The 72,089-nt window shown below is 36.1% G+C and overlaps 7 protein-coding genes and 1 long non-coding RNA gene across 14 annotated transcripts in view; 7 read left to right on the top strand and 1 right to left on the bottom strand.

The window, feature by feature from the left end:
• LOC125579956 overlaps nucleotides 1–10,024 on the top strand; it is an 11,328-nt gene extending 1,304 nt beyond the window's left edge. Inside the window, exons 1-5 of the mRNA XM_048743876.1 lie at nucleotides 1–4,164; nucleotides 4,244–4,790; nucleotides 4,981–9,154; nucleotides 9,512–9,847; nucleotides 9,932–10,024. The exon at nucleotides 1–4,164 is cut by the window's left edge and continues 1,304 nt beyond it. Of these exons, the coding sequence (XP_048599833.1) occupies nucleotides 6,743–9,154; nucleotides 9,512–9,847; nucleotides 9,932–10,024 (2,841 nt within the window). The 5' untranslated portion in view covers nucleotides 1–4,164; nucleotides 4,244–4,790; nucleotides 4,981–6,742. The remainder of the gene's footprint in view (nucleotides 4,165–4,243; nucleotides 4,791–4,980; nucleotides 9,155–9,511; nucleotides 9,848–9,931) is intronic.
• Nucleotides 2,406–3,506, top strand: LOC106373734. The gene is made up of 2 exons (XM_013813867.2): nucleotides 2,406–2,787; nucleotides 2,995–3,506. Exons 1-2 carry the CDS (start codon nucleotides 2,406–2,408, stop codon nucleotides 3,504–3,506), a joined length of 894 nt encoding a protein of 297 aa, XP_013669321.1.
• On the top strand, nucleotides 3,510–4,347 carry LOC111212461. Its single transcript, XM_022714011.2, has 2 exons — nucleotides 3,510–4,164; nucleotides 4,244–4,347. Exons 1-2 carry the CDS (start codon nucleotides 3,510–3,512, stop codon nucleotides 4,345–4,347), a joined length of 759 nt encoding a protein of 252 aa, XP_022569732.2.
• A 7,976-nt stretch (nucleotides 10,025–18,000) lies between the features above and the next one.
• LOC111212465 lies at nucleotides 18,001–19,365 on the top strand. Its single transcript, XM_022714017.2, has 2 exons — nucleotides 18,001–18,419; nucleotides 18,485–19,365. The coding sequence occupies exons 1-2, from the start codon at nucleotides 18,237–18,239 to the stop codon at nucleotides 18,701–18,703; spliced, it is 402 nt and encodes a 133-aa protein (XP_022569738.2). The 5' UTR covers nucleotides 18,001–18,236; the 3' UTR covers nucleotides 18,704–19,365.
• Nucleotides 19,366–20,155: 790 nt separating this feature from the next.
• On the bottom strand, nucleotides 20,156–22,957 carry LOC111212466. Its single transcript, XM_022714018.2, has 4 exons — nucleotides 22,061–22,957; nucleotides 21,366–21,977; nucleotides 21,009–21,113; nucleotides 20,156–20,599 (listed from the first exon to the last, which is right to left on the bottom strand). The coding sequence occupies exons 1-4, from the start codon at nucleotides 22,955–22,957 to the stop codon at nucleotides 20,156–20,158; spliced, it is 2,058 nt and encodes a 685-aa protein (XP_022569739.2).
• A 5,537-nt stretch (nucleotides 22,958–28,494) lies between these two features.
• LOC106374799 lies at nucleotides 28,495–35,525 on the top strand. The gene is made up of 2 exons (XR_001275092.3): nucleotides 28,495–29,074; nucleotides 29,143–35,525. It is a non-coding gene; the product is annotated as an uncharacterized LOC106374799 (long non-coding RNA).
• Nucleotides 35,526–41,164: 5,639 nt separating this feature from the next.
• Nucleotides 41,165–43,660, top strand: LOC106376785 (transcription factor bHLH112-like). 7 transcript variants are annotated; one of them, XM_013816901.3, is made up of 8 exons: nucleotides 41,167–41,625; nucleotides 41,746–42,130; nucleotides 42,226–42,324; nucleotides 42,411–42,476; nucleotides 42,597–42,662; nucleotides 42,764–42,817; nucleotides 42,954–43,081; nucleotides 43,165–43,660. In XM_013816901.3, the coding sequence occupies exons 1-8, from the start codon at nucleotides 41,306–41,308 to the stop codon at nucleotides 43,220–43,222; spliced, it is 1,176 nt and encodes a 391-aa protein (XP_013672355.2). In that variant the 5' UTR covers nucleotides 41,167–41,305; the 3' UTR covers nucleotides 43,223–43,660. The 7 variants fall into 7 exon arrangements, with proteins under 7 accessions (XP_048601801.1, XP_013672355.2, XP_048601802.1 ...); XM_048745846.1 differs by having other exon boundaries at nucleotides 41,171–41,625; nucleotides 43,421–43,660; XM_013816900.3 differs by having other exon boundaries at nucleotides 41,174–41,625; nucleotides 42,223–42,324.
• Nucleotides 43,661–44,144: 484 nt separating this feature from the next.
• Nucleotides 44,145–45,221, top strand: LOC106373730. Its single transcript, XM_013813863.2, has one exon. The coding sequence runs from the start codon at nucleotides 44,145–44,147 to the stop codon at nucleotides 45,219–45,221; it is 1,077 nt and encodes a 358-aa protein (XP_013669317.2).
• Nucleotides 45,222–72,089: the final 26,868 nt, after the last annotated feature.

The raw sequence follows: 72,089 nt of genomic DNA, 5'->3' as shown, positions 1-72,089 counted from the left end.
GATCTTTACAATTAGTAGAATTCACATTCCCCATATTTAGAATTTTAATAATTTTAAGATTGTTTCTTCTAAAAAAAGTAGATAGACTTGTTTATTCTGGAATTCGTTTTCTACTAACTCATTTTCGTAGAAGACGAATTCCACTTTTAGTGGAACGTAATTTTAAAATTTTATTTATCAAGTTTTTTAACCAAAACAAAATATGTGTTTGTGTATATAGGTGTTTTATTAATTGTTTATATTTTTAATATTTTTTTGGATTCATAAAACTATTTATTTTATTAAATTCAGAAATGGAAAGGATAAAAGGGAGAATAAATGGACAAATGTGGTTTTATACCATAGGGACAACTGTGTTGTTTTTATGTTCTGTTTTGGCAATTTTCCATATTTTAAATTGGTTATCTTTTTAAATATTTTTATATAGTGTTGTTACTCTTATTTCTGTTGGGTATTCACACAACTAAAAGAAGTAAATACATTCGAGATTTCATAAGAATTGGCTCAACTTTTATTTTATTGTTTTCGGAACACAATTATCTAATTATTATGGATGAATCTGTATTGATGTTTTATTGCATTGTTTTTCTTACAGTGACCTCGTAGATTTTCCAAATTGAAATCATATATTATTGATATTTTATGTAACTCATCCGTTACTTAATAATATTTTTGTCTGTCTTGCCGAACATTTATTCTAATTCTTATATGTGTTTACCTTTGATTTTCTAATATATTTTTAAATAAGATTTTACCCTCATATAGTGTATTGTTCATATGTTTTGATCAATATTGTTAATATAAATTGGTTTATGTTCTTATATGTAACTTACTGGTGTTATCGGTTGTTAATACATACCAATATATTCTAACAACATTTTGATACACTAATTAATTCATTATTTGAAATAATAAAATACAAAACACCCTCGACACATAAAAAGAAACATTCTTAATTCTATAGTTTGCGTACAATATATAATAATTTTTTTAATTAAATTCTAAATTGAGAAAGACATGCATTTTTTCTTTTATTAAAATTCAATAACAAGTATAAATTATAATTATATTAGCATTAAAATTTAAAGATATTGCGTGATTGGTTTATTATACATATGATGCTTATTTTTTCATATTTTAAAAACATGGCGTGATTTTGTTATATACATAGTGTTATATAGTGTGTAAAATATATACATAGTGTTATATAGTGTGGTCATGTAAAATATAGTGCAATTTAGTAATTTGTTACTGATTTATAATATAAAAAATTACAAAAAGTTCTTATATTTTCTATATACAAAGAATATAACATTTATTAATCACGATTCTTATGAAAATATTGATTTGAATATATTCTTTTTGTATTTGTCAAACCGATTTAAATGCTAATTAAAAACAGAATTTCAATTGAATATTTGGTTCAGTTTGTTATTAATATGTTTGTTTTGGTTCAATATTTGGATTTTGACAATAAGGATTCTATTTGGTAGGTGTAGCAGATGACAAATGATCAATTTGGTACAGAAAAGAAGGAAACATTATGTTTATGTTAGCATTACATGTCTTCTTACCTTGATAACCAAACGGTCAACCCCTGTTCGAAAACGCGGCTGCCTAGCCGCGTAATCGCTAAACGTAGGTTCATCGTGGCGAGTTGAACAAATATAGTTGCATTCTACGTTTGACTGACTTATGCATGCCTAGTCCGTATTTTAACATTATGCGGACGTAGAATAGGTAATACGTTTTGGGCTAAAAAAATTACCATATTATTTTTGTACACAATTTGGCCCACTAAAAAACTCATTAGTAATAAAAAAAGAAGTTAAAAGTTAAAACCATTATCTATCTTTCGCGACAGTAGAATTGGGGATTTCTATTAACCCTAGTATCAATTTGCTCTTCCTCAATCTAGTGAATCCAAAGCAGTTCACCGTGAATCAAGATCATCCACCTTGCAAATTCTTCTTGTACTGGATTCAGAGTAATAAACTCTAAACCATTCACTTCTTTAGTTATTGAAGTTTTTTTCGAACTGTTGACTTTCAGATTTTATAGTTCAGTACAAATGATTTTTTAAATGTTAATGGAGCTTGACTTTGCCGAGAGTTGAGTTAATAATTTGTACGGTTTACTTGAATGGAAGTGGTCAAGTACTGATTTTTCTATTTTATTTGTTTGCTTGACTCTGGAAGTTTTAAAAAAATTTGTGTGAAGCCATCTTTTGTCGTGTTAAGTTGACAAAAAAAAGAATTGTCGTGTAAAGCCATGTTAAAGAAATGGTGTTCTCTTTATATATTTTGTGTCATAGTGATATTTTTATTTTAGTAACCACAATGACCAAAGTATAATGATTTTGTTTTATTGTAAAATTGTTTATTGATGTTTCAGCTTAAGAAAGAATGAACAATCCATCAACAGATACACCTCCACCTCCACCTCTGAAACGAAACTCAAATGATGTAGGTTGGGAGTATGGTCTGCTATGTGATCCACGAGTTCCAGAAAAAGTGAGATGTAGATTATGTGGCAAAGAGTTTTCTGGTGGCGTCTACGGAATGAAAGAGCACATTGGTCACTTGAATGGTAATGTCTCAGCATGTCCCATGTCATCAAAGGAAGATCAAGAGAAATGTAAGAATTCAATAATGGAAGCAAAGGAGAAGAAAAATAAGAAGAGGAAGCATGAGGAAGCTATAAGGGCAGAGGTTAACATAAACAAGAATAGCAATGTTGAGGAACTAGAAAAAGAGCTTGGACCTCTTAAAGCTCCTCACTTCCAAGGTCCTCTTGATCAAGTTTGCAACTGTCATCAACCCTGAAGCTTCTTTGGCTTCTCAGACACGTCAACAGAACATCCATGATGCTATATCAAAAGAAAAGACACATGTTGTACATCAATATTGTGCTCGATGGATTTATCAGTCAAATATTCCATTCAATGCGATTGACAATGAGTCTTTTAGGCTGTTATGTGAAGCTTTAGGACAGTTTGGGCCAGGGTGGATACCTCCTACTCAGTATCAGTTAAAGAACCATTGCTGAATGAAGAGAAACAGAGAACAAAAGAGAAGTTGAAGGCATTAGAAGAAGAATGGGACAGAGAAGGTTGCTCGGTGATGACAAATTCATGGACTGATATGAAGAGAAGAAGCATCATGAATTTGTGTGTTAACTCAAGAGGAGGGACTTGTTTTCTGTCGTCAAAGGATGCTTCCAAAGATTCTCACACGGGCGAGTATATCTTCAACTACATTGACAAGTGTATAGAAGATTTAGAGGCTGAGAAGGTTGTGCAAGTGGTCACGGATAATGCAACCAACAAAGTAGCTGCTGCAAATTTGCTTAAAGAGAAGAGGCCAAGAGTCTTTTGGACTGGATGTGCTGCTCACACTATGGATTTGATGCTTGAAGGGATTTCTAAGTTGCACGGGTTTGCTAAAGTGATTGAACAAGCAAAGGCTGTCACCATATTTGTTTATGCTCATCATACAACATTGTGAATGATGAGAACATATACAAAGAGGGATATTGTGAGGCCAGGAGCAACAAGGTTTGCAACATTTTTCCTCACGCTACAAAGTCTTTATGAGAAGAAGGGGCAACTGAAGAGCATGTTTAACAGTGATCAGTGGCATGATTGTAAGCATTCCAAGTCTGTAAAGGGTAAGACTGCATCTGATACTGTGATGAGTTATGCATTTTGGAGTAGTTTCATGGTTATTTTGAAAGTATTCACCCCTATGGTGAAGGTTCTTCGGTTGGCTGATGGAGAGAAGATACCATCTTCTGGGTTTGTTTATGGTGAGCTTTTGGAAACTAAGAAGTCTATTAAAGAAGCTACTGACCATTTGGAGAAGAACTATCAACCTATATTCAGGATCATTGATGAAAAAATGAAAGGAAGGCTGAATTCTCCTTTGCATATGACTGCTTACTTCCTCAACCCTTATTATTTCTACAAAGACCCCACTATCCAGTATGACATAGAAGTTTCAGAAGGATTCATCAAGTGTGTGGAAACTTTCTATCATGGAGAATTTGAGAAACAAGACTTGGTTGTTAATCATGAGATTCGTCTTTACAAGAATAAAAGTGGTCCTTTTGGTAGAATGTTAGCACTAAAAGGATGTGAAAAGAAGGATGAAAAGTTTGATCCGGGTATGTTTTGGCTTAAAATGTTTTTTACTTGATTAATTGTCCATTTCATAGTTTAACTTATTTAATTTTTTTATGACAGGGAATTGGTGGGCAACATACGGATGTGATGTGCCAACCTTGCAGAAACTGCCTACTAGAATCCTTGCCTTGACCTCTAGTTCTTCTGGCTGTGAAAGAAATTAGAGCAGTTTCGAAGGGGTTGGTCTACTGCTTATTTGATTTTTGTTTCATGTGTCTAGTAGTGTGTACAATAAATGGCTCAACTCATGTTGCAGATCCACACTAAGAAGAGAAACATATTAGATGTAAACCGCCTCAACAGTCTAGTATATGTCCAGTTTAATGCATGGCTTTTTGATAAGCAGAAAAAGATTAGAGAAAGCAATGTTGATGTGATCCTAGATGATAGTAATGAAGATACTATCGGAGATTGGCTTATGGGCCGTGTTGAAGAGTTGGATAATGATGTCAGTTTTGTGCTTACTACCCAAGCTCCAAGGATAAGAGAACTCTATGATGATGACTTTGAATCTGAAGAAGAAGACATGATGGACATGGAGTTCGAATCGGATGTATACCAAGAGGATCCGGTCTTTCGTGACTTACAAATAGCTTAGTAAACTAAGGTACCAAAAAAATCATATCTCTTCTCTCTGTTTATCTTATGACTTGCAATTGTTTTTTTTTAATTAGTTTTGGTGGGTTCGTGAAGTTAGAGTTACCTTGTCTTGAACTTGCTGCTTTTAACTAGTGAATTAAGTTGTATTGAACTTGCTGTTTGCATGATTTAACTTGTCTTTGTCTCTTTCATTTCAGGTTTCCAAATACCAAATTCTAACTTTTTGCACATCTGCAAGACCACTACAAGAGCAAGATTATATATTTTGCTGATCTTTCAAGAAGAAAAGGATTAGAAGATACAATACTTAATATTTTTTGTTTCTTTTCATGATAAAAACTATATTTTTTGGTGATTCTTGTGAGTGGGTTATTTTTTTTTTGTATTAGATGTGTGCTTTAAGAAACAACAATAATGATATATAATCTAACTTGGTTTTTAATGTTTCTTTTGTATACTTCAAATTAAAAACTTACTAAAAATTACTCTCCGCATATAGTCCGAGCTTATCCCGATTTTTTAACAATTCGCTAGGTCCGGGGTCGCCGCACGGATAGTTCCGAACAGGGAGTCCAACATACATATTAGAATAAAGAAGGGGTAAATCAAAAATATGTTTATAATACAGAAAAAATTAAGAAAGTAACCAGATAATAAATATGATTCTTGATGTGACAATTTGGGGGTCCATTATATACGAGCGTCGCATATTGTTTTTAATTATGAGAATGGGTCGGCCCAAGTTTTTATTGGGCATTTGCTTACCTATAGGAGAGATAAATAATTTATGACCTTTTTAGCCTTTCGACCCAATAACTTATACTTTGCAACCCATATAACTTAACCCACACCGACATCTCCACGCGACCCAAAGACTTTCCCGCACGTGCGAAACTCGGCGGTCCGACTCGGTGGTTTAATTTTTTTTTTCATCCCGTCGGCGAAGGTGAAATGCTTTTTTACCTAGGTAAATCCGGGTATTTTTACCGCTATTTTTTCGCGCCATTTAACTAGCCGTACAATCTTTGGTGATAAAATTAATAAAATAATTAGTGGATAAGGTTAATTGATAATAGTGAGACATAATATGGTCTGGTGGATAATACAAAGAAACCCTAGTAGAAGAGCTGAGATGTATTCTATCTGAGTTCTGTTCGGAGAAATGCATCCACCAGATCTGAAAATGTTGGAAACTAATAGCGGTGTGCGTGGCTCCGGTGAAAGTTTTCGTGGTAAATCTCAGGCGAGCAGTAGCAACACCACCGAAGGTACACTATCTCCCTTCGACATTGCCGAATCTTTGCGTTTTTGTTCCTATAATTTTATTTGTAATTGTTCGTTGGGGTGTAGGAAACTCACGGTCACACGTTGTTGTTATGGCTGGTCGGTGGATAATGTATGATAATGGTGGTTGGGATTTCAAGATATATAATGAGAGAATGGGTAGAGCAGTCGACTTCTCGCAAAGCAAGGGCGTTAACGGTTTGAAAGATAGTATTCTTGCTTCTTATGGTTTGTTGGGAAGAGACCTAGAGGTCGAAATGTGTTATTGGCTAATTGATGGAGAGAGTGAAATGGTTGGTAAAGGGGCCGCACCAGTGGAGATAGCAACCGACACTGATTATAAAATATTCAAGGCTCTTCATAGGACAGACAAGTCTTGTAATGTTTTCGTGACATTTAGAGAGATTGTTGGGGAAAAATTGATATTTTTAAGGTCCGAACGAGATATCTTGTCGCAAATGGATGCATCACTCGGAATGGATGATGATGAGTTTTTAATTAGGCAAGTAGAAGCAGTTGAAGCATCTTTTGGATTGAACTCACAGACGGCTGAAGGGGTGCAAGGTTCGAAGGATAAAGATAGTGGAGCGGCTGTAGATGGGGTTAATCCGGCTTCGGGTAATATGCTACAACAAGAGAAGCAAAAGAGCTGTGCACTAGGAAAAGTAGTGGAGAATGGAAGTAAAAAGCGGGCTCATGTTAAAGCAGCTGAAGATGCCATTTGTGGGGTTAATCTGGATAATATGCATCAACAAAATTGTACGCTACAAGAGAATGAAAAGAGTTGTGGAGAAGGAACAGTTGTGGAGAATGGAAGTAAAAAAGCGGGCTAACGTTGAAGCAGTGTCGGAAGAAAACAAAAGAGATCACCTTGCAAAAGAAGATGAAGATGAAGATGAAGATGAAGATGACGAGGACTATGATGATAATGAAGATGAATATGAAGATGAAGATGATGATGATGCTGAAGATGAAGATGAAGATGAAAGTGACGGTGGAAATGAAGATAAAGATGACGTTGGAAATGAAGATGAAGATGAAGATGACGAGGACTATGATTATAATGGCTGGCATGAGTTTGTTGGAAATGATTGTGAGAGAGACGAAGATGATGATTTTGATGGATGTCCACCAAAAGGAGGTCGTGGTGGACGGTCTGGTCGTAACGGTTATGAGCAGTCTGTGGTCACCAAAGTTAGAGGTCAAGGGTCTGGAAGAGGCCAAGAGTCAAGGGCTACAGGTGGATCTTCGTCAGGCAAACAGTGTTGCAATATGAAACATTACGAAGACAACACAAACAACCTAAGGGATTTCGTATGTACCTCACGAATCGTTGACTTTTCGTACACCAAAGATTCTGATATCTGCGGAAGCGTCGATGTTGTTAATGTAACTCCACCAAAAGATAGAAACCAACAAAACCACGACGATGATTCTGTTGATCGTCGTTTCACCAAATCGTCCTCTGAAACTGTAAGGTGTGCACTGACCTTTGCAACCGGGAACACTGATGTTGGCAATGTTGTTTTGGTTACAACACCACAACGAAATGAAAAACGCAGCCACGTGATCGAAGATGATGATGAGTATTTTGATCCTACTCTTACCGACGCTACACAAGTTCATGGTGGAGGAGTAACGAAGACAGGAACCCTTTCATGTCCTCACAATGATGAAACACCTTCCGGCGAAAGTGATCATATTGTTCTTGTTACACCACAAAAACAATACAACAAACACAACCTAGTAATCGAAGCTGATGATGAGTTTGTTAGTCCTCCTTTCACCCAAACTACAGAATTTGAGGGTGGCGAAGCATGCATCCCAAGAAAACATTTTTCCTCCACCTCTGTAACTGTTAGTTGTACACAGGCGGATGAAACAGATACAGGTGCAAGTGTTGATCTTGGTCAGGCTAATCCACCAGAAAAGCACAACACACACAGTCGTGTGATCGAAGATGAGGACCTGTTTGTGGATCCTCCTGTAAGAATAAGTTCACAAGTTCAGGGTGGAGAGGCTTTCATGAAAGGGATACAAGTTTCGGAAATGTATGGATATAATGATGTAGTTCATGTGTTTAATGATATGGAAGGAAATGGGTTCCAGCCGCAGGAAATTGACTTCAGCAAGGAGGACTCGGATATATTTGTTGGAAGGCAGTTTAAGGACAAAGCGCAGTTTAAGTTGACGATGTTGATCTATGCACTCGCGGAGGTGTGCAGGTTCAAGTTTAGGCATTGCAAACGCTACGTCATGGCTAAATGCGTTGATAAACAGTGTACTTGGAGGGTATGTGCTAAGCAAGTGGGTGATTCTCCTACGTATTTTGTAAAGAAGGCAAGTTTGGGACATCAATGCACATCTGATGTGCGAGGGCAGTACAAAAAACATGGAACATCTAGAGTTCTTGCTGCTCTTCTGCGCTCGAAATACGAAAGACATCACTGTGGACCTCGTGCTATGGAACTGCCGGAAGTATTGAGAACGAAATTCAACTATATATGCACGTACTGGAAAGCTTGGAAAGCTAAGGAACTAGCAATTGCGTCTGCCCAAGGAACAGAGGAAATGTCTTACAAGATGTTACCACAGTACTTGCACGTACTGAAATTAGCAAATCCTGGAATAATCACAGATATTAAAACCGAACTTGATAAAGAAGGAAAATCGAGGTTCCTGTATGCATTCATGTCACTGAACCCTTGTATCGATGGGTGGCAGCATTTGCGTAAGGTCCTTGTGGTGGACGGCACCCACATGTTTGGGAAATACAAAGGGGTATTGCTTAGTGCTAGCGGGCAAGACGCAGACTGCCGCGTATTCCCTATTGCTTTCACAGTAAGGGATAGCGAGAACTTAGATTCTTGGAAGTGGTTCTTCGAAAGGTTGTCAACAATTGTAGAAGATAGTTGTGAATTAACAATAATTTCCGACAGATGCGGCGCTATATTTGCAGCTAAAGATAAATGGTATCCATCTGCACACCATGGTATATGTCTTGAACACCTTAAGCGTAACGTGGGCGATAAGTACAAAGGACTGGATCAGAAGCATATGGTGGCCAGGGCAGCAGAAGCTTTCAAAGTTTCTGAATTTTAAAAGATCTATGACCTTATAAAGCTCACGGATTGGAGATGTTGGGATTACTTGGAGAAAATCGACAAAAATTTATGGACACGTTCACATTTCGAAGGAACTAGGTTTAACTTGATGACTTCAAATATAGCTGAATCGTTGAATAAGGCGCTGCTGCCAGCGCGTGATAGCCCTATAATGCCACTGCTGGAGTTTATAAGACGGATGTTGACTAGATGGTTCGAGTGCAGGCGCTACGATATTAGTAAAATGCAGGGAAATATTTCAAATATAATTGATGAAATAGTGGTCGAACAGTTAGTGTTGTCAACTGGCCTTCTTGTTTTGCCCTGTTCTACTTGGCAGGTTGAAGTTACACACAAGCCAACCAAATACGGCTTTGTTGTTGATTTAGAGAAACGAACTTGCTCCTGCCTTGAATTCCAGATGCTTGGGTTGCCATGCCGACACGCTATTGCCACTGCTTCTTTTCGGAACATCGAGTACGCCTTGTTTGTTTCACAATACCATGTCAAAGATACTTGGTCTGAAACAGTCAAGGGTATCATACTACCGGTTCCAAATCCAGAGGATATCAATATTCCCGCAGATATACTTAAGGTCAACCTTTATCCACCAAAGACGAAAAGAACTAAGGGAAGGCCAGGCATTAAAAGAAAACTTGGAGCCTCCGATTATGCAGTAAAACCTTTGTTTATACCTTGCCTTAATACTTATTGAAATCCATTGAACGCTTTCATTTCTAACTACTTTTTTCGTTTATAGGAAGGCCCGAGGAAAAAGAAGAAGCCGAACAAGTGTTCCAGGTGTTTTAAGGAAGATCACAAGAAGACTACATGCAAGGAACCGGTGCCTTGATCAATCTAACGAGGAACACGATTCCATGGAACTCGGAGGAACCCTTTTTTGAAATTATGATATGATTGTGTTTTGGGAATTGGTCGAACCCATTGTTTTGGATATCATCGTATTTTGGGTATGTGGTTTGTGGTTTCAATGAGGTTTATATAGTTCTATATCCCTAATTACCAAATTTTTACAGATCAAATGACTTGAATGGGGTTTACAACCAAAGGTGTATTAATCAAACTTCCATGTTTCTTTTACTTTTGAATAAATTAATCAAACTTTTTGGTTGCCTTCTTGGGAAACTAAATCTCTTCAAGTGTACTGTTGGTTTAGTGGTTATGTCATGCCTATAGGATGCCATTAACTTTCAAGTATAATTGTACACTATATTAGATATTAAGTTCAAACAGTTATAATTCTCTGATTACTGATTCTTGCAGGTCAACCGACAAGATACGGTAGAGGTGTACGACCATAAACGGTGTACACCTTATACTTGTACATATATAATCAAGACGATAAAATTGTAGCTTAAATAATATTAAACAACAGTTCAAGAAAACACAGATGCATATAATTACCAGTAAATTAAAAATGATCAGTTATTGCCGAGGTAGTACTTCAAACATAATAATCAAGATTTTGTGATAAACATGTTTCATGTAAACTACCTGTCCTACTCCGTCCGCCATACTATGTTGTGAGGCAGGAGTAAATGTGCTTGCCAGTGAGGTTGATAATTGAAACCATGCATGTGATTTTAATTATGAAGTAAATGTTCCACCAATAGTTTTAACCTAACAACCTTGTACAGATATTTTAAATCTCGCGCTGTGAAAAAGGTTTCAAAGGTTGGTGGAACATTAACTTTAACATTTAACTCATTGCCTTCTTAGTGGAATTCTTCTATTTAATAGTATCAGTCTTATATCAACTTAATACACCAAAAAAACCTTCTCATTCTCTATAATAGTATGGCAGGTGAATTACTCCCAAATCTTCACTACGAAATTATCATCAAAATCCTACAGTTGATTGGAGAGCAATCATTTTACTACCTGGGTGATTTCTTGCGGGCTGGGAAACGGGGTTACGCACTTGTTCATGAACCTTCCGTCCTAAAGATTTGCGATGTTACAGAAATGGTCAGCTTTTGTAGCAGTCAAATCAGCAATCGTGGTAGGTTTCGAGTGTTCTTCCGCAAGTCCCTCAATGCGGGCAACACAAGGGCTATTTGCTATGATGGTCTACAAGCAGCAACAATATTGGGACTTGAGGAGAGTATTAAAATTTTGGAACCAAATGTGCCTAACCATCCATTATCTACCTTCGCTCAAGCCATTTTCAAAGTATGTCTTGGCAGAGACAAGGAAGCCAGCCAAGTGTTTCAGTTGTTCGCAGCCCATCACGTTGACCTTCGGTCGGAAGAGGTTTTAGATTTGGGACGCTCGATGCAGTACCTAGTGCCCCACTTCTATGCGACGTGGCTTAACTCATACGGTGAAACTTTCTTATTTCCGGATGATGATGTAATCATGAAAACAGAATGCCTTGATGGCGACAACTGCAGGATCTATTATGTCGGGTTGGAACGTTGCTGCCAAAACTGCAAGCTGTATTGGATTTGTTTAACCGTTTGTAGTATGCTGTAATAGATGCCTATGTTGTTCATTTACCCTGTAATGGTGAACGTTTAAGTTAATTGGGTACTATCCTTAAATTAACTTTCATTTGTTTTCTAAAAGCTGAATACCTCATATTGCTTTGTTTTAAAACCCTCAAGAACAAAGATATGAGTGGGTGTATAACCGAGAGATCATCACCCTCCGGAGTATAAATTGTGCACTATATCTTAAAGTAAGTGCAACAAGTTTTTTATTCCATAATAATAATTAGTAGAAGGCAAACGATACGATTTAAAAGCGGTGTACGATCTTATACTGTGTACACCGTACAATTGTACACTTTATCTTAAATTAAGTTCAACCAATTTTCTATCTCGTATTACTAATTCGTATAGTGAACATGACCAGATATAAAACGGTGTTCGACGGTATACGGTGTACACCGTATATTCCGGAGTACAACTGTACACTTTATCTTAAATTAAGTTCAACCAGTTTTCTATCCCGTATTACTAATTTTTATAGTTAACATGACAAGATATAAAAGGGTGTACGACGGTATACGGTGTACATCGTATATTCTGGAGTATAACTGTACACTATATCATAAATTATGTTCATCCAGTTCTATTTCTCATGCTATTAATTGATAGAGGGTAAACGATAAGATATAGGAGTGGTGTACGATCTTGTAATGTGTACACCTTATATTCCTGGATATAGCTGTACACTCCGCCTTAAACTTAGTTCATTCAGTTCTATATCACTTTTTATTAATTAAAAGAGTGAAAATGACAAGATATGAGTGGGTGTATGACCGAGAGATCATCAACAAGTTTTTTATTCCATAATAATAATTAGTAGAAGGCAAACGATACGATTTAAAAGTGGTGTACGATCTTATACCGTGTACACCGTATATTCCTGGATATAGTTGTACACTCTCTCTTAAACTTAGTTCATTTAGTTGTATATCCCATTTTACTAATTCGGAGAGTGAAAATGACAACATATCAATGGGTGTATGACCGAGAGATCATCACCCTCCGGAGTATAAGCGTACACTATATCTTAAATTAAGTTCAACCAGTTCTATATCCCATATGAATAATTAGTAGAGGGCACGCGATAAGATACAAAAGCGGTGTACAATCTTAGTTGGAAAACGATAACAATCCCCTTACAGCAAATAAGATTCCCAAAAACCTACATTCACATCATACTTGCAAATGACTTAAACTGAAGCAAACATATTAAAACTAGAGATTGGAGACGACTGAGGTTGCTGAGCATTTACCGGCGCCAGAGAATGCGACGGAGTTTGAGATGCGGCTGGATCCAGCAGCGGAGGGGCTCGAGTCAGCGACGTTGCCAGAGACGGAGCCCACTCCGGTTAAATTGGAGCCAGAAATGAAACCTAATCCGGCCGCACTGTTGTCCGCGACGCTGTCAGCGACGGAGACGCTAGAGTCAGCGACGGAGTCACCATCGGCAGTGCTGTTCGTGGCTGTTAAAGATTCCGATTCGTCGGTTACGGTACCTGAGACGGCGGAGACAGAACCTGGTGTGGAAAAACCCATGTCATCGTACTCAACTTCCACCCTCGTATCTCCTTCATACGACCAGTCATCGTCAGACTCTTCGTCTTCACTCTCTTCCTCCTCTTCAGGTTGCGGTTTGTCCCAGGGGAGTTCATCTTCCGGGTCCAATAAGCTGTTCTTCCTCTTCTTACGTCTGCGAGGTTTTTCTTCTGGAGAATTTTCCATCTCCAGTTTCCTTTCCACTGCGGCTGCTTCTAGAAAGAGTGCTTGAAGAGTTGCAAACTCTTCAGATTCCAAACCCTCACAGATATCTTTCTTCAATCCTTCATGAGCGATTTTAATCAAATCCTGCTCGTTTTTTTTTATTCATGATCTCAAGACCGAGGAAGAAATCCTCGTATTCATCAACGGTCATCGATCCTTGTTTGATTTCAAAAACCATTTTGAGTTAAGGAATTTTTTGCGGTGATGAAATGGTTTGAGGGTCAGATCCGTTTTAACACAATAAAACGAAGTAAGTAATATGAAATTAGCATTAATATCCCCTACACAGTAGATAATGCCGAGGCGACTTTTCCACTTCTCGATTCAAGGTAACCTAAACGATTAAGCAAAATGATTGTTTTAGTAGAACTTTTTCTCGGGGATGTCAGAATTAATACAAAATCTCCTTCAATTGAAAATAAAGTATTAATCAGCCCCGTCAATGTCAGAACGAGTTTGAATTTTGTACAATGTCACCGAAACAAATTTGCATTTGTTTGAATATATCATTGCATTTGAAAATATATGCTGTACACCACATTGAATTTCAAAAATAATATATTTATTCCTAGAGTGATAAGGGCAATACACAATATTAAATATCATAAAAGATTATATTTATTGATATAGTGTTTAGGTAACATGCCTCGATTCAAAGTAACCTAAACGATTAAGCAAAATGATTGTTTAGTAGAACTTTTTCTCGGGGATGTCAGAATTAATACAAATTCTCTTTTAATTGAAAATAAAGTATTAATCAGTCCCGTCAATGTCAGAACGAATTTTAATTTTGTACAATGTCACCGATATGAATTTGAATTTGTTTGAATACATCATTTCTTTAAAAAATATATACTGTACACCACATTCAGTTTCAAAAATAGTATATTTATTGATAGAGTGATAAGGGTAAGACACCATATTAAATATCATAAAAGATTATATTTATTGATATAGTGTTTAGGTAATACAACCATGCACTATTACTGCCATGTGTCGAAATCTGGAAAACCAGTGCAACACCGAAAATCCCGTAGAAACAGAACAACCTCTTTAATCCAAAAGAAGCGATTACACATGTCTCCAGCCTTGCCGCACTCAATGTACCAGAGTACCCAATCCTGGTCCAAGCATGGTGAACACGGGCAACTATAAAACAAGGGGACGACTGTTGACATAAACAAATTCCTCTTTGCTATGAACCGCTCGTTATCATTGTTCAACCAAACCAAATCTTCATCTCTAACCACCATTCCTATTCTACCAACGGATTTTCTTGTGAAGCGAGAAAAGTACTCTTCATCCTCCCAGAATATTTTACGAGTCATTGCATAGGTATACAACGCACGCTCGTATCCTGCATCCGCTGCTCTCTTTAACAATCCAAGTCCTTCTTTTTCACGGTCTAACCCGTAGATGTACTCCACACCCTTAATATAAATACAACTTGGGTTTCCCTCCGTGTAGCATCTTCTTAACAACAAATTGCGCCTGCCAACATGCCAAGGGTACTTAAATAAATCAAAGGAACCATACACCCCACGCTGGTCTGCCAAAGCAAGCATTGACTTGCAAGTAGATTGGAGTCTATAGAGATCTGCGAAGGAGTTATTTGCAACGCGTTGAACCACTAATGGTTGGACCTCTGAAGGGAGAGCGAGAATCGGAAATTGGGACATTATAGTAAGAGAATGATTTTTCGTCTGCTATGAATTGTGCTCACAATTTCCTTATTTATAAGGAGTGTAATTATAAGCAACCGACACAAACCAAGAGATGTCGATTTCCCATTGGTCTCGTATCGGCAGTAACCGCCACTAACCGGTTTTCTTCTTTACAAACGGTTTCTTTGACGGTTGTTTGACAAAACCAGTGCAACACCAAAAATCCCGTAGAAACAGAGCAACCTCTTTAATCCAAAAGCATCGATTACACATGTCTGCTGCCTTGATGTGCTCAATGTACCAAAGAGCCCAATCCTGGTCCAAGAATGGTGAACACTTGCAACTATAAAACAAGGGGACGACTGTTGACATGAACAAATGCCTCTTTACTATGAACCGCTCGTTATCATTGTTCAAGCATCGATTACACATGTCTTCTAGCATTTTCTTCATCTCATCGATTACACAAGTTTAACCAGTTTTCTATCCCGTATTACTAATTTGTATAGTTAATATGACAAGATATAAAAGGGTGTACGATGGTATACGGTGTACATTGTATATTCCGTAGTACAACTGTACACTTTATCTTAAATTAAGTTTAACCAGTTTTCTATCCCGTATTACTAATTTGTATAGTTAACATGACAAGATATAAAAGGGTGTACGACGGTATACGGTGTACATCGTATATTCCGGAGTATAACTGTACACTATATCATAAATTATGTTCATCCAGTTCTATTTCCCATGCTATTAATTGATAGAGGGAAAACGATAAGATATAGGAGTGGTGTACGATCTTGTACTGTGTACACCTTATATTCCTGGATATAGTTGTACACTCCGCCTTAAACTTAGTTCATTCAGTTCTATATCACATTTTATTAATTAAAAGAGTGAAAACTTAGTTCATTCAGTTCTATATCACATTTTATTAATTAAAAGAGTGAAAACTTAGTTCATTCAGTTCTATATCTTAAAGTAAGTGCAACAAGTTTTTTATTCCATAATAATAATTAGTAGAAGGCAAACGATACGATTTAAAAGCGGTGTACGATCTTATACTGTGTACACCGTATATTCCTAGGAAAACGATGTATTGGTGTGCAAACATAGCGTTTACAAAAATTAACTTAAAGAAATTTGGTTTATCGAGCATAAACATCATTTGGAATCTTTACTTGACTCAGAATCGGGCTTGTGGTGTTCCTCTATATATTCCTGATAGTCTTCAAGATCAACCTTACTGTCGGACTCGTCATCACTCCCTTCTACCGGATTTGGAGGAGACCACTCACTTTCGTACTCAGCATCAGTCTCTGTTTCTTGTTCACCATCATGGTCTTAGTCGTCTATGTCGTCGTTACGATCCTTTTCCGTTCTAGCCTTCTTCTTGGGGCATTTTCCCGAATCATCAGATACGGAGTCATCTGAAACCGAGTCGTCTGATTCTGTGGAAGAGCAATTTGTGTCAGATGGCGTATCACTTTCATCAATTTCCAAAGCTGCATGCATGATTTCTTCTAGTGTCGAGAAGACTGTTGTTCCAATCTCCGACCGTATGTTTTCTCGTAAGCCTTCTCGATACATCTTTACCAATGTAGGTTCGTCGTGTTTGTCTACCAGACCTCCTGCTAGAAACATTATATTGTATTCTCTCTCACAGAAGATTCTCCTTGCTTCATTTCGCCTACGGCAGGACAGAATTTTATAAATAGATGAGGATGTTGCATTCCCCGACGGTGTATTTAAACGAGCCGGTTGATAGGATAAGCAACCATTGGGAACACTAAAGGGGTAATTCGGAGGCGTTTCGTGAAAGTGTACAAGAGTGAGAGCCAACGAAATGCGACCATTTAATAGAACATTATAAAATACAACGTTAATAATTAAAAAGAACAACATTAATTGAAAACAACAACATTAATAATCATTTAGATGCATTTAGAGTTATTTAATTAAACAATACTAGTTAGAGTTATTTAAGTAATTCAACATCCACACAATTCCTTAAGCAGTTTAATATCTTCTAGCATTTTCTTCAACTCATATTCCATCTTCTTTCGGATCCTGGCCTCTTTAGAAACTTCTTCCTTTACCTCCTGCAGTCTCTCTTTTATAGCATCAAAACAGCGATGCCGATTGTGAAACCCATCATTCTGAAGGATATAAGATAGTGAACTTTATATATAAACTGAAAATTTTGAATTTATATACGATTATAAACATCATTTCTCACCTCATCCCCCTCCATACATAATTCCTTAAGCAGTTTGATATCTTCACGCATTTTCTTCATCTCATCAACCATCTTCTTTCGGCTCTTGGCCTCCTCAGCAACTTTCTCGTTTAACTCTTCCAACTCTTCTTCGAAGGCATTAAAACAGCCATGACGAATGTGGAACCCATCATCCTGAAAGATATAAGAGAATAAACTTCATATCTAAACTCAAAATATTTAATTCATATATACAATTTATTTACTCACCTCAAACTCTGTGCATTCGAAGTAGCTCTTTCCTTTCTCGTCGGTGGACAATCTTATAGGAGCACCACACGCACAGATTTTGGGTATGCAATGGTGAGCATAGAGAACCAACTCACGCCTATCGGAATCCCTTTTCCACTGCTTGATATCTGCATAGTAAGGATCCGTCATCATAAAATCCGCCTCAAAATATAGTATCAATGTAATTTGAAGAAAGAAGAGCTCTCTTTGGAGATAATACTAAACATCTCAGTTCAATCTTCTTATATAGGGAAATTTTCCCTATAACGGCTCTTTTTTACCCTTAACGGCTATTTTTTTCCAAGAAACTACATTTATTTTGAATTAAAGTTCAAAATATGTTTCTCTCCAAACGGCTATATTTTCTTTGAATCAAAACAAACGGCCCAACTTTAGTTTAAGATCTGTAAGGACACAAAATATTTAAATAATATTTTCGCAACAGACTCTAAGATTTAAAGAGGTTTGGTGGTGAAATAAATGAAGGTTGTTTGGTTGGTGACGAATCAATGTTTGTGGGTTGGAATGTCATATTGAACATTAAAACTTACATCCACACTACTTTCCTATTTAAAACCGCTCCTCCATTGTAAATCTTCATCACAAATTTTTACAATGACAGATCCCAGCTACGAAGACGATAAAAAACATAAGAGGTATAATGACATGCTGTTCTTCGTTGCCGACTCTGACAATGGAATTCCGCTACGTTGTCCATGCGGTGGCCAGATTGTCATACATGTCTGTAAGGCAGGAACAGACATTGGAAAGAAGTACTTCGTTTGCAAACACTTTGAGGTAACAAACTTATAACATATTCCTTTTCATTCTTTGAATTTTTAATATCAACATGTGGTTTCCAGAATGATGGCTTGCACAGAAAGAAAGAATGGGATGAGGCTATTGAAGAGGAAACGAAAAACCTAACGCGGAAGGTTGATGACCACGAACTCAAAATTCGAAGCTTATATTCCATTGAAGATCGTCTTAGTCGTTTAGAAGAAGACGAGAAGAAAAACGCTGAAGAGATCGAAGACCTGAAGTACTTTCTTAAGAACCGTTACTCCAACGAGTTCTACTAGCTTTTAAAGCATGGTGTACGGTTTAATTGTTTAAGTGTACGGTGTTAAGGATTTTCTTGTTTAACTGTATGCTTATCTATTAAATAAACATTTGAACCGATATAACGCTGTATATTTAGCACTGAAAATGTTCCGTTTTGGTTGCGAGTAAAAGGTTCAAATAATTTATATGGTATGCAGGATATTTATTTAAGTGTACGCATAATGGTATGCAGTATATTAATTTCAATTTGGATAAATACGAGATAGTTAATATTTTTTTGTGTTCGAATAAGTAAAATAGATTCACAATGATAAAATCTTGCACACTTTTAACAAAAACGCAGATAGGAAGTTCATACAAATATATAGAAAGACAAGTTTCATTGAAAACGGATAGTTAAGATAAAGTGGATGCTACTTCATTCCTGCCTCATTCGCAACCTGAAAAACGCCAACAAATTCCTCGTAGCAATCCATTGCATACTGCTCACGAAATTTATCCACAACTTTGTCAGTTATTCTACTCATCTCTTCCTTCCCATCACCATTAGAATGCATCTCCATGAACTTGGCAGCGCACGGCCCACAGTCCCCACCCCTATTGTTGTGATAGATGCATGGAAACCGATTCCACGCGTAAGTTCGCTCTCCTTCTTTGATTAGATAGTCTGTGAACCCGACATACTGTTCAAGTATATATGGTAAGGACTTCAGAATAGGAGTCATGTGTGCGTCGACATGTGTTTCAGTCGGATTCGCAGTGATGAAAGAATCAAAGATGGTGACGTTAGAAGTCTGCAAGTTAATAGAAAGACCAACCCAATGCTTATCCTGCCAGAACATTGGAGCGTACACCACGTCGATATCGCGACCAAGTTGCAACTTAAGGTTTTTGTCCCTACACATTCATATGACATAAGATGCTATGTTTGTGCCCCAATCAAAATGTAACTTATCCTTGGCTTCACTGAAAGCAGACCACTTTGAGGTAATGATCTTTGTAAAGTACGGATCACACATTACCCTCCGGTCTTTCTGCAGAACACTTCCACGACGCCTCCACAACATTTGCATTATGACATGCATGTGATGTTTTAAGATTTTACAAAAATAAATTAAAGTTGACAATTTTTTAATTGTGGGAGGTGAAAAAAGATATAGTCCATCGTCAGACAACTAGTTCCCGGGTGTAGCTATGTCAAGGAAGAAAGAACTCGTGACAATGTGATTGGTTTTGATTGCGAACTGCCTGCAAATTTAAACAAGGAGAACGACATTTTCAATCAGCGGAAACAAGATGTCTATATGTATATTACAGTAAATGATATCCCACACTTACTGCTCGACGTTTTCACTGAGAATATCGCTGAATTTCTTAAAAATAGCACGGTTTGTCTTCGGTAGGGGCCTATACTCAGCTTTCTTCTCGCTCATGAACAACCCTTTCAGCCTTGTATCTGGGGTGTATACTCAGCGAATCTTCTGGGATTTTTTGGGCACACGTTTACCACCACTCTCCACATAATTGTCGTCATCATCCGTCTCAGAACCAGGCATATCTTCTACAGCTCGAGGGTGTTTTCCTTGCAACTGGGAATCAAATGAGATGTTTTCTTTGCAGCTTTCATAATTCTCGTCCTCCTCAATCGGGGATGTCGGATTTTGAACGGCCATCGAATCAGGTACACCGCCCTCTATAACGGGTGCTTGCGTTTTTTGACCACTCAGGTTTGTGGAAACAGGTCCAACATTATCTTCACTTCTGGTGGATGCAAAATCTGGGGCAGATTCCGGATTCGGATCTGATGATGGACGCTCACCCGCATGTACTTCTTTCACTGCGCTGTATGCATGAGGATTTGCTTCATCCCACTTGACATCCACAGCTTTTTCACCAATGTAGGTGTCATCTTTCTGCAAGCAGTGTGAACAACCCAATATAAAAATCGAGAAATTTCTACGCTGCTATGTTACCAAAGAAAAGACTAATTCACAGCAGGTTGACTCACCTTGGCTGGTGACACATAGGACTGTGGCCGAGCAAAAAAAAGACCCCTATAAATAGTCAGCGTTGTGAGGGGGTTTGGAGTCTGCGATTCATCTGGCACAGCATTTGGTGTACGTGGCTCATGTATGAAAACCGTACACCTTCTTTAAAAATGGTACACTAAGTTTAAAACAAGGTTCTGAAAAATAAATTATAAATCACTTAACTTGATAGGTTGCGTTCTGATCGAATTGTCCTTGTTGAAAACGTACACATCCATTAACATTGATACAATAAATTTAAAACCACGTTGTCACAAACAGAAACCTATAAAACCTGATCGGTTGCGTTCTGATCGAATTGTGGAGTAAGAAGAGTTGAATTCTCGTTGTTCTCGCGAGTCTCCCTGCTGAAGCCAGGTTGCGTGTTTCCTATGGTTCCCTGAATTTTGGGTAACACACAAATGTTGATATTTCCTAGTTGAGATACAAATAATATAATCTAGCCTAATGTCAAATTGTCAATGCGACATGAAGGTATATAATGTATAAACACAAAGTCTTAAAATTCATGTTATTATAACTCAAGATAAGAAAAAAATAACTAACTTACAAAACTGGCTTCTAAATTACATATACATTATCTGAAAACATCAGAATATGTTAAATTTCAAACTTGTTTAATTGGGTGTACCTCTAAGCCGTCTGCAGAGCGAAGTGGATACGAATGCATTTCCTGTCCAGGCTTAGGAACCGTTGAATTTATTTTTCTTGACTTCCGATTTGGCCGCTGCTTTTTATACTGGTTCTCGACACTTTTCGGAGAACCGGAGTATCCATGATCATCTTCTCCCACCTTCCTCTTGCCTTTGTTGTGGATGTTAGGTAGGGGAACACCGAAGTGATCACATAATGTTTTCTCAAACTGGTCTAAGCGCTCGTATTTCCCATTCTTAAAGTTTTGAAACTGCTCTAGAATCCACGATTTCAAATCTTCGTTTGGAGACCTTCCTGATTCAGGCGGAACGTCGGGTTCATTGTGTTCGGGTGTCGTTAGGTCTTCAATAACAACAGCAGCACGTTTACGTGGTCGTAGAGTACGCTGTATAAGGGGTACACCTTGAGGTTTGCCTTCCGGAATTGCATTGTCTTTACCAAATGACCTGTCTCCACCTTCGAAATCTTCAGTTCTAAATGTATGGCCAGAACAGATGTGGTCGACTAAACGAGTTACTTTCGGGTCCTCAACCTCATCCAACCAGAAATGTCGCTCAGCTTCGGGGACGAGGCTGAAATCTACAATAACCTACAAAGGCAGATAACAGGGGTCAATTAAAGAATGTTACAAAAATAAGCTCTTGTAAATAATATAGAAGAGAAGGAACTTACATCTGGCTCTCCTTCGACAGCGACAATGTCGTTTGTGTTGAGGATAACCACGGTGTTTCCACAACACGAAGGGTTATCCAAAAAATCGTATGTGTTATCCGCATCGGGAATTCTGGCCAACAGCTGAGGAACCGCTTCAAAAGCGAGCAACTGGAGAGCTAGTGGAAAGCCATAGCATGCGGTTTTCTTTTCAGATAACCGGATCCGTAGTGCGTGCAGCGGGTCAGGGGTTTCGACACTAACCGGGGGAGGCAAAAAACGAGATATGGTGTGTAAAAACGAGGTCCTCCCCCATGGATAATTCATGAAAGACTCCAGGTTGCTGAGCATTTCGACATACTTAGGGGTGAGCTTGAGTGTTTTATTAGTACAACACAAAACCCCGTCCACCAACGCTATCAGAGCCAAAGGAACTCGTTTCCAATCCGCAAGATATGGGTTCTCTAGCATCTTAAGCACCTGAACCACAGTTATTTCACCTACCGTTGTATCAAAGAGTTGCTTCCACATACTACCTGGTTCATTAACCTCAGTTTCTGAGTCTTCAACATCGAATACGCCGTAGTTCAAGCCAGATATTTCCTTAAATTTATCTACGGAGAAACGAAGAGGATGATTACCGAAAGTGAACCAAAGTTCATATTTTCGAATCGTAATAAGCTGCCGGCAGAGAAGGCTGCCAATGAGCTTGGTTGAGTTCGGGCATCGAGCAACAGGTAGCCGAAAGAGTTTGCTAAACTGAGAGCAGAGTAATCGGTCCATGGCCGAAGAACCTTTTAGAGCAGACGCTACAGAGGCAATGACATTGGCTTTGGAGTACATGTTCAGCCGCAATTGCGTGGGGGAAAAATCCCGGAGCAAACAGCCTTCTAGGGAATTTTGTGGATGAGCCGACATCAACGGCATCCACCGGTGGAGATGTCGGTGCCGTGGAATCCATGGAGGAGGGCGTTGTATCGTCGTCGGAGTCGGAAACTACAAAACGAGATGATTGCGTATTTAGTAAAACGGAGTCGCAAACTAATGTTTAGAAAAAGCAACTGCATTCCGGTGATGACATGCAAAATTTAAGGCGAGGACAGAGTGAGTCGCAAACTAATGTCTGAATAGCATTTTAAAAGTAAACTGTAAAGTAAGAACATCAAAACGAACCTGGGTACCGCTTCGTCTTCTTAGATCGGGAGACGGGTTTTGCTTTCGGTGTGTTTGGTCGACGGAGACGACCGGAAGATCCTGCGGCGTTCGATTGTGATACCATCGGAGCTGAAAGCTGCTCTCACTCGTCACTAGAGCTAAGAACAGGGCCTGCTACACACAAATCGGACCTGAAAGCTGTTCTCACTCGTCACGAGAGCTAAGAACAAAAAAAACTTTTCTTTTCTACTTTTAGGTCAAACGAATAATTTGATGGAGAGAGAAAGAGTGAGAGGAGAAGAAAGCTGTTTAATGACCGTGGTGGTTTGCGGATGAGAATTAACTGGCGAGTCTGTCTTGGGGTTCGCGCTGGTCTTTCTCACGTGTAAAGAAGAGAGTGGCAATGTCGTTATTTATCAGCTAGAGGAGGGGTTGAGAAGTCTTTGTAGCATAACTCCTATAGGGTAGCAAAGTGTCGCGACCCAAATGCCCAATAAAAACTATCACGGACCCAAAGCCCAAATTAATAACTTTTCTGCGACCCACTTTTCTAATAACCCCGACAATTTGGTATCAAAACTGACGACTTTCGTCCTGAGTGCGCGTGACATTTTATCAGCTGTGAGGATATAATGTTGTTATATTATGCTGCATTATTTATTTGACATAGAATACAACAATCGCCTAACATCAACAACACAGCACGGAGGGAGTAAAAGTATCTCTATTCTATGTTTATCAAGGGTCTGACTAGTTCAAACGCAGCGGCTGCGGTTGCGGTTGCGGTTGCGGTTGCGGTTGCGGTTGCGAGAGTTTGCGGATGCGGGTGGTTGTGGTTTCTAGAGGTTTTAAGAGATTTGTACGACTCGTTCTGCGGTTAGAAATTTGTGCGTTTGCGGGATACTTATGACTGGTTAACTACCAAACGCACCAGCGGTTAAATAATATATTAACAATATTTACATTGTATATAATTATAAAAATATCAAAAATCATAATATTATAATAAATATAAAAATATATTTAGACAGTTATAGTTTTAAATTTTTAAAAATTATAGAAAATATTTTTATTATAAAATTTTATAATATTAATTTTATAATAGATATATTTTACTATTTTTATAATTTCAATTTAAAATTTATATTGAATATTTTATTTTTGTATTTGTATTGTTTTAAAAAAATGTATCCTCCTACAACCGTCCGCAAACGCTAACTGGAACCACCTTTTGAATTTATGAGGTTTAAAGCAATTTGAATCGGTTTAGAACTGTATGAGTGATTGTTGCAAAATGCCAACAATCGGTACCAAACGCAAAAGTTGCGTTTGCAGGTGGTAGCGAGGAAACCAGTCATATCCTAAATAGAATAAAACAAAACAAGATAATGTCCCATTTAAATTTTGAACTTGAACTAAACTATATAAATTTGTCATATAGTATAGATTTAAAACCTAATTTATAGAATATAATATATAATTTAAAAATATATATGTTTATTTAAAAAAATTCAAAACATATTACGTTTAGAAAAAAATCTATGTTTTTATTATGTGAAGACATTAAGCTTTTAAGAAGAAGCTTTCTCAACTCGGAAATCATTCATGTATCCAGGACGGCGAACCTAAAGGCGGATAGCTTAGCACGCGGTGCCCGTCAACAATCGTCTTTCGTTGTACACATGGATGCAGAGTTACCAATTTGGTTTACAGAGTCTACATGAGTCTGTGATTGTTTGCTGTCAAAAAAAAAATATATATATTATGTGAAACTTAAAACTGAATAATTTTTTTACCAAAAACTAAAAGCAATTAAAATTATAAGGGGTAACATATGTATAATTTACAAATGAACAAAATTTAGCACAACACACACGCATACATAGGGGTGAAAATGTGATTAATACATACTATAGGGTGTATCTTAACACCTACGTTGTTATGTACATTTGATGAATTATTATTTTTTGTGTCATTAGATCAAATTTCCCAGTAAATAATGAAGATCGAAGACGTGCAAAATAATTTGCAAAGTTTGGTTTCTTTGTATTTTGATAGCTAGGTTTGGTTCAATAATTTGTTATTTACATTATGGCTACAATTAAACCTCGTGTATATATATTTGAAATATATGGAATTTTATAATTTTTAGGAATAAATAAGTATTAGATTAATGTTAAATAATGATTTATTTTAAAATGTTTGAGAAAAAGCATATATTTTATAAATTTTCTAAAAACGGTCTAAATAAAAAAAATGGATGAAAGAAATCATAACTTTTTTTATTTTTAATAGTTAAAGTCGAAGAATGACGATAAAAAAAAAAGTTAAAGTCGAAGAAAATGAGATATTAATCTGTTATTATATTTTAATCATATATAAAATAATTTGGGGCTTTTTGACAGCAAAAGAGTTTGGGGCATACGAATTGCCTTTCTTAGGATTTTACTTACACATGCGCAGATTTGGTTAAAATGTATAAACGCGATTTACGATCTAGTTTAGTTTTTTTTTGGTGAGATCAGTTCATCAAATCCATCAAAATCATAAACGAAGTAAATCATTTTGATCTTTCAAGTATTTCTTGTAAACTTTGACAAAAGTAAGATTTTTTTTTGCCTATAGTTCTTTTTCAAGTCAAGAATCAACCATGATAATACTTCATTTAAATTATAAATCACTTTTATTAAATAAAGTCGAACTATTTAGAGACTTCAAAATACCATCCACTTGATAACTTTTGTTTCTCTATTATATTTCAAAATGCTATTGCCTTTTATTTCATATCTATTAACGATGATTTTCATAATACAAACGAAAACGGACAAAACTGGAGAGTAGAAGCGTGGGGCGGCTCGTCGTGTTCGTGTCACGATATTTGAAGAGTTGTATTGATCTTGAGTTCTGCGTTGACCCTTTATGTAGAAAATTAAAATACAAAAGATATAAACTTAGTCAACGTCAACTTTACCTAAAAGTGAAACTTATAAGAATGCATTGGTCAACCACGGATCGATAGCCACATAACCAAATACATATATGTTTTGATTGTGCTTATGTGCATTTAGCGTGTCAAATGAAATATTTGGAGTTTATTACTATTTACTTTTTTCTTAATTTAAAGATAATTACAAATTTGTAAATCTTTTCTCAGCAAACAATCAAAAGTTCACTTTGTATGTTCTGTTAAAAAACAAAAAATTGATACAAATTTTAATATTTACACTAAAAAAAGTTTAAGGACCAAAAGATATTACAGTAAATTTTTTTATAAATTAATAACTTTTACAGAAATTAGTCCACTATAAAATAAAATATAATATAATAAAATAATAAGATAACAATTTTTATTTTTATGTAATTATATGGTCACAATATAAACATAATTTAATATTCAATATATGTATTTATATAAATATTTTATTGTTTATTATTTCTTTACAGTGATTATATTTTTAACTTTTTAAATTCTTTAGAATATTTTGATGTTATTTTTTCCTTACATACGAAAAAATGCTACATTTAAGACACCAAATAATCGAATAAAATAACCATTATCTATATAATTCATTCTCTGTATATATTCTAAAAATCAATTTTGTTCTTATATTTACATAACAACATATTTCAAAATATATAAGCTTGAAAATAATATATAAATTAATAAATATTATAATCTTAACATTCTTAATTTGTAGAATTTTTTTATTGTATTCAATGTTTATTTTATATAATTTGCAATGTATCTACAAATAAAATGTTGTGGGTTTACTCTGACATTATTACAATCCCAAATAAATTCGGGTTTTCAAAATAAATATAAGATGTAGTGTACAACTGTACACGCATTAGAGATTATAATTGTCATACTTAGGACTTAACACTAAATAAATGAACTTTTTTATATGCTCTATCGGTTGATCCGGTCGGTCCCGACAAGAACACATTTATTACTATAAAGTGGACTGGTCTGAAAGTGTACTACACTGCCTTATCTGAATTTGGAATACCATGTGATTAATGCCAGAAAGTGAACCTATCATTTATTACGGTACACTATGTAAACTATTTGGGCCAAAACTCAAATCCAGACAGGTAAACTAGTGATAATTTAGTTTACGAGAAGTACATGAATCTTTGATGATCTGTTCGGAGATTGCCTTGGGTTCTTGGTGTATTGATATGAAACTAAATTTTCTATTAAAAAAATACTGCACACATGCGACATCCATCATAAAATTGGAATGGCAAAAGAAAACGGGAACTAGTAAAAATCTCCTATATATTATTTGTGAAACATTACAACTTTTTTTTGTAGCCACATGTCATCACTAGAATGATTCTTAGAATTATTAGAGAAATAGGTTGGTCCATCTCATTATATAATAAGTTTTTTTATTAAACTAACCATAAATTAATTATTAATATCATTTATTATTTCATTAAATAAAGATTACGGAATTGTCTAATGTGGGTAGAATATATATGACAATTAATGATTTTGAATAATAAAAATTTGATAAAAAAATGTATCTTCTATCAAATTTGTTTAATTTAAAACTATTAAAATAATATTTTTAAAAACACAATAACCATATTATAAAAATTTACATTTTTCTGTATATTTTATATTTTGAATTTTAAAAAATGACTATAAATTACTAAAACTGTTAAAAGTCTCACATTCAAATTTTGCGATCCATGGTTTAAAATTTTTGTTATGACAAAATACAAATGATTACAAAATTATATAAGTAAAAGTCTAATTTAATTAATCATTAAGATTTAAAATATATATGTATATATATCATTCTAAATTAAACTATAAACCATATTGAATAAATAAATATTTTAGTTTCAAAATTTACTTTGAATAATTTTTTTTGATAAAAGTTTTGAACTAACATTGATAAATTTTTATCAATTACTAAAATTATTAATCCCACAATAAAAGTTTTTCTATCAGTAATTTAAAGTTTTTGCCATTAAAAATACACATGATAAAAAAACATATGAGTAGAAAGCATCATTTAAAAAAAAATAAAAAAATAAAATAGACATTAATATTAAAAATATACTATGTATGTTAATATCATTTAAATTTAATTACATATCCTATCAATTTTTTTTTAAAAAAAGTTTGGATTAATAAAATTGATTTATACGTTCGCACCAATTTAATTATATATGTAATAGTTACAGACTTTTAATTATTCAATATATATTTATTATTTCATAATATGTAAGAACATATAATACATAAAATAATTTTTATATATAATGTTTATCTCGCGCAAGGCGCGGATCTTAATCTAGTTATAATATTAAAAGCATTGGAATTGAAAACAATTGTATTGTATTAATCTTTGTTGTTCTTTTGACCTTCGTTATTAATTATTTTTTCTTCTTATAATAAAAAAAATTTTATCGCCTCTTCAGTTTTTTTCTGACGTCAGTAATCCCTTCGACCGGAATCGTAGGGTACTATATTCTTTCTTTCTTTACTTCATCGGCCTTTTCTTTCTCCTGTCTGTTTTGCTCGAGCTATGGGTTTGTCTCGCCGCCTTTGTTCTCTCTTTAATCGACGACAACTCATGCACAAAAGAGCTGATTTGTGCAAGAGGCTGTCGTCGGGGTTGACGGTGCTGTCTGGTTTGTTGCTGCATATTTTCCACTCATTTGGTGGTACAGGAGCGGAGATGAGGAGTGGGATTTGGATAGGTGTCAACCCTTTATCTAGCTTTCTCAAATCGTTCAACCAAGTTCATTTTTTTTTGCGGATTTAGAGTTTCGACATCGATTGTGGTGGCGTGTGGAGCCCTAACGAGATTTGTACTCCATGTATCTGCTGTAGCGTCTCTTCCTCGCGTCTCTTGTGAGGTATGTGCCTATTGAAAAGGTGTTTGAATTTTGGCTTCTTGCTCTCAACCAGTGCACTTACTGTTAAGATTTGGGAGGTCATGTGGTTGGTTCTCAGCCACAAGGGCTTGTGAGAAGTTTTCCTCTCTCAGAGTAGTCGCACGAGCTTAGGTAGCTTCTGTAGCATCCCGAGACTGCATCCACATCACCTTAGTGGTCTCTGTCTCTCAGTATCAGGTTCTTGGCTGTGGAAACTCATTCTCTATCTTCTTTAATAAAATTATTAGTTTAGCCTATGCTCTCGGTATGTCTATGCGTTAGTTGTTTTTCCAGTTTAGAAATTTATTGGGTTAGTTAGTTTATCTTCAAGAGACGTGATTGGGAATACGCCGAAACGACCAATTTCAGTCTTTCATTTACAACTTTCAATCAACGGCGTCAATTAGCTCTCTCATGTAATCTCTCTCTTCAATTAAGGTGCAAGTGCGTTTGGGATATCGATCTGTCGATATCGTGTCCGCTGCATTTTTTCCTTTATTGCTGTTACTAGGAGTTAAATTTATGCATACGTGTTTTTATTACCTATGTACCTCTATCCAAAATTGAAAACTGGTAAAATAACTTATCCTTTTTACTAAAAGAAAAGGAAATAGTTTGTCAGCTATACAAAGTATACTCTTATATGGTGAAAACCATCCAAAGTACGTATTAGAATATGTCAATAACTACATCATGTTTAGGTTAATACATGTCACATATATGAACTTAAATTTAATATGGTGGCAACATCATAATCGGGTTTAATTGAATTTAGATTTAGTTATTGGGATCATTCTGTAAATTTATAAACATGCACCTCTATTAATAAAACCCGACCCAAACCCATAAACCGACCCGACATAACTATTCTTTCCCCAATCGATTTATTTAGGGTTCTAAAGGAAAAAAAAAATAGGGGTTTCGAAAAGAATGAGATTGAGAGAGATTTGAGAGACAGAGAGAGCCTCTTTCTTCGATTGACACTCTAACTTTGATTAAATCCAAGTAAACAATTAAGGGTTCACAGTTGATTACTTCATCATGTTCTTCGATTCAACAATCTGTCTCTGTCTCTCAAGTCTGAAATCGATTCTCTTTCTATGTCTCTGTTACCTCATCGTGGCCCTGGAATTGACTCTCTCTATGTCTATATTATGAAGAAATTGAATCTCTCTCTGTTCTCTCAAATCTCTTTCAGTATCTCTTTTCGAAATCCTTAATTTTTACTTTAGAACCCTAACTAAATTGATTTGGGGAAAGAATAGTTATGTCGGGTCGGGGTTTGTTATTAGGGTTTAGGTTTATAAAATTACAGAATGATCCCAATAACTAAGTTTAAAATCAATTAAACTCGATTATGATGTTGCTACCATATTAAATTTAACTTTGTATATGTGGCATGTATTAACTGTAGCGAAGCCACCTTATAAGGTATGGGGGCAAGTGCACCCACGATTATTTTAAAAACCTAAATTTTGTGTGTAAAACCGTTAGAAATTAATTAGCTTAGGTGGTAAACAGAAGCCTGTGCACCAATTCATTCCTAGGTTCGAACTTTCTCATTAGCAATTTGTTTTCTATTAACAGTTGTGCACCCATTAGATAAATGTTCTAGATTCGCCCATGTGTATTAACATATACATGGTGTAATTATTAACGTATTCTAATACTTTGGATGGTTTCCAACCATATTACTGTATTAGAATATACTTAGTGTAACTGACTAATTTTTTTCCAAAAAAAAAACTATTTCTTCTTCTCTTTTCTTATGAGGAGACTGTTCATTTTATCTACTTATGGAGTTCACTACCCCCACAGCCATAATTATTTTCCGATCGTATCATCGTCGTTTGTAAATTTTAATCGTACGAAAGTTTATTATTTCGCAATCTTCTGTATTTCATCCTTGCGTCAGCATGACATCCTGCATATATGAGATCCAGAACTTTCATTTCTGGAGAGAAATACGCTTTGAGCTATTTGAGTTTTAATATTAATATTCAGAGACTTCATCTCATCACTAAAATAAAGTACATATTTTGTATAAATTAAAATTGAAGTATTATAAATAATTATATATATTAAATAGTTATAAATATACGAGATAAAAATTAGGTTATCAATAATGGTTCGTATATGACTCTGTAAGTTTACAAGTTTTAATCATTACAAAATTTTGCCACAATTTATGACTAAATATTTTGGTCTATTTATAGTAATTAAAATTTTTCTCAGTTTTTCTTTTCACAGACTGTGCATTAGTTCAGTTTGTTGCGTATAACCTAGCCATTCTATCTCTTTTTATATCATTCTGCTGGGTATGTTTTCTTTTGAAATGTTACAAATTACAGTTACATCTTTTACTAAATTTGATATGTTTAAGTATTTCTAAAATAACATTGTGCTTGCTCCAAAACGAGGATTTTGTTAGGATTTTTTGTTTGGTACATTCAAATAATTTGTTTTAATTGAGATAAATAAATAAAATTAACTGTAATTATACCCAGCAGAATGATATAAAAAGAGATAGAATGGCTAGGTTATAAGCAACAAACTGAACATTATTTATTTTATTTTTATTCTTCAACATACGGTTTTTGGTTGAGTATTTTGGTTATTGGTGTTTTGGTTCAAGAAATTTAGAAACCATTCAAAAATTTAAAACGTCCGGTCAGTTGTGTTATTTCGTTTTTTTTTGGGTTTAATAGCAAAGTTGAGAACTTGCTAATATGCAAACAAAAAAAAAAATCGGGCAATTTAAATTGTTCAAATAAAATATCAGATAATTTTTAATATTTTGTATAAAAATATTTGGGTAATTCAGTTTTTCGGGTAACTCAATTTATAAATAGTATTTTAAGATATTTTTTATTAGAAACTATATATAATTAATATTTGTAAGTACGTAATTTGTATTTTAAAAATTCAAGTACTCATTTGGTTTTTGATTCGGTTTCAATTTTTTTGATTCTAGAGATATATGATCTACTCGGTTCTTTATGAAATTCAGTTCAATTTTTGTTTTGGTTTTTCAGTTTGGTAAAGTTCGGTTTGCGTTTCCGAATAAATGTTCTCAAACCTATACACTATTTTATATAGATAAATAAAAATTAAAATAATTTATTTAATTTCAAAAATAAATTCGCGTTTTCTAAGCGCGGGTCAAAATCTAGTTTGTTTTAACTGAGATAAATAAATAAAATTAACTGTTTTTTTATGGGGACGATTTCTAGCTAATTTTCTATTAAATGTATGTTTGAACTTATTTGAAATATATGAAACTAATAAACAATTAACAAATAAACTTTGGTTCCGAAAATAATAAAATAAATAATGTTCATAAAAAATAAATATAAATATTAGTAAAAATTCTCAGGAAAAGTTGAAAATTTTGTTAGTATCATGATCTGAGGTTTGAAGAAAAGAATAATGAGTCGCTGACACTTATCCGACTATCTGCGCCAAACAAAGTATCCACTCATATTTGCCGTGTGGGTCCTTCTTTTTGACTACTTGTCGTTTTCCATCACCTACTTCAATTTTCATACATGTTCTTCATATTGCATCTATACATATAGTGTCTTATCATTATCTGAGTATATAGCAATATTACATACGTAACTTGGAGCAGTGGTCTATTCATCGTCAACTAAGTTCGTCTTGAAACGAGTGCATGAATCTCATATATATTAATCGTCAACTAAGTTCGTCTTATTGCTTTTTTATTTTTTTTTTAAACTAAGTTCATCTTGAAAAAGCTATACAAATCCTGGGTCGAAATTTGAGATAGATTATATGGATTTAGATGACATGTATAAGTGTTACTCGAAAATCGGCTTGCTATTCCTACCGAACTACAAGGGTTATTTTTCAATAAAGAAAGATTTAGTGCTTTTAGTTTAGTATAAATGTTATCTCGTTTGCCTCGCAATGCTAGATCTAGAGATGTTAATTTTTTCTTATAGAACCTAAATGACTAATTGGTTATGTTTTAGAATCTAATGAATTGTTAAGTTGAAAAATAAGCTAATTTGTTTTGGTATTAATATTAAGAAAACAAACTAGATCTCGATCTGCGCGGATGTTTGTTTTCATTTATTTTTATATAAACATTTTGTTTTTAATTCTAAATTGGTATATATTATAATATATATAAGGTGTTTTTATCACATTTTAAAACATAATAATTTTAACGTATATTTTTTTATTGAATTGGTTGTTTTAAACTTTCACAAGTTATTAAAAAATTAAACTTTTAGCTTCACAGATTTATATTATCGAATATATTAAGGTTGTTCAAACATAATAATATTAGAGTATACTTGTTCTCCATCAAATAGATTGTTTCAAACTTTCACATGTGTTTATTTCTTCTTATATATTTTTTTGTTTGTTGGATTAGTATTTCATTTTTGAATAAATAAATAGAAATAGAATTTGGAAATATTAAAATATTATCATCTCCAAAGATAATCAAACATTTCACAAAATAAGAAAGTTAACAAAAACTAAACTTAAAGCTTCGTGTATAAATTTTATAAAGAATTCAATTAAACATTTAATTATATTTTGTAAATGAACTATATACAAAAGACAAATCAATGTGAAATCAGTTTAGTTTTAAAAATTTACATGATTAGGTGTAGAAGTCTCGAGAAATATTTTTGCTCCTTGCAGTCTCTTTCAAATACGATGGTACATGATATGGAAGTAAAAATTGATAACAGAGTTTTCCGATCATTTTTTTTTTTGCTTGGAAATGATTAATAGTTATTTAATTCCTATAATGTAGTAATATTGTGTTATAGACATATTATTTAGTTTTTATAATCTATAAAATGAGTTAGTTAGATCTATAATAATGATAAGATTAGAGATTAAATATAACATAATTTTCTAGTAATATGTCTATTAGGTCTATTTTTAAAAAAATCACACATGAATCAAAGTTGTGACTTCTGTTATAATATATAAGATGTTGACAATTTCTTAATTTATGCTGCTAATCTAGCACAAATGTGTGCGTCTGTCCGATAATAATGGAAATCCAAGTGTCGGTTAAGAAGAGCCTAGAGGAGTGACGGTCTATAGATGGGATCGTCCAGACCGTTAGAAGAACATCTGATGGACTGACAAAAACATATGATGGTTCCTGGATGTGACACATTCTAAACCTGAAAATCTAATTTAATACTTCTTCCTTTCCATTTTAATTATCATCGTAGACTTTAAAATTTATTTTATTAAAAGTTATATTTTATATTTCAATGCAAATATTTGATAGTTTTTCCAATTTTGTTTCTATTTTTCAGCTAATTAATTAAAACACACACACAAAATACTAATGTATTAATTAGTGGTATAATAGAAAATAAAATATGTATGAGAAAACTTTTTTTTAACTTATGTATGAGAAAACCTTAAACAACATATAAAACAAAACGGAGAGAGTAATTTTTATTTTTATTCAAAGAGGAAAAAAACATTTATAACCTTAGAGTTGAGAGGTGTGATAGGTTTTTAGGATGTGAGATTTGAGATTCTAATAAATATATAAATAAATACTTAAATAATTTCAAAAAGAATTTTCAATTTTCAAAAAAAAAATTTGAAAAAAAAATTCAAAAAATGATATAAAAATTTTGACTTTGAAAAACTATAATTTGTAGAGTCTTTTGCTTCCTAATGATATTTGTATACATATTAAATATATTTTTAAAAATAATGTATAAAATATAGTATATACATCAGTAGATTATGTTAATTTTTATTAATTATCTTAAATATCATGATATATATATAAATATATTTATAAATAAAATTTTAAATAATAATATTAATTATATTAATAAGTTATCCTAAAATTATTGAAAATATGACAAGTAAGCAAATTCATTCCTAATAGTAGTATAGATTGATTTGGTTAACGAAGTCTTCATAGTTGCACGGATCTGACCTAATTGTCTCCGTATTAATCGCGACCTTTTAAGTATTTAATAGAAACTCTTTAATTAAGTCAATACGTTATCTAGCATAGAGGGCCATTAAGCTTTTTAATTAATTATTACTATTTCTCAATATGATGATATTAACTGCGACGTCTTAAGTCTTGGTCTTTCCCCAGTAACCATTATCCAACAAGAGTTTCATTTGATTTTTTTTTTCTCCGGAGATGTTGAATTTTAAGTATATTGTTGATTTAAAAAATTTTGAAATTGTTTTTTTTTAAACTGAATTGTTTTGGTTCTTTTTGTGAATTTTTCATTAGTCATGACAAACAATTATATTCATGACCAGCAATTATATTTTAATATATTTTTTAGTTAATAATATTATATTTTGTTAAAAATAGATGGATGAAGATATACGATTAGTATGTGCATGATTTGCTAGGATGCAAATCGAATATCGGTAAACCATTTTTCTTTCCGGACGGTGGCACAGGTTCATTCGAGCAGTATGAATATGATCAGATGGATTAATTATACCATTATCAGATTTAACAACAAAATCAATTTTTAATTTGTGTGGCTCTCGTATCAGATGGAACACAGTAATAATACGGAGTATTAATATTTATGAAAAGGGGCTTTTTAACAAGAAAAAGAAAAGAAAAGAGGAGAAAACGAAACAATGACTTGTTAATTAATAAAGTACAATAATTGATTGACTTATCACAGTTAATTAGACGAATAAAATAATAATGGAATTTAGAAAATGCTACTTGAAAAGAATATGGGCCGTTTGGTATAAAAGTGACAAACACATAGGTCCAGAAACGGTGATGTGTCACACAGATTAAAACGTAGCATCGATCGACGATCATCATCATATACCATTTATCCCTTTAGTCTCAAGCCACAAGAACAAATCTTATTTTATACTACCCCTACCCCCCCCACCAAACAAAAATCTGATTGATAATGAAATAAATGTTGAATTATTTTTCTTTATCCAAATTATATAACCTTCGTAGTATATCATTAATACAATAACATAAGAAAATTCATTATATAATGCAAAAGAAAAAGTATATATATCATGGGGGGTGTTTTCATTGTAATTTGATATTGCTATGTATTTATATGGGTGAACTACAAAGTATTTATGATTTATTTGAAATTTTATTCTAAATAGTAAAAAAATGTGATATAAACAAGATAACTTTTGTGTTTTAGACTATTTCTATAAATCAATATAGTAACAAAAAATTACAAAAATCTGTGTGTATATATTCGGCGTGATAAAAATTGACCCTGATCAATCGTAAACTAAATTGTCATATTTTGGACAATTTTTTTTTGTCTTGGCATAAATGTTCACGAAATGAAACAGAAACAATCATGTATATTTAGTAATGTTTAATCGTGTTTGTTGCATTGTGTTGTAATCATGTATTTTTAGTTACATTTTAATTAAAAATAAATTAATTTCAAACTTAAATTTAAACCAGAAAATAATTTTAAATTGGAATTATTTTATAAATTAGAATTTCTATATAAATTTAAATATATTAATAATAGATTTTTATTAATAAAATTTTGGTTTATTAATAGAAATATGGTTTAAAGATAAAATCAATCTACAAACTAATCTGCTTACAAATTTAAAACACATTTAATTAAACATAAACCAAATTAAAATGAAAACCTAAATCTAATAACCCAAACCTAATTAACATGTTCTCCAGCCTCCGCAGCCACCTCTGACAAGTTGAAGAGCTATGCCGGATAGTCGCAGAGCTATGTCGACGAGTCACAAAGAGCTATGTCGGCGAGTCGCAGAGCAATGTCGGCGAGTTATAGAGGAGCTAGGACTAGAAGTCTGGAGTCGTATAGGAGGACTAGAGGTCTAGAGTCGTAGAGGAGGAGAGAATGTCTTGAGTTGCTCGCAGAAGAGAAATTTTCGACGAATTGTAGAAGATGATAGAAGCACTGGAGTCAGAGAGGATAGTGAGTAAGGTTGCATGGAATAGAAACGTATACATGAAAACAAAACGTTTTGAAACGTGGAAACATGATTTAGAAAGAAAAAAAGAAATACAAATGTTTTAGAAACGTATATAATTAATATAAAATTAATATATATATATACATATATACATGTGTGTGTGATTAATTAACATGTAAGCTTTATTTGTTTTTCTTTGCTTGATTTATCTAAGAAAAGAAACTCAATAACATAAATTTTGTCTTTTTGTTCATTTTATACAAATTTAAATAAAAATTTTAGAAAACCAAAATATGTTATTCTTCGCTAAGAGCATTTCCAACAATGACACCAAATTTGGTGTTAAAATTATACCAAATTTGGTGGTTTGGTGTAAAGATAATTTTGTCATCTCCAACAATGATACCAAACTTTACTTCAAAAGTAATATTATATATTAATCGATGCTTTCATTTTTATATTTTTATATTTTTATTATTTGTAATTGATAAATAATAATTTTATCACATCTAGATATTATTTATATTTTTATTATTTGTAAGTGATAAATGATAATAGTCATTTAATAATTTATTTTGAAAATAAAAATAAATAAAAAAATATTTTTTTTAATTATGTGAAAATAAATTTAAAATACAAATAATACAATATACTTATGTTTAATTATAAATTTGATAGTAATTAAACTATATTATTAAAAGAAACATAATAAAATATGTATTTTATATATTTGGTGTGATGAATAATGTTACACCAAATTATGTATAACACTATTTACATTACATCAAATTTAGTGGATGGTGTCAATTTTGATGTTTTGTTGTACATGAAATTACACTAAATTTGATGTTTTGGTGTCTTGTTGGACATGGCTTAAAACAGTAGAGTCAACTTCATTCCATGTCAAACGGAAATGAATAAAGGTATCGAAGATGATACTCCCTCCGTTCCCGAAAGTAAGATGTTTTAGATTTTTTACTTGTTCCAAAAAGATAGATTTTCTATATGGTTAAGGTATTTTTTTATACTTTTAAGAAACATTAAATGAAAATATTTGAATTGATCAAATTTTGCTGGTGAAATGTTATTGAAAAGTGTATAATAAAGTAGAAGAAAAATTAAATTATAAACATTTATTAAATTCTTAATAAGCGTGAACACTTTAGAAAATCTTATTTTCGGGAGCAGAGAGAATAGATTATTAAAATACAAGTCAACTAGTAGATGGAAATACAGAAAATGAAATAAACAAGTAATCACTAACACTAAATGACAAATAGTCATACTTTCGTGTTTCCAAAGCAGAATCACAATTTTTTAAAATGGAAACGCATCGTGTTTATTAAATGCAACAAACATGTTTCCAATGTATTTTCACAAATTTTCAAGAGATTCCGTTCCAGAATTTCCATGCAACCTAGAAAGTGAGGCAGAGGAAGAGATGAATTTCCGTATGATATCTTGAGCCGCTCGCAGAGGATGTGGAATCGCGAAAGAAAGGAGGAGATGAGGCGTTGCAGAGGAGGGCTCACACATAAAAGGAGAGAGTGAGGAGTCGAGGAGAGATATTTGAGAACGATGTTGTTTGGAGAAAATAGTGTATAGACCTTGAAGAGAAATGTTGAAGAAGAAACAAAAATTGTCACAAAAGGAAGAAAGAAGAGAAAACAAATTGTCGTAATAATTATCCTAAATATCAGCCAATGAGAAGAGAGGAGAATAAACACAAAAAGAACAATTTGTGGCCATTTAATCAACAATAATCAAGGGTGAGAAATTATAATATTTGTTTTCAAGAATAAGCCAAAGATAAATTTTCTTTTTTCATTAAATAGTTGTTTATAGTTGTAAAGATTGTGATTTTATATATGATTTGTATAATATAAATACTGTGGCTTTTATTCTTCTAGTTTTATTTTTATATAGCAATTAACTTATTTATTTACATTTTAAATTAATTATATAAAGTTATAAAATTTATTAGATTTCAATTTTTAAATAAGTAGTGTTGAAAATGATTTTATTTAAGTCATATGTAAATGGTTTTGATTTGAAAAACTAGGTTTTTAAATGGGTTAGATATTAGTTTAATCTAAATTTTATGTGTATAATAATTATATTTTAGTTTAAAGTTCAAAGTTTGTGATACATAAGCTCTCCACATTAAACCAATATTACTGTTGAAGTTAATTAGGTATTCGGTTTGAAGGTTAGGTTTAATATTTTTAAAAATAATGAAAAAGAGTTTATGGTTTAAGTTTGAAATTTGAAACTATAGCCTTTGAGATTAGATTTATGATATAAGGTTTGAAGCTATGGGGAAGAGGATTTGGAGTTTAGGTTTAAAGTTAAGGTATTTTAAAAATAGGATTAAAACATGATTTTTTAAAAAAAATATTGGATATTAGGGGTTAGAGTATATTGGTCTGAGATTTATGACTTAGGGGTTAAAGTTATAGTGTTTAGATTTAGATTTGAGATTATTTTTTTAAAATTAATTTTGAATTTGAATTTAAGATTTAAAGTTAAATATAAAAGACAATTTTGAAGCTTGTGTTTAGAGTTTAGAGTTTCAAATAGCCACAAAAAAATTTGTAACAAATTCGTAGCTATTATATAAATAGCCATAAACATTATGGTTAAATCGTGACAAAATATTTTTTTGTAATGTTTTCTTACTTAGGCTCCGAATGGTAACAGCGGGTTGAACGGAAAAGCGGCACAACTGCGGTACGGTTTTAACAATTATAAAAATGTATAGATATATGTAGATATTTTTGTTACTGTTAACTACGGTGCGGGGCGGTGCGGATCGTAACATTCGGAGCCTTAGCCATGAAAAACACGGATTGTGTCACGTTTCTTTGATTTGTAACTATATTCCTAACCTTCTCGTGACTAAGTAAAAAAAATAACGCTGGCCGGGACTAAAACATGGCTATATCCATTTTTCAAACTAGTGATTGTAATTCAGTTTAATAATTTTACACAAAAGTTTACTGAATAGTATTAAAAATGACACATTCTTAAATTCTGAATCATGAGTTACAAATATGAAATCAAATTACAGCATATTTAATGATTTATTTAGAATTAACGACTGAATAACATCATGAAATTGTGCCTGGATTTTAATTTTAATAGAATTCATGGTTGATTTACATCTCTTTAATGATTAAATCAAAATAATACTCTCTCTATTTTATATTAAATGTCACTTTAACATATTTTTCTTGTTATAAAAATCGTGTCATTTTAAAATTTCAATGTAACTTTCAGTTTAATATTAATTACAAATACAATGATTTTACAAATAATTTCATTTATTTCAAATATTATTGGTTGAATAAGTGTAATTAATAAGAACTTAAATGTATTTCAATTATTTTCTTAATTATGTGAAAATGTTAAAGTGACATTCTTTACGAAACGGAGAGAATATTTTACGAAACCGAGAGAGTTTTGACAAGTCTCTATTTCCGACCACTTTGTTTTTGTAAATTATATATCGATTTATAGCGTTTTGTTGTCAACCAACCACTTTGTTTTTGTAAATTATATATCGATTTATAGCGTTTTGTTGTCAACCAATCGTAGATAATTTTGATATTATATAATTTCTTAAACAGATATAATCTCCCTCTTGGTATCTTGCGTAATACCCAATACCTACTAATCTCAAACTAAAAACTAATTGATATACGTAGATAAGACCATGATTAACCCGGAATTTTTAGAGTGGAGTTCTTATCGGAAGTTAAGAAACAGTTTCTTAACTTCCGTTAAGAACCTCATCCTAAGAACCCGGGTTAATCATGCTCGAAGTATCGCCTCCTAGAAAAGGTAAGCAGCAAAGAAACGAGTCTCACGAAGACAGTTGGTCTTAGAATAATAAAAAAAAAAAAGACTGAGGGATTAGGAACATTCTATGATTATTACATCTTCCTTTCAAATAAAATATACAGCCTTAGGAATTAGTTAAAAATTCAAGATTACTTAAAAAATCACTTGGGAATGTTATGATGATATACAGTAGTATTTTTTTTTCCTCTAAAACTGTTTCAAATGTCAACTAATTTCTGGTAATTTCCACACACTTGTCCGTACTTGCCTATATAAACAAACATACACACCCTCATAAAAAATATACCAGCGTTTCACATTCACGCCCTTCATATCACATAATACACAAACTCTTGACCTTTGTCTAATAACGATCTAGAGGTGAGCATATAGTAAAGCTTTCTGATTCTGTTTACATACATGGGTGATGAGTTTCAAGCAACGGCAGCAATTTGCGGTAGCGGAGGCGGTGCTTGGTGGAGCTCGCCGAGAAGCGTTATGTCTCCTTCGGATCATTTCTTGTCGCCTTGTTTCGGAGCTACGATCACTTCCGATGATTTTGGCTGTCAAGAGAATAATATCAAATCTAGGAATACTTGTAAAGACAACAACATCATTTCTGGGCAGCGAGAGGCCGATTCCGACAGTGGAGGAAGCACCGTGACGATCGACTCGACGCTGCAAATGATGGGTCTAGGGTTTTCCTCGAACTCTTCTTCAGATTGGAACCACACAATTTTGTAAACTTCTCAAGAAAAAACCCTAACCTTAATTTTGATTCAATTCTTAATTTGTTGATGATATTGAAATCTTCAGTAATTTATGATATCATTTTTGATTATTGCTTTTGTATTTTTCAGACAGGAAGACTTAAACTCAAGCTTCTTAAGGAGCTCACAAGATCATGGCCAAGGATTCTTATCGACAACTGCTTCACCTTATCTTCTTAATCCAGCTTGCTCTTCATCTTCATCAACTTCTTCTTCCTCGAGCTTGTTACGAACCTTTTATGATCCCGAACCCAACCCGTACAGCTTCGTTTCCACCACTAGCTGCTCATTAAACAACCTTCACGCCTCTTGGGCTAATAATAACATAAATCCTAATATTAACAGCTTCTCTGCCAACACAAACTCTCTACCCTTTTGGAATTCTTCATTAACCACTAACTTAAATAACACGACGCAGAACAGTTATGTAACCACTCCACTGATAATACCCCCTCGCGGTGACGATAAAACCAAGGTAATAAATAATATGTACATATATGTAAAAAAATTCTTATATATTATTTTTGCGGCCAATTGATTAAATTTTCTTTTTGTTTGAATAATCAGAAGACAAGAGGCCAGAGTGAGTCTTTGAAGAGAGGAAAGTACAATGAACCTGCGTCGAAGAAACAGAGAGTTACCACGCCTTCACCCTTGCCAAATTTTAAGGTAGATAATCATAAATTACGATTTGTTTGTAACCTTTTATTTTAATTAAATTTCTTGGTGGATAAAATTGATTGTAAATGTAACAGGTGAGAAAAGAGAACCTAAGGGACCAGATTACTTCATTGCAACAGCTGGTTTCACCTTTCGGAAAGGTGAATGATTTAGATTCGATTTATTTGATTATAATATACACAAACCAAAGTTTTTATTTTCATCTTCTTGGTCAGGTTTATTTAGACCTTCTTTTTTTCTTTCTGTGGATTAATTTTCAGACAGATACTGCATCGGTTCTCCAAGAAGCTATAGAGTACATCAAGTTCCTTCACGATCAAGTCACTGTATGTTTCTAACGGTTTTTCTGTTTAATATTTAAAAAAATATCAAGAAACCCTAGGAATGAATTGCATTTTGAGCATAATAATTAATGTTTTAAATACAGGTTCTAAGTACTCCATACATGAAACAAGGTGCCCCGATCCATCAACAACAGCAGGTTTAATAAAATACTCTATCTTGTGTCAGATTTGTACCCAGCTTTGGAGTCTTCAATATATAGTCTAGGTTTATTAATGTATTAAGTACTAATTTAATATGGGTTCATGCTGATATCTGGTAAATCTTAAAACCAGGATGGAAACGGTAATCAAGAACTAAGAGCACACGGTCTATGTCTCGTCCCGATATCAAGCACTTTTCCGGTGGCTAATGAAACAACCGCCGATTTTTGGACACCGACGTTTGGGAGAAACAATTTCAGGTAGAGAAGATGAACATTTATCACACGGTTCTTTATTACCATCAAAATACTAATCAATTGCGTGGTTTTAAAATAATATAAAGAAAAATAAAATTCGCAAGTCATGATCAAGGATTGAATCATTACTTGGAGAAAAAGTAGAGATGAAAGAGGAAGGTGACTCTTCAAAGGTGGCAGAGACAACTATGGTGTTGGAGGGGACCAACTACAAAAGCAAGAATGATTTAGGGCTTAGAAAATGGAATTACCTATATAAACGTTTTAGAAAAAGAAACATACATACTTTAATATAAACGGTTTTACATGTAATAATTACGACTTCTTTTTAATTCTGTATAGGTGAATAAAGAGAGAGGGTGTTGTGGTTGTCAAGACGGATCGGAACATATGCTAAATTCAGCTTGCAGACTCTAAAGCATGGATATAATTTAATGAATTTTCTTCTTCTTTTCTTGTCTTTTAATCTAATATTTCGTAGGGAGTTTTATTGCTGAATTTAGCAGATATGGGTTGTTTTATGTTGAAGAACCTTTTGTTCCTGTCCTTGTTCTTGAATTTATATATAGACATATTTTTGCCGTTGGTGCCGTCTTTGTTATTCACTTATTAAAGAGAAAGCTCTTAGTATGTTTCTGATTTGTATTTGTATAAACTGATCTTTCGTTCTGATGCAGCAGCGTCTTTTAACGGCAACTTTCCTATTTCATTATGTCATGTTTTCCATTGGCTTTATGTTTCCTTTTATGATTAGGTTCTTAAGTGTTATGACGGTTTAGAGAGTCCTATATAAGGAGTTCTCTTCTAGCTTTGTAAGACATGTTTTTGATAATTAATAAACTAGCTTTGAGCTTTATACCTTGAAAGAGATTTGATTCAATTCATCTTGTTCGAGAAGCCTTGAAAGAGATTCGATTAAATTCATCTTCTTCAAGAAGCAGGTCTCTAGAGTTTTCAATCGAAAACCCTAATCGAGCTGATATCTTGTTCGTACCCTCCATCAGGTTGGTATCAGAGCAAAACCATCACCACCCGCAAACCGCACAAACAACCTCCGTTCGTCACCATGCCCCGCGCCAAGAAAGAAACCCAAGCCGAGATTACACAACGCACCATGGAAGAGATGCAGACACAAATTGCTCAACTTACTCAAGCAATGCAAGGTCTGTTAGTTCAACGTAATGCCGCCGCACCAGTAGAAGAACAAGACGATGAACAGTCTGATCACGATGACGATGCACACCCATTCGCAGTTCTTGGAGAAAATCGACAAAGAGCTCAACCAGCTCAACTTAACGAGCGATGGGATCAGAGCTTTAAATTCGAAATACCAGATTTCCATGGTAGCCAGGTCGCGGAAGATCTCCTTGACTGGATCGCCACAGTGGACGAAATCTTGGAATTTAAGCATGTTCCGCTTGACCAATGCGTCTCTGTCCTAGCAATGCGGTTTCGAAGCAGATCAACCGCTTGGTGGACTCAACTTAAAGCATCCAGACTTCGTTTAGGCAAACCTAAAATTGAGTCATGGGAAAAATTGAAGAAACACATACGCAAGATGTTCTTACCATATAACTATGATCAGCTAATGTTTCAACGTTTACAACACCTTCGTCAAGGAAGCTGCACAGTGGAAGAATATGCAACTGAGTTCTTCTTGTTACTAAACAGGATCGATATTCATGATTCATACATGCAACTCGTTGCCCGCTTCATCGGTGGCTTGCGTCAACAGATTCAATACACATTGAATTTGTTTAACCCGCTCACATTATCTGAAGCTCATCAACAGGCCTTAATAGTCGAAGCACAGAGCAAGACAGGTTCCACACCTTGGAACTTGACTCGACAGCAGCGAACGACCCCGACTCCATCAACAACTACTCCACCAACACTCGCTACCCCAACCGAAACAGCCATCGTTCCAGTTGATACAACAACACGTCCAGCTCGTACTGGAAATTTACGTTGCTTTGCTTGCGGAGAACTCGGTCATCGCCAAGCAAATTGCCCAACCCGCAACAAACGAGGCCTTTTACTTGACTCGTCTGGTCGCGACGTCGAACTTGAAGATGATGACGATGTTCTAGATGACGATCATGAAGAATTAATAGCAGAGACTGGAGTTTCGCTAATGTTATGACGCTCCTGCCTCGCCCCTCGTGTTAACGAAGACTTCCCGCAACGCAACAACCTTTTTCATTCCCGATGTACTATCGAAGGCAAATTTTGTAAACTTATTATAGACTCTGGTAGCAGCGAGAACGTAATTGCTGCAGATGCCGTTAAAAAGTTATCTCTCAAAGAAGAGCTGCATCCCACTCCTTATAAACTCGCGTGGTTAGAGCATACTCACGACATACTCGTGACACGCCGCGCCTTGGTCGCCTTCTCGATAGGTAATGCGTATCATGATGAAATATATATTGCGATATTGTCCCAATGGATGCGTGCCACTTGCTTCTTGGACGGCCATGGGAATTTGAACGTCGTGTTCTACATGATGGGTTCCTTAATACCTATACCTTTAAACACAACAACCGGAGCTTCACTCTTTAACCATCTCCACCACCTCTCCCATCGCCGGCTCCTCCGCCTTCTCCGGCTTCATCCCTCTTATTATTACATAAGAAACCCTTCGAGGCAGCATTGAGAAACGAAGACATCATCTTTATTCTCACCATGATTCCATCAACTTCACTAATGCCACAGAAAACAGGACCGGAATTCACAGCACTTCTTCAAGAATTCCCCGATGTCTTTCCACCAGACTTGCCTCCAGGATTACCACCTATGCGAGATATACAACATCAGATAGATTTCGTCCCAGACGTAAGCTTACCTAACCGCGCCATTATCGTATGAGCCCCACAGTACATGAAGAACTACGACGCCAAGTGGAGGAGTTAGTTACCAAAGGGTTTTTACGTGAGAGTATGAGTCCTTGCGCCATTCTGACACTCTTAATTCCGAAGAAAGACGGTCCTGGCGCATGTGTGTCGATAGCCGAGCAGTAAACAAAATCACTGTACGTTATCGCTTTCCTATACCACGCCTGGACGATCTTCTGGATCAGATAGGAACGACACGAATCTTCTCCAAATTGGATTGGAAAAGCGGGTACCATCAGATTCGCATTCGTCCAGAAGATGAATGGAAAACTTCTTTCAAAACACGAGAGGGTCTATTTGAGTGGATGGTAATGCCTTTCGGGTTATCTAATGCCCCTAGCACTTTCATGAGAGTCATGAATCAGGCTCTCCGACCGTTTATCGGAAAGTTTGTTGTGGTTTATTTCGATGACATCCTCATCTTCAGCCTTACACTCGCCGATCATATGCTACACCTCCGAGAAGTCCTCTCTGTGCTAAGGCGTGATAAACTTTTCACAACTTCAAAAAAGTGTTCATTTGGTTCGTCGGAGGTACACTTCCTCGGCTACATCGTCTCAGCAGAAGGTCTTGTTGTCGACCCGAGCAAAGTCTCAACCATTCGATCATGGCCAGAGCCTAGTACACTTTCGGAAGCACGTAGTTTTCATGGTTTAGCATCCTTCTATCGCCATTTTGTCCCGCAATTCAGCGCTATTATGGCACCTATGACCAACTGCATACGCGAAGGCGCTTTCTTGTGAACGCCAGAAGCCGCAACAGCCTTCAACATCGTCAAGGAGAAGCTTAGTACGGCTCCCATTCTCGCCCTTCCAGACTTCTCCGCCGTGTTCGAACTTCATTGTGATGCTTCCAAGACGGGTATCAGTGCCGTCTTAAGTCATAAGAATCGACCTATTGCATTTTTCAGCGAGAAAATCTCAGGCGCACGTTTTCGATACAGTACGTACGATATCGAATTCTATGCTATAGTTCAAGCTATCAAGCATTGGAGACATTACTTGTTCCACAAGGAATTCGTTTTGTATACAGATCATGACGCTCTCAAACACCTCAGCACGCAGGATAAGGTTTCTTCGCGCCACGCTTCGTGGATAGCATACTTACAACAATTTTCTTTTGTTATCCGTCACACTTCCGGTGCAAGCAATCATGTCGCCGATGCCCTTAGTCGCCGGTGTTCTCTGCTGTCCGTCCTCCACGTCTCTGTTCCGGGGTTCAGCTCCTTCATTGACCTCTACCCGACGGATCCATTTTTTGAGCCGATATGGACGGCTGCGACGACAGGCCCTGCTCCACCATATTCGATACATGATGGTTTCTTGTTTCGTGACAATAAACTTTGTATTCCGGATTGCAGTCTTCGCCTGCAACTTATTTCTGAGCTACACAAGGAAGGTCATATTGGTCGAGATCGCACCTTGCATCTCGTTTCAACTTCTTATTTTTGGCATGCACTTCGCCGTGACGTTGAGAGATTTGTGGAACGATGCATTACTTGTCAAACATCAAAAGGTCAAGCATCCAACGCCGGTTTGTATCTTCCATTACCTATCCCAACGCAACCATGGACGGATATAAGTATGGACTTTGTGGTGGGTTTACCGCGAACTCAACGGGGATATGATTTGATGGAGGGTACGAACAAGATATCAGCTTGATCTAGGGTTTTCGATTGAAAACTCTAGAGACCTGCTTCTTGAAGAAGATGAATTTAATCGAATCTCTCTCAAGGCTTCTCGAACAAGATGAATTGAATCAAATATCTTTCAAGGTATAAAGCTCAAAGCTAGTTTATTTATTATCAAAAGCGTGTCTTACAAAGCTAGAAGAAAACTCCTTATATAGGACTCTCTAAACCGTCATAACACTTAAAAACCTAATCATAAAAGGAAACATAAAGCTAATGGAAAACATGACACAATGAAATAGGAAATTTTCCGTTAAACGTCTAAGATGCTGCTGCATCAGGTCCCCGGGGGTGAAGAGGATTCGACCGCGAATCGTTGGGCTGATCTGGTGGCAGGTAACGGGATAGATATTTAACAATAAAAACGTTTGAAGTTATGACATCTGGTGGGAGGCGGAGGCGGTAAGCGTTATCGTTGATTGGCTCCAACACTTCCAATGGTCCTATCTTCTTGGCCTTTAATTTTTTATACGCGTGAGCAGCATGCGGTCACAAGTCAGAATGCCCAAACTAAGTCGCCTACATCAAATACAAGGCGCCGACGATGTGAATCAGCAGCGGCTTTATACTTTGTAACTGCAGCTTCCAAATTTGTTTTAGCGTGGACATGAGTCTCAAGAATTTGCTCCACGAATTCTTCGGCACCACCATGCAGACGAACGCGATCAGGTAGTGTGGCTAGGTCCGGCGGGGCGCGAGGAACCATACTATAAATGATTTGAAAAGGGCTGAATTTGGAGCTTCGATTAACAGCATGATTATGTGCGAATTCTGCTTGAGGTAGTTTAGAATCTCACATCTTGATAGAAGTTCCTACCAAGCTGCGCAATAGGTTACCAAGTGAACGATTAGTAACTTCGGTTTGACCGTCGGTTTGAGGATGGTAAGCAGAACTCATATCAAGGCTTGTATCGAGTAGTTTCCACAATGATTTCCAAAAGTGACCCAAAAACCTGGAGTCTCTATCTGAGACTATAGACAAAGGTAACCCGTGAAGACGATAGATCTCGCGAAAAAACAGGGTGGCAACTTTGAACCGCATCAGTCGTACGTTTGCAAGGAATAAAGTGAACCATTTTTGAAAATCTGTCGACGACCACAAAGATGGACCACAAATATATATATATATATATATATATATATATATATATTTATTTATTTATTTATTTATTATGTACAAATTACATAGATATAATATGTATAAATTTGAGAAAATCCGACCAATTAAACTAAAAAACAAAAATTTAAAGAGTGAAACTGATAGAAGCAAATACCATTATAAATATATTTTTATTAATTAAAATGAATAAACTACAATTATTTAAATTCGTATCCACATTCTTCAAAAATTTACAGACCGACTAAGTGAAACTGACATTTCCTGGAATACCAAAGTTTAAGTTATTTCGAGATTTATCAACAAAAAACATGCCATGATATAGTAAAGTATGAAGTATTAGTTTGGTTACACTTTATATATGTTATGATGTTAATTATCTTATAGTATTAATAAAATTGTTTTATAGTTACCACTGAAATTTGTTCTTGTGTTCATTTTATAAATAATTATAACTGTGGGTAAATTGAAACCAGTAGTGGATAAGAGAACACTAATCAAATGAGTGGTTTTAGCAATGTCAGATTAATGAATATAAGATTACAATAAATTGATATTGGATATTATTGTGAACAAATGAGTTATTTTAGTTAATATCAATGGTGATAAAAAATTAGCTTTATAACAGTGATAATTTGATAATTAGGTAACTAGGAAATAGGTGTTCAAAAAAAAAGGTAACAAGGAAAGATAACACAAATTAGACTTGATCGAGTTTAATGTTTTTAGAATTCCTGATTTACATTTCTGATACCCATGTATTTATTATGTTCGTAAATATCCATGCCTATATACATGTGTTTCCATGTATTGAACTTTTATTCGTTCGATTTGAACTAATATTATCAAAATTTGATAGTGGAAGCCAGTAGACAACAGGCCCACTCTTCCTACTTTATGATTTAAATATACAGATATGGTTTAATATTTGTATACTGATATATACCAATTTGACGTTCAATATCATGAACATGAAATAATGTTTTAAGTCGTAGACAGACTTTGAAAAACTAAAGTAATTCAGATTTGAAGGTATTTCATTACATTTCATCTTCTGGCCACGTAAATATGAAATAATATTTTAACTCTTATTTAAATATAAGGAGAAAAGGTTCATCCACCTGATGCACCTTCTTTTAAAGATTAGTTTGTATGCTTCAGTTTGATAAAAAAAAACATCATCTTATATATTAAAACAGAAGTTATGATTTCTCATTCATGTGTGATTTTTTTTAAAAAATGGACTATCTACTAGAGTTGGTCACATTACATTTTCAATCATTAGTAATCTTTATATTAAATAAAAGACATTATTAAAAAATCTTTTCGAGAGACATATAAATCTATAAATCTCTATGCGCTTAGATATAACTCTCTATAACTCACTAGAGTTTGTGGTTTTCATGTAAAGTTTGACATGAACAGACGTGTTCCCAGATTATTTGTTTAATCATTGTGTTTTTGTAGTGTTGTGTTTGCAGACAATATTTACTAAAGATATTTTGATTGTAAGCTCTGAACATATGTTAATAATTTACTGAACACATTGATTAGTGTGGAGAAGATGAAGTTGGTCCATTGTTAACGTCCATTTATGTTTTTGAAGTCAATGAAAGCAGAAGACAATATTAAAATAATGGTCGCTTGATACAATTACGTTCATTTAGTTGTCTTACCATTTACTAAAGATTATTGGATTGTAAGCTCTGAAACTATGTTAATAATTTACTGAAGACATTGATGCATTTGGAGAAGATGAAGTTGGTCCATTGTTAACGGCTATAAGAAATTTAGAATATCTACATTCAGTTGCAACAATAGATATCTCTTATATATTAAAAGAGGAGCATTGCAATTAATGTGTTCACACCAATATTGACACGTGTCGTTTAGAGAGACACTCTCACATATTTATTTCCTTATTTTTTCATCTTTTGCAGCATCTTGGTATTTTTTTTTTTGTGTGATCTTCTTAACGAGCTTTTGATTATAAACTAGCCTGAGGATTGAAACACTTTCTAAACAGTTTGTAATCTTCTTCACACCTTCAAGGTTTCAACATATCTCATCAGACATCAGGTGATGACAATTTTTATAGACAAAAAAGATTATAAATTGCAAACTGAGATGAAAAGAACTGTGTTTTAAGACAAAATAGAGAAATCAAATACATCTGTTAGTCTAATGAACATAGAAGTCTCCTCTTCCTTCTTCGCATGGCCTACACGACGATCCATCTAGGTTATTCTCGGCAAGGTTCTTGAGATGGGGACTTTAGTCGTGGACAAGCGTCACACAAACTAAGATGAAAAGAACTGTGTCTCTCGACCGAACCCGTGAGAAATCCAACGCATCCGTTAGTGCATTGTTGAAGTCTTGAAGAGGAGAAGAGAACCTATAAGTTTCGGTTCATTAGATCGGCTTTGTGAGGCGACTTCTTTTGCATTTTGTGTGTAGCTGTTGATTATTACTGTCAAAAAGAGAACTCTTCTCCCATTGTTTCGTCAAGCTTAGAATTATCGTTATTATAAACTACTGCAGCTCACGAACTCTTCTCCCCTTTCTTTTGTCAAGCTCACGAACACAAATGATAACATTTTTACATTGCCAATGATAATAATTTTACGTTTGCATGGCTGGCCAGCACACTCTTACCTACCATACGTTCTTTTAAGCATACTGTTTATTCTTTATTATCACGTACAAATTAATGGAGGCGGTGCATGCGAAGGCAAAAAGGGTCGAAGTCTTATGAGATCATGGAGATTCTGCAACAGAGTTGATAATCGGTACAGAATCTATAGGATAAACACACAGCTTTTAAGCTAAACTAGAAGATTCTTCTTTTTTTTTCTTCACTTGTGCAGTTTGTTGTAGATGAATGGCTAAGAGAGCCACGTAAAAACCAAAAAAAAAAGATATATTCATACGCGACTGTTATTAGTTCCAAGTTGGAACTTCTGATTGTGGGTTTACCGAATCGAACCGGTCGGTTCCGAAGTGGAACGTCTATTGAAATCAACGAAGATAAACCACGCTTCAGTTCGGTTATTTCAAGTTTACTATACGACGGTTGCCTATTTTGCTAATATGCGTGATTGAGTTAATTATGAATAGGTGATTTGCATATATTTCAAAAACTTAGTTTATGGCAATAGATTTAAATCGTATTATCAGTTTTATCTTTATGTGTCTTAATAAAATTGAGCTTTTTATTTATAAGACTTCTTCTACAATATTTTTCATCGTTAACCTCCAGCACTTTTGTGAATTCTCCAAACCAAAATAAATAAGACTTTCGAATGGTTCTTATATTTCAATAGAGTAAAATACAACAAAATCCAACATACAATCAAACCGATGTCCACATAACAGACTTTATGTCTTTTTATCTTATAAATACCAAAAATAATAATCTCATTCCGCGCAAAGCGCGGGTTATCACCTAGTCTACATCTATTCTGTTAACAATTCAAATTAAATAAAGATTAATTCCTATTCTGTTATAACTAATCAAAGCAATATCTACTTTCAAAGAATATATAATTTTCGTGAGTGTACTAACATATAGGATATTCTAAGCATTTATTTTAAAGCTTGGAGATCAAGCTCACATATTTATTGTTGCCCTGACCTTCTCAATTTGTTTCATATATTTTCGAAACAGAATCACGTAAAATTTTTTTATTTTCCATAACAACCTAAACAATATCATCGATCTAATATACTTGATGCCAGATTTACAATGAATATATCAATATCTACAATATAGGTAACTATAACAACCAATTCTTAATATCTTATATCTTATATATTAAAACAGAAATCACAACCTTGATTCATGTGTGATTTTTTAAAAAATGGACCTAATAGACCTATTTCTAGAAAGTCATGTTAAATTTAATATTTAATCTTATCATTTAAATTTTGGGCCTACCATAAATTTTTATTGGGCTATCAATTCCATTGGATTTATAGATAGTATAAATTAAATAGATATAATTTAATGTTGTAATACTATACCTCTATATGCTAAATATTTAAATATTTGTCGATGTTAACTTTTAAAATTATAAAGATTTTTTTTTTAAATAACAAAAATCATATTATCTAACAATGATTAATCTTTACTACCTTAAACCAATGAAAACAAATTTTAAACTATATTGTTTATTTTAAAAATTAAACAAAAACTAAATGTTTAATTATTTACTTGATAATATAAATCTATGAAGCGAAAAGTTTAATTTTTTAAAAACTTTCTAAATTTGTGAAATGTTACAATATCTTTGAATATGACAATAAAACAATATTTAATAATCTTTATATATATAGTTACGATTTAAATAATAAAATAGTAATCCGAAAATATATATATAGAAGAAGATACAAATACATGTGAAAGTTTAAAACAATATATTCAATGAAAAAAATATACAGTAAACTTATTATGTTTTAAAAATTGATAGACACTTATGATTTTTTGTATTTAAAAACATAATAAGTTTATTGTATATTTTTCCCAATTTAGAATTGAAAACTTATAATATATCCCAATTTGTTTTCATATAAATATACAGTAAACTTATAATATATCCTAATTTAGAATTGAAAATAAAATATTTATATAAAAATAAATAAAAACAAAAATATTTTAGATCTCAATTCTATTATAAATATTTTGTTTTCAATTCTAAATTGGGATATATTATATGTTTTTATTAGAATTGAAAACAAAATATTTATATAAAAATAAATGAAAATAAAAATCCGCGCGGTTCGTGATCTAGTTCATGTTTAAATAAAAAAATAGTTCAATTATTACTATGTAGACTTGTATGTGTCTAATCTATCAAATGCCGCCAAAAATATATATGTATGAAAGAACTAAATTCTTACCAAGATAACAAACTCGATACATACTCAACAGGTCCCATGCATATCTACACGGTTATTTGAATTAAATAAATCTATGCATGTGTAAAGTTATATCAGTGTACGTATTCATAATGTTTTTCTTTTCTTGCTTGTGCTTCGTTGGAACTGCTGGTTTCCTCTACTATCTCCAATGTATTTCTCTATTTTTTCTTCTAAAATAAAGGAACTCTATAATATATATAGATTTGTCTCTAATATATACTATTTTTAAAATTAAAAAAGAATATATCAAGATAAATTATGATATTATTTACACTGAATATTTTTATAGAAACTATTATGTAAATAAAAAATATGATTATATGTTTATATAAACAGTACATTTCACTAAAAATATTTATTTTTGTTATAATTGTTAAAGTAAAAAGTTATTGGATCATTTTGTAAATAAAAAAGTATGGCTCTATTATAGAGGAATGCTATTTCTTCCTCTAAATATAGAGGTGAAAATATCAATCTCTATTTTTGAGGAAGAAATAGAGTACGGCTAGGGTGATTTTACCTCTAAATGCTATTATAGAAACAAATATAAAGGTGGATTGAATGTAATCTTTATTGGTGCTTGTGAGTGCAAGCGCACCCATAAAATTTTGATAATTTTAATGTTACATATATAAATTATAACTATATTAGTTAATTTGTAAATGATTATACCCAATAATTCTTGTATTTGGGGAGTTCAATGCACCCTTTTTACAATTTTTTACTAATATGTGCAGGGCCGGCCCTGAGATTTAGGGGGTTGTAGGCGGTTTTTAAAAAATTCCAGCTAAAATTTTTTTTTGGTAAATTTAGGGGCTAAAAAAAAATTTTGGGAGCTTTTTTCTTTGTAATTTTTTTCAAAATTTTTGGGGGTTTACGGCCAATGTTTCGTTAGGCTTTGTCCAGGACCGGCCCTAATACGGTTTACCTACATTATGCACCCATTAAATGTTTTCCCTCGATTCGCCCCTGGGTTCTTCCAAAGTCCAACCAACGAACATGGCATGTAGAGCCAGCCAGTATTCAAGCTAATGTCACGCTTTCGTGTGTTGAGAAACAAACTTAATTAATACCATGCATAGACATAGGTTACGAAGCTAGGGTTTAAGAATTTGTTGGTATTTTCATCCTTTCTCATAAACTATTTAGTTAATTGGTGAATTTAGTAATTAAAAAATTTATACCCATAAAAGCAACAATAATTTTATTTTCCAATATTTTTCTTACACAAAAGCCATAATAATTACTATAAACATGTGTGTACATATGACTAAACTAACACATTCTTGTAATAATCGTTGTTCTGAGGTTTAAATAAAGTTTGATGTGTAATGAAGATTCATGTAAATAGTTTTTGATTAATTTGGGAGTATTCTGTGCCTATAGAAGGGCACCGAGTAATCTTCAAATAAAGACACAGTCCACGATAAAAGTCGTCTTTTTGGATATTCAAATTAATTTTCTATATCCAGGGTGATTACAAAGTGATAGTGCTGGACAAAAAAACCAAATCCGAAGAACCGACCGAATCCGATCCGAAAAAGTAGTAGTGAATCCGAACCAAAATTGATAAAATATCCGAACGAGTTCAAAATTTTGGTATCTAGAGAATCGAAACCGAACCAAAGTATTTCGGGTATCCGAAATAGATTTATATACCTAAATATATTAATTATTTTTAGATTTAATGTATATTAAAAAATCATCCAAAATATATAAGATATTTTTAAGTTGTCTTTAAAATACTTGAAAATATATACAAATAGTCAAAAGTAAATGTTTAAAATAACTAAAATATACTCAAAACACCAAAAATACTTGAAATATCTATTGATTCTCTATTAAAATATTCAAACCAAACCATTAAGTTTTTGTATTTTGACATATGTTATTCAAATTTATATGCAACATATTATTTTATTTTTTTATTTTGAGAAATTTAAAGTATATAATGAATTTTAAAATTTTAAAAATTATTTAAATGAGTTATCCGAACCCGCAAAGATCCGAACTGAACCCGAACCGAAATTTAGAAATACCCGAATGAGGCTGAAATCTTTGACCCTGAAAATCCAAAACCCGAGCAGATCCGAAACAAACCCGAATGGATACCCGAATGCCCATCCCTACAAAGTGAAATGAAGATTCGTGTAAATTTTTAGTAGCCAGTTTGTGAAACTAGGTAGTTTTGTTTGATCCCTCTTAACAACCAAAGATAAACTTTAAGTTAATTACAACTATATAATTCCTGGCTCATTTACTGTACATAACAAATAAAACCATTGATAAAAACGAGCGAGCTAGTTTGGAATATCAGAATTAATATTACAGTTGAGAAAGTTATAACATAAACCCGGAATATATTTCAAATCACTAGTTTCAACTGTGGATCGAATAGAATAAAATTTGTAATAGATTTTGACAAGCTATGCCATGCGCCAAAAGAAATAAGGATATGTATAATGAAAAATGAAAAATGAATATAAAAGGCAAAAGAAAACATTATGGGCATAATTTTCAGTCTTTTAGATGTACAATAAAGGACGAACAAGTTTCGTCATTTTCTTGCTTTATTAATTTGAAGACAAGTTCTTAGTGTCTTCAGCTATAAGCTTGTTTGATTGAAGCTTAAAAGCCTTATTCCTTTTTCTGTAGGAAACTAATAGAACATTTTTATTCTAATTCTGCTAAGCTTTAGAGAATCACAAAGGCACACGGCTTATTTTCCTCCAAAGGATTTACTTCTTTGCCTACTTTCATGAATCAAAATATATTCGTTTTTGATCTGACACCTATCATATATTATAGAGAAACTCTAAAGCAAATATCTAAGGAAATATCTGAAAATAAGGAAATATCTGAAAATAAGAAAATAAAAATAAAATAAATACTGTTTGTCTACTTTCATGAATCAAAAATATATGAGTTTTTGATCCGACATCTATCATGTTAGAGCAATGATATCTAAAGAAATATCTCAAAGTAATAAAACAAAAATAAAAATGTCTAAACACTTACAATATATGTATTATTTATTGGATCACCGTTCAGAAGAAGAAAAAAATGTATTGGATCTTTCAATACGTGAATTGTTAATTTTAGAAATTTTTACTTTTTTTTCCTTTTTACCAAAAATTTGAATCTATACTATTATCTAAGAAGTGAATTTACTTATTTGTCATGTTTTCCATGATTTTAGGTGATTCATTAGTTTTAATAAACAAATTTTAATTAGACTGATTAATTTTTCAATATCTTTAATAAATAATTATATAATTAATTTTTAATTGATTACAAATTAATTTTATAAAAATTATCTCAAAACAATAAATAGAAAACGAGTTTAAAAAAAGAAAAGATAATTCCATGTATTTGTTTTGTTCTTATCTACATCTTTCTTTCTAATTTGTTAATTTTTATAATTAGTAGTATATATACATATAAAATAATTAGACTCATCATTTTACTAAAATATTAAAAATAGTTTTATAAAAATAAAAAAATAATTTATGTTTGTTTGTAAACGTAATATGTCCTGGCATATTTATTTTTTAAAACTATTAAATTAATTTTAGTATTAAAATAATAAAAGAGGTATATAATCAATAACAATAAATTTGTTCTATATTTGTTTGTTAACATGATTTGTCTTGTGGTATTTTCATTTTTATTTTTATTATTCAGATGTACGATAGTTTATTTTTTATTTAAGTTGAAAATTTTAATATTTATTTATTTTTGTTTTTCTAAATGTTTTTTATTAGGAATGGATTTATCGTTTAAAAAAAATCAAAATATCTGCAAAATGATTTCTCTTTGTTATAACTATTAATGTTTGAAAGTTAAGACTATTTTAAAATAACAAATTATGATTTTATAATAAACAAATACTATTTATAGTAAAATAGCAATATTTATTTTAAAGTTAAAATCATAGATTGACTATAGCTTAGATCGTCTAAATAACAGGGTGAATGGTTGGACATTTCGATTTTTCACCAAAGGGGGGGAAAAGAGGTGATTATTAAATCGGTGATCACGGCCCTGCCAAACCATTTGATGTCTGTGTATCGGTTACCGAAAGCTACAGTTAAGAAACTAACAAGTGCAGTAGCTCAGTTTTGGTGGAGTCCAGGAGGAAGCACAAGAGGCATGCATTTGAAATCATTGGATAAATTATGTGTACATAAGGATAATGGTGGGCTAGGATTCAAGGATTTGACTGATTTTAATACGGCGATGCTTGGAAAGCAATTGTGGCGGCTGATCGATAAGCCAGATACTCTTTTCTCTCGAGTTTTCAAAAGACGGTACTTCAGGAATGCTTCACCCCTGGAACCGATTCGCTCATATTCTCCGTCATATGACTGGAGGAGTATTACTTCTGCTAGATCTCTGATTTGTAAAAGACTAATCAAAAGGGTTGGAACAGGGTCATCTATTTCAGTATGGAATGATCCTTGGATCCTATCCACTCGCCCGAGACCAGCTAACAAAAAATTTCATAATAGTTACCCGGACCTCACAGTGGATTCCCTCACTAATCGGGAATCCCGAACATGGAATTTACAGGCCATTAAGACATTGGTGGGACCCCAAGATGCAAAAATGATTGAAAGTATTCATTTGAGTAGAAATCAGATGGAAGATATGATTGGATGTCATTTCACTAATAATGGGAAATACACGGTACAATCAGGGTATCAAGCAGAAAGGATCTATCCTGATATGGAAAAACCACCAGAAGTTTATGGACCAAATGTGGATATACTTAAGGCATTTTTCTGGAAAGTGAAATGTCCTCCAAAGTTAAAACATTTCTTATGGCAGCCGTTGACAGGTTGTATAGCGGTAACAAAAAATCTAAAAGCGAGAGGAATACAAGGAGATACATGTTGTGCACGGTGTGGAGATCCGGAGAAATCAATAAATCATGTGTTTTTTGAATGCCCCCCGACACGTCAAGTGTGGGCACTATCCAAGATTCCATCGAATCCAAATCTTTTTCCTATGAGCTCTCTTTTTGCTAACATGGACCATCTATTTTGGAGATTTAACCCAAAAATAGAAGACCATCAGTTTGCATGGATATTATGGTACATCTGGAAGGGCCGGAATAATAAAGTTTTCAGTAATCTTGATATTGATCCGAGGGAAACACTTAACTTAGCCGAATTATAATCAAGACTTTGGGCTGAGGCACAGGTTATCAATAATCCTAGGTTGGTACATGCAGTACAGATAAGACCTAACTCAGGTTCTACAGGAAGATGGTGTTTCACAGACGGTTCTTGGAAAGATAAGGACTTATTTTCAGGGCAAGGCTGGTTCAGCACGCTACCGGGTTTTGACGGTTTGTTAGGGGCAAGGAATGTAAGGGCATGTCTCTCCCCTCTTCATGCGGAGATGGAGGCATTAATTTGGGCAATGGAATGTATGAAGAATTTAAGACAGTTTCGAGTGACGTTTGCAACGGATTGTTCTCAATTGGTGATGATGGTTTCGGAACCAGAGGAATGACCAGCATTTGAAAGCTACCTGGAAGACATAATGCTTTTGAGAAGAAGCTTCACCAACTCAGATATCGTTCATGTACCTAGGACGGAAAACATAAAGGCGGATCGCTTGGCACGCAGTGCTCGGAACCAACTGTCTTTCGTCGTACACATGGATGCCGAGTTGCCGCCTTGGTTTAGAGAGTCTACATGAGTCTGTGAATGTTTGCTGTAAAAAAAAAGCATTTAAAAATGAAAATAACAATAGATATGAAATGTTCTTGTCTTCTACATTACATATTAAATGTTTTGTTTGTGAACATTGTTGGTATGTTTGAATATTTATTCAGTTATTATGAGAGGAATTTCATAATATAATTGTACATATATCAATATTTTTATTTAATTTGATTAATATAATATGTAAAGTTGAGTTTGATTTAACATTCTTGTGCTTTTGATTTATTTTGAGATTTTGAAAGTTTTGGTAATTCCAAGAATTTGGTTTAATAACATCACTTTATACTAACAATTATATATTTATTTATTTAATTAGATCATTGTTTATAAATTAATATAATATAAATTGGTTAAAGATAACAACATATTTTAAAATAAAAATATTAATTTTCTTATCAAAAAATAATATTTTTAAATTAACAAATGTTAAAAATTAAGAAACAGAAATTGAAATATTTGGGGGAACCGAAATTCGCACTGTCGATTTCCGTTTAAATTAGGAAAGTACGAGAACCCTAATTTTCCAGAGGTCCCGGATATCTGCTAATACCACACGCCAAGCAATCAGAACACGAAACGAGAACAGTAATAAAATAAGAAATCGAAAAAGAGAGCAAGATAGTTCTTATTCCGAATATGCGTTCGAGCGTTTACAACAAGGTAAGTGTCTGGGCTACGAGAGCTGTCGGCGAGATTCCTAGTTCTAAAACCCTAAGACGGCAAAAACCTAATTGAGTCGCAGCTCGAAGGTCGGTTTACGCTTTACCTCTTATGCCCTTAAGCCGCCATAGCGTAAAAATGGAGATATTCCATTTTTTCCGATCTTCGTAATTATCTTCCAAAATTTCGTATTTATCCGCGGAAACTTGACATTTATCTTTCCTTACGAACCAAGCGTAAACCGCTATGCGGCTCACGGGCTGTTGGTTAAGAAATCGTAAGTCGGGCCCCGAGTCATGTCTTAGGTCCTTTTGGGCCGTCTTCTGACTCGAAGCGTTTATTACGATTTCTTTTGATAAAGAACGAACTTTCCGCGGTTTTTACGGTAAGTTTGATCGATAACTTAGAATGGCGGGGAACGTGAAATGGGTTCGCTACGGTCTTCGGGAGATAGCATCGAAGGGTAGACGAGAATGCATGGACTACTGTCGTATCGACGTTTCAGAAGAGCTCGGTCGCTACTGTTCTGATTTGCTTGGCGTGTGGTATTAGCAGATATCCGGGACCTCTGGGAAATTAGGGTTTTCCTAGTTTCCTTATTTAAACGGAAATCGACAGTGCGAATTTTGGTTCCCACAGTTTGGCGCTAGAAAGAGGGGGGTACGGATCAATCTAACCCGCAAAAATCATTCAACGATCAGGAACGATATGCAAGACTCAACGTGCGCGAACGTCATCTCGTTCAAGGGGGGAGCAACAGCCGATCGAGCCAAACCTCGAAATGATCTCCTTTTTATCGAACTGACGATCCGAGATATCGACGTCGCAAGGGTGCTAATCGACACCGGAAGTTCGGCCGATATCATCTTCAAAGATACTGTCGAGAAAATGGGCATCAATCAATTCGAAATCGTGAAATACCCTAGCCCACTACTGGGACTTGCGGGAGAAACGACCATGGCCTACGGATCGATTAATCTCGCAGTCAAAGCCGGAACCGTGACAAGAGTCACAGAGTTTCTAGTTGTTGACCGTCCTGCATCTTACAACGTTATCATGGGAACGCCATGCGTGCCATCCCATCCACGTACCATCTTTGCCTCAAGTTTCCAACCCTCAACGGAATCGAGGTAATATGGGGAAACCCAAGAGTATCACAGGTGTGTTACGCCGCAGAACAAAAACGAAAAAGACTAGACCTCGAGACCGTTCCTAGAAAAACGGAGAAAAAGGTCTCCGACCAAGGTTCGCGAAGTCAAGATTCGGCTGAACTCTACTGGCAGTCTCGTAACATCGCGGCCCTAGAGGAAAATCGCGAACCAACTTGCGAGCCTGTGGTCACGGTCTGTCTCGACGAAGCATCTCCCGAACGATGCGTCGAAATCGGAGCCAATCTCCGCGAGCCTTTGAGGACAGAGCTCGTAACCTGTCTAAAAAAGAACCTCAATACTTTTGCATGGGCCGCAGATGATATGCCGGGGATTGACATTGACATAACGTGTCACGAATTAAATATCGATCCGACTTTCAAGCCCGTCAAACAAAAAAGGCGGAAGCTAGGACCTGAACGAGCTTCCGCGGTCAACGACGAGGTCGAAAAATTGCTTAAAGTCGGGTCAATAACAGAAGTGAGGTATCCAGACTTGCTCGCCAACCCCGTAGTAGTCAAAAAGAAAAACGAAAAATGGCGAGTTTGCGTGGATTTTACCGACCTAAACAAGGCCTGTCCAAAAGATAGTTTCCCCCTGCCACACATCGATCGATTGGTAGAAGCAACAGCAGGAAATGAACTTCTGTCTTTCATGGACGCCTTCTCAGGTTACAACCAGATTATGATGAACCCAGACGATCGCGAAAAAACTGCGTTCATTACCGATCGCGGAACCTATTGCTACAGGGTAATGCCCTTCGGCCTCAAAAACGCTGGCGCAACTTACCAACGACTCGTGAACCGTATGTTCTCTCAACAACTCGGTAAAATGATGGAAGTTTATATCGACGACATACTCGTCAAATCCCTCCAAGTAAAGGATCACGTATCACATCTCGAGGAATGTTTCGCCCAGTTAAATTCGCATAACATGAAGCTCAACCCGACAAAATGCAGATTCGCCGTGGCATCAGGGGAATTCCTCGGCTACCTAGTCACATTCCATGGCATCGAGGCTAATCCAAAACAGATCAACGCACTGATCGAGATGGCTTCGCCGAAGAATAAGCGGGAAGTCCAGAGGTTGACCGGTAGAGTCGCGGCACTTAACCGTTTTATTTCGCGATCGATAGACAAGTGCCTGCCTTTCTACGATGTCTTACGGGGAAATAAAAAATTCGAATGGTCGGAAGAATGCGAAAACGCTTTCCAACAGCTGAAGCGGTATTTGGCTTCCCCCATAGTCCTCGCAAAACCAGTGGAGGGGGAACCTTTGTTCTTGTACATCGCTGTATCAGCAACAGCTGTGAGCGGCATGCTAATCAGGAAAGAACGCGGCGAACAGAAACATATTTTCTATATCAGCAAAACCTTGCTGGATGCCGAATCTAGATACCCGCTGATGGAAAAATTAGCATGCGCGGTTGTAACATCGGCCCGAAAACTAAGACCATATTTCCAATCCCACGCGATCGTCGTCCTCATGACTTTTCCCATACGAACGATCCTGCATAGCCCGAGTCAATCGGGCCGATTAGCCAAATGGGCGGTAGAACTTAGCGAATACGATATCGAGTACCGACCAAGAACAAGCGCAAAGTCACAAGTGCTTGCGGACTTCTTGGTCGAATTACCGACAGAGACCATAACCAACGAGGAGCCAAATTCCACTTGGCTCCTTCACGTCGACGGATCCTCGTCCAAGCAGGGATCAGGCATCGGAATTCGCCTCACATCTCCAACGAACGAGATCTTAGAGCAATCGTTTAGGCTGGAATTCCACGCCTCAAACAACGAATCCGAATACGAAGCACTCGTCGCAGGACTGCGTTTGGCTCACGGCTTGAAGATACGAAACATCCACGCTTACTGCGATTCCCAGTTAGTGGCAAGTCAGTACAGCGGAGAGTATGAAGCCAGGGACGAACAGATGGATGCGTACCTTAAACTGGTCCGAAAACTAGCTCAAAAGTTTGACTGTTTTGCCCTCACGCGAATTCCCCGTTCCGAAAACGTCCAGGCAGATGCTCTCGCGGCCTTAGCATCAAGTTCTGATCCAGGACTCAAAAGGGTAATTCCGGTCGAGTTCATCGAACACCCGAGCATCGGACCGCCAATCGTCGTCAACCTCATAGAAGGTCAAGACGACGAACAAGAAGAAGTTGCAATACAACCGCAATCGGAGCAATCCGATTACGGCTGCGATACCCCATGGCTGCAGAAGATTCAAGACTACATTATCGACGGACGCCTACCCACCGAGAAATGGGCAGCCCGGAAAGTCCGAACATAGGCCGCGCGCTACGTAACAGTAGACGGAAAAATTTACAAATGGAGATTCTCCGGACCACTCATGACGTGCCTGGAAGGGGAAGAAGCGAAAAAAGTGATGAAAGAAGTACATTCGGGGTCCTGTGGCAATCATTCCGGCGGAAGATCACTGGCAGTGAAAATCAAACGCCATGGATACTACTGGCCAACGATGATCGGAGATTGCGAGAAGTTCGCACGAAAATGTGAAAAATACCAGAGGCATGCTCCAACCATCCGACAACCAGCCGAAGTCCTCTCCTCCATCACATCGCCCTATCCTTTTATGTGCTGGGCCATGGACATTGTCGGTCCCCTTCATAATTTAAATCGAAAGCGTTTCCTTTTAGTCCTCACCGATTTCTTTTCAAAATGGGTAGAGGCAGATTCGTACGCAAGTATAAAAGATGTCCAAGTCGAAAGTTTCGTATGGAAAAACGTCATCTGCAGGCATGGAGTTCCTTACAAAATCGTAACCGATAACGGATCTCAATTTATCTCCACCCGGTTCGAGGCGTTCTGCGAAAAATGGAAGATACGGCTTAACAAATCGACGCCCATATATCCGCAGTGTAACGGACAAGCTGAAACGATTAATAAAACCATTCTCGACGGACTAAAGAAACGCTTAGAGGCCAAAAAAGGCAGGTGGGCCGACGAACTCGAGGGAGTCCTCTGGTCCCACCGTACCACACTGAGACGAGCAACAGGAGAAACCCCTTTCGCTCTGGTGTACGAAATGAAATGCATGATTCCCGCAGAAGTAGATTTCCCCGGTGTTCGGAGAAGATTGCTTCCCGAACGAGAGGAGCTCAACAACGCAATGCTCCTCGACGACCTCGATCTCATTGACGAACGCTGGGATCGAGCGCTCATCCGGATCCAAAATTACCAACACGCAGCCGCGAAGTACTACAATTCCAACGTACGGAATCACAGATTTAATCGGGGAGATCTAGTCCTTCGCAAAGTCTTCCAAAATACCGCTGAACGAAACGCGGGAAAACTCGGAGCAAACTGGGAAGGACCCTATAAAATCGAAAAAATCGTCCGACCAGGCTCCTACGAAATTGCCAACATGCAAGGCATAAAAATTCCAAGGACCTGGAACGCGATGCATCTCAAAAAATACTATCACTGACCAATTCGCAAGCACCGAACTACGAGACGGCTTGATCTCCACAAGGAGTACGTAGGCAGTTTGTCAAAAGGCAAATTCAGCTGTCCCCCCTCATCAAAAAAAAAGGAGGGGGGGAGTGGATACGTATACTCGTATACTCTCAAACTCAAAAACATCCGACTACGCCTTCGATGTTTCCGACATATTTCGACCAAGCAAAGTCACCTTTTACCCGCAAAACATTTTCGAAATTCGAAAATTAATCAGCCGTTAGGAAGAAGCAGCCATTGGCATCGCGAGACGTCGCAAGAGATGCTTCAAGGATTACTTCTTCCGAACGACGAAAACAGACACTCCGTCAAAAAATGATGAACATTTTAACACATATCTCGCGCAAAAACTCTAAACAACGGCATTCGCCGCCAAGTTCGATGCTGATCACATCGAACTCTCGAACGTCCTAAACAGACATAGCCATCTTACAAAGATGACTCTCGTACATCTGACACAAGGATAATAGCGCTATAAAAGAAACCCGAAATTTTGGTCCAGCACTTCCGGTTGGCTTAAAAATTGTCTCCGGAGAGATGCCCGATTCGTATCTAACAAGTCATATAGGCCGAGAACCTATCGCGGACTTTAAATCGGTACGAATCAGGTTAAAATCGCGACAGATAAAACGATAGCCGGCTAGTCACCGCACAAAATCTTAAACCGAAAGTAAACCTAGGTCTTGCCCTAAACCCATCGCACTGGTCTCTAACATCTCAAGGAATGATATCCAAAAGATACGAGATCCCAAAACCATGCCTCTATGTTTACGTTCGACATCTTCAGATATCCCGCGAAGTCGATACCTCTCGGAAAAACTCCCGAAACAGATCTCGAACAAAACATTTCACATCGAAAAAGGATATGAGACGACAACTCAACCCTTCTTCCACACCATACGTAAGCTTATGAAAAACGCAACTCGACCATCTTGTCATAAAAGCCGCAGAGTGGCGGGGATTCAAAGCCGCACACGACCAGTCCCGAAACACGAAATAAGGCCATTTAAGGCCGAAACATCAAAACATAAAAAAAAAATCTCTCCCGCAAGAGATCTAACCAAAGTCATCCTTAGAGCTCACGCTCCCTCTTCACCCGTCACTTCATCTAAACCTGGAGCCGCGTCACCCCCGAGTACTGGATCCTTCCCCTCAGGGCCTTCTAAACACACCAGAAGGAGGCACGCCGATTTCAGATCAGCTAGGATGAGATCGAAATATCCATCCACGACTGCCAAATCTCCCTTGCAGCCGGACAGTTGGGCCTCTTCGGCATCTAAGGTCGGAAGGGTCTCACTTCGAAACAACTGAACCACGGCCATCCCGCCCTCGATCGTCGCCAAAGCTAAATCCCTGTTCCGAATGCACTCGAGAGAGCCTAGAAAGGCGGAGATCTTCGCCAAGCAAGCTTCGAACTCAGAACTAAGAGCGTCCTTGGCCTCCTGGATCCCACGCCTCACTAATCCTGCATCATTCTCAATCTGATGCTGAAGACGACGGACCTCCGAAGATTTGGCCTTCCTGGCCTTCTTCTCCTTGAGCAACGAACTCGCTGTCTTCCCGAGGTCCTTCTCGAGCTCCCCTATCGTGATCTCAAGTTTCGACACTTTCACGGAGTGAGAACCCTTGACGGCCGTCAGCATGGCCTCGGTTTCGGTCCATCTACCCTGAAGTTCCAACAACTCCCCAGCAAGACGACTGGTCTCAAAACTGCACTCGCTGATCATCCCATCGATCAACGACACGAACTGCGAAACGAAAAGAAAGTTAGAGATTCTTTGTATTTTGGAAAAAATACAACGATCAAGAAAGTGAGTGAGCGACAAACCTTTCCGCGAAGCCCCGACGCTATGCTCGAGCCTCCTTGCTGCGAAGATTTCCCGTCATCGCCCTTGGTAAACTTCCTCTTCCGGCCCTTAGGCTGAGTAACCGGAGCAACACTAGGAGCGTGCAGCGCTAGAACGATCTCCTTCCTGGCAGGAGGAGACGGCATAGAGTCAGCGGCCCTCCCCTTATCTTCGACGAGAATCGGAGTCGTGGACGATCCAGCAGGTAAAGCCAAAGCATCCGTAACAGCCGAGCCTGCGAGAGTTCCCGTATCTCGCGGAGTTGCGCCCTCGGTCCCATGATCCGGAGCAACAGCCAGTGCAGGAGAGGACGGTAACTCGGCGCCAGCTCGTACCTTTTCTTTCTCGGCTTGGCGACGAACTAATTTCTCTCGAAAGGAGAGATGATCGTCAACACAAGCCGGCGCTTCGATCGGAGAAATCGGAATCGGCGCCAGAGACATAGCCTCGCCCATCTCCACATCAGAACTTCGCTTGTCACCATGGGAAGAAGACATGTTAAAAATAAGGGATTTGGAGCTAGAGAGTTTTGAAGGCTTGGAGAAGGAAATGTGTGAAGCAAATAAATGACAAGAGCTCACTACTTATAGAAATGGGGACTCAGAATTTTATATTTTTTAAATAAAAGTTTTCTCGAGAATTCTCTTCCGTGGGATTTGAAGTAAACTTCGTTCAATACGACTAACTTCGCCAAAATCGTTAAACCGCCCGCAAGAGTCTCGACTCTAACGAGCTGGGGGGCTAACTGTTGGGGTCGAAAACGGTTACAACGAAGTTAACGTCCAAATCCCCGAAGAAGAAAAACGTAGGAAACTTCTTCGACAAATACTTTTTCGAAATAGATTTTTCTTTACGAAAACCTTTACGGAAGAGACTCGAATCATCGGACAAGAACTCGAGAAGGATCGCTATGTAGCGACCAAACGCCCATTACGCTCGGTCGCTACGTAGCGACCGAGCTCGAACCAAAGTTCGGTCGCTACGTAGCGACCGAGCTCTTCCGAAATGTCGATACGACATCAGTCCATGCATTCTCGTCTACCCTTCGATGCTATCTCCCGAATACCGTAGCGAACCCATCTCACGTTCCCCGCCATTTCTAAGTTATCAATCAAACTTTACCGTAAAAACTGCGGAAAGTTCATTATTTATCGAAAGAAGCCGTAATAAACGCTTCGAGTTCGAGTCGAAAGATGGCCCAAAGGGACCTAAGACACGACTCGAGGCCCAACTTACGATTTCTTAACCAACAGCCCGTAAACCGCATGTTGGTTTACGCTTGGTCCGCAAGGGAAGATAAATGTCAAGTTTCCACGGATAAATACGAAATTTTGAAGATAATTACGAAGATTGGAAAAAATAGAATATCTCCATTTTTATGCTATGGCGGCTTAAGGGCAGAAGAGGAAAGGCGTAAACCGACCTTGGAGCCAGTATATAACGGGTCCTAGGCGAGAGGCATAAGGAGGAGAACTTTTTCAGAGAAAACTTAGCACTTAGAGCAATTAGGCAACTTTCCGTTTTTGTTATTTCGAGCTGCGACTCAATTAGGTTTAGCCGTCTTAAGGTTGCTAGAACTAGGAATCTCGCCGACAGCTCTCGAGCCCAGGCTTATACCTTGTTGTAAACGCTCATATGCAAATTCGGAATAAGACTTCTCTTTGCTCTCTTCTTACGATTTTTATACTTCTTCGTTGTCCTTATCGTGTTCTGATTTACTTGGCGTGTGGTTCCCACATGAGGTAATTTCTTCACTTACTTATTCTCATAGAGAGGTTTCTTGAAAAGTTCTTTCTTCTTTCTCTTTCTCTCTATCATTTCCTTCTTGATAAAAAAAAGAAAAAACACAAGATGTCGAGTAAGAAGAGGAGTTCGAAGAAAGGGTCCTTGCCCGCGAACGTTTCTGAAGAGCTTCGAGTGCCGAAGATGGAATTCGTTCCTCATTCGGTAGACCCGACCGAGAACGAGGCATGGTGGGTGGCGTGTTACGGTTCGATCACGCCTCCCAAAGAAAAATCGTTCCCGGTCATGAACCATCGCCCGGTGGAGGTAGGTGCACCAAGTAGGAGTACTAGTGAATTCCTCGAGGTTATGCGGTCGTTCTACCATATTTTGGACGCGGTGGAATTCAGGGTTCCTCGTCAAGGAGAACGCGCTAGTAGTCCCCCGGAGGGTTACTTTACTTGTTACGAAGCATTCGTAGTGCGCTGCCGTTTGTGGTTCCCGATCCCCGAGATTATCGTCCATGTGTTGGATCGTTTCGGGGTGGCGATAAGCCAACTGAATCCTCTTGGCATCCAGCACCTCATTGGAGTCCTGATCCTGAGCTACGAGCATGGTCTCTCCCTCACCGTCGATCACTTCGAAGCGCTTCTTCGGTTACAGATCATCAAGGATACGGACACGTACAGGCTGGTTCCTCGGAACTTCATGTCAGTGGTAAAGGGGTTTACTTCTAACTTCAACTCGTGGAAGAAGTTTTTCTTCTTCGTTCGTGTAGACGCCGCGTCTGTTGAGGAGAGTTGTATCCCATTGTTCCGGAGGTTGCCGAACGATCGTCCCTTCATCAACCCTCTTGCCCCGTTTCCTGAGGACATTATTGCGGTGAGGGATCTGCTCAGGAACAGTCCTTTTTTCTGGACTTCCTTTACGCCGAAGAGAGTTCGAAAGGCGCTGAGGTTTGTGCATCCTAGTCCTGCTTTGGGCGGAGAAACAAGGAGTGATTCCGAGCCTGACGACCAAGGTCCCGTCGCCGCTCCCACGATTGCGACGGGGCTGAACTTTTCGAAGGGGAAAGATATTGACCTCGGTGACCTGGAGTTTTTGGTGGACGATTGCATGCTTCCAGGATGGGATCCGGACCTTGCTTTCGGTGATGGAAGCGGTACGAGCGAGGTCCCTATTCTGGACTTCGATGATTTCTTCGCTGGTCTTCCGTCGGGCTTCGATGCTCCTCCGGCCACGAGCGAGTCGGGGAGGCCGAAAGTCGTCGCGGAAGGATCTCGTATCATCAACGGGGTATAAACTTTAAGAATTTTGACGATTGTTATTATTATTATTTTTTTGCTTATAACGTGTCAATCGGTTTTATAGGGCTTGAAATTGCTTGGATCGGCCATTGAGGCGAGCAATAGAGAGGCCATGATCTACCGATTTAAAGCGGAGAAGGCGGAAAAGGATCTTGCTCGCATGCGAGACGAGATGTTGGCGCGAGATGCTCAACTCGCTCGTGATCATGCCAGGGCTGTTCGTAGGGTGGAACGGAAGGGCAAGAGGGAAATTGTCGAGGTGATGAAGACTCGCGCTTCTCAATTCCAGGTTTAGTACGGGAATCTTAAGGACGCTTTCAACTCGCTGGGCGACTTCCCTGAGTGTCGCGGCTCTATCGGGAGCCTTTGGAAGACCCAGGCGGATGACTACGTTTTCGAGAGGGAGATGGGGTTAATGAAGGGTGGCATGAATGATCATGCTCACGCTGAGACGCTCATTCCTCCGATCGATGGGAAGATTCAGGGATTCTGGGATCCCATCCCGGTTTCTCCTGATACCGTAGAAACCACGACAGATTTTGCCGGTGACGATGAGGAAGTGAACTATCCTGCGGATGCATTCAGAGCTTTCTTGTCCGGGAATTTTAACTTTGATCTGTGAGTGTTTTGACGGGAAGAAGTTTTTCCCTTATCTAGTATTTAGCAGCCGAGTGTGTCCTTTGTTCATATATGTCTGGCCGAGTGTGGCCTTCGAACTTTGTATGGGCCTGTTTTGGCCGTTTTTATCGGGACTGGCCGTTGGTGGCTTTGAACCCCTACCGCTATGCGGTTTATATAATGGATGTTTGTTTGAGTTACTTTGTTTCGAGTGGGTTTGAAGTAAACATGAGTTGTCATCTCATATTTAACTTCGTTGAGGCGTTCAATCTGTTGGTTTGTTCGAGACGTGAGTTTTCGTAAAAATTATTTACGATCTTTCGGGAACGTTGAGATATGAACGAAGAGACATGTTTTAGGATCTCGTATCGTTTAGATATCATGTCTTTGAGATGTCTGACACCAATGCGATGGGTTTAGGGCAAGACCTAGGTTTACTCTCGATTTTAAGGTTTGTGCGGTGACTAGCCGGCTATCGGTTTTCCTGTTGCGATTTCTACCTGATTCGTACCGATTTAAATTCCGCGATAGGTTCTCGACTTATACGACTTGTATGGTACGAATCGAGCATCTTTCCAGAGACAATTTTTAAGCCAACTGGAAGTGTTAGACCAAAATTTTGGATTTTTTTGTAGCGCGCTTCCGTCCGTGTGTTGGACGTTCAAAGATCAAAAGAGTGATCAAGTTACGTTTGCTTAAGACGGCTGATGTGTTCGTCGGGGCCAATCGACGAACGGAGTGTAAGATTTGTAGTGGTCGCGTTCGGACAATTTGTTCATATCATCTCCATTTTTAACTTGGCGACGTCTCGCAGTTATTTCGAAGACTATACGTATATTTTCGGTGCTGTGGTGGAATTGTTTTGCGATTTTGGGCCGTACGAGGCTGCTGACAAGAGTATTAACGTTTGTAGATTTTCTAGGTGTGTTCTGAGACTTTTGCAAGTGTCTTAAAAAGGAGCGACGCATACTGATCGTAAAAATTTTCGAAATCTCTAAAGAACTTGATTACAATAACGCATCTTTTCCTATGTGGGAGTATACGAGTATACGCTCCCACTCCCCCCCCCCTTTTTAGAGAGGGGGATATCTGAACTCGTCTTTCGACGAGCTGCCTACGTACCTCTTTCGAGGATCAAGCCATCTCGTAGTTTTGTTTTATGCTGCGAGCGTTTTCACTCGACGGTTGTCGCCGTGCTGACCGCCTTGATCGTGATGATCGTGGTTGGGTCAGTGTTCCCTTCCGGATGTTCCGGTTGAGTTGTAATGTCGGCTTCGGACTCATGTTGAGTTTCGACACCCGAAGCGTTTGCGTCAGCAGACGATGTTAACTCGTCTTTTCTTGAAACGTTTTTGGTCGAAGATTTATCAATCTTTGTGCGTTTGCGATTTGCCGTTGCAGAGGTCGTCATCTACCTTAACGTGTGCTCCGCGAGGAAGCACAGTCGCGACTGTTTCTGACATCCACAGATAGCTGCGACTCCGTTTGGGGTCGGGAATTTGACACCCAGGTGGTACGTTGATGGAACAGCTTGCATAGCGTTGAGCCATGGGGTTCACATGATCACGTTGTAGATGGCAGGATGATCGACTACCGCAAATTTGACGATTTTTGTGATCTCCTTGGCCATGACTGGTAGCTGAATCGACCCGAGGGTCATCGATACTTCGCCTGAAAAGCCTGTGAGCGGTTTCAGAGTTGGAGTTACTTCTCCGAGTTCGATGCTCATCCGATTGAGAGTGTCGCGGAAGATTACATTGATCGTGCTTCCCGTGTCAATGAGTACTCTTCCGACTTCCAGATCTCGTATGACGAGGTCTATGACGAGCTGATCGCAGTGAGGTTGATCGATCCCGCTGGCTTCCTCCTTTGTG

This window comes from Brassica napus, chromosome C1 (genome assembly GCF_020379485.1).
Source record: "Brassica napus cultivar Da-Ae chromosome C1, Da-Ae, whole genome shotgun sequence".
Lineage (NCBI taxonomy): Eukaryota > Viridiplantae > Streptophyta > Magnoliopsida > Brassicales > Brassicaceae > Brassica > Brassica napus.
Note: the sequence above shows the minus strand (reverse complement) of the source record. Positions and strands in the feature narration are given on the sequence as shown.

Coding starts and splice junctions, on each gene's coding strand:
- LOC111212461 (XM_022714011.2), top strand. CDS start 3,510: ATGAGAACATATACAAAGAGGGATATTGTGAGGCCAGGAGCAACAAGG. Junction 4,165..4,243: donor GGATGAAAAGTTTGATCCGG/GTATGTTTTGGC, acceptor TTTTTATGACAG/GGAATTGGTGGGCAACATAC.
- LOC111212466 (XM_022714018.2), bottom strand. CDS start 22,957: ATGTCGGCTCATCCACAAAATTCCCTAGAAGGCTGTTTGCTCCGGGAT. Junction 21,114..21,365: donor GCTCTGCAGACGGCTTAGAG/GTACACCCAATT, acceptor CCCAAAATTCAG/GGAACCATAGGAAACACGCA. Junction 20,600..21,008: donor ATCAGAACGCAACCGATCAG/GTTTTATAGGTT, acceptor CACTGCTTGCAG/AAAGATGACACCTACATTGG.
- LOC106376785 (XM_048745844.1), top strand. CDS start 41,306: ATGGGTGATGAGTTTCAAGCAACGGCAGCAATTTGCGGTAGCGGAGGC. Junction 42,131..42,222: donor GCGGTGACGATAAAACCAAG/GTAATAAATAAT, acceptor TTGAATAATCAG/AAGACAAGAGGCCAGAGTGA. Junction 42,818..42,953: donor CGATCCATCAACAACAGCAG/GTTTAATAAAAT, acceptor TCTTAAAACCAG/GATGGAAACGGTAATCAAGA.
- LOC106373734 (XM_013813867.2), top strand. CDS start 2,406: ATGAACAATCCATCAACAGATACACCTCCACCTCCACCTCTGAAACGA. Junction 2,788..2,994: donor TAAAGCTCCTCACTTCCAAG/GTCCTCTTGATC, acceptor GCTTTAGGACAG/TTTGGGCCAGGGTGGATACC.
- LOC106373730 (XM_013813863.2), top strand. CDS start 44,145: ATGCCCCGCGCCAAGAAAGAAACCCAAGCCGAGATTACACAACGCACC.
- LOC111212465 (XM_022714017.2), top strand. CDS start 18,237: ATGACAGATCCCAGCTACGAAGACGATAAAAAACATAAGAGGTATAAT. Junction 18,420..18,484: donor TCGTTTGCAAACACTTTGAG/GTAACAAACTTA, acceptor TGTGGTTTCCAG/AATGATGGCTTGCACAGAAA.